Raw genomic sequence first — 72,089 nt, forward strand, 5'->3', positions numbered from 1 at the left:
ATTTTGGGAATTTTTTCAATCACTCCACAGTACCTCAAAGCCCATCACGACTGTTAGAAGTTCAAAAAAGCCACGCAACAAGGTAAAACTACCCAGCAACACACCCTCATGCAAAATCTAATCAGGAAAAAGTTGCTCAGTTCAACTTTTACAATAAGGCGATTAATGACATTTGCAAAATATATATTCTCCTGTCCAAGCCATTAATGCTCAAAGATATGAGGGATTAGGTAAACAAAATGAAATCACTCAAGGCATGGCTATAAACCACCGGTAGATTTTGTTTTATTGCAAACCATAATTACTTACACCATTACAGTACTTAGATTGCATATAAAACTTTAATATAACTTTGGAAACAAGTCCATAGGACGCACAGACGTATATTGACGATGTTCAATACAACAGTTTTCATCTCAGACGCACCCTCACGGACAGGACTGAACCCACAAACTCAAGAGAGTGGGGGAGCAAATCTGGTTGATGGGAATGATCCCTTACATCAAACATCATATATTCTGGCCACCAAGCACTCATCAGACACAAACAGGCTTGACACTGGTCCACAAACACATCCCAAGTGTGATTTGAGGAAGACTGAAGTTGTGTTAAGGTCAAAGGCGATTAAGGCTCTGCTTTTCATTTTCATTTTGCAACACCATGGGGAATAAACTGCAGACTGAAAATTAGGAACTTGTACCCGACTAACCTGAGACAGGGAGGTTGGCGTGGCCCTAATATACATCTGTCCTGGATCTGCAAAGCTTCAACAGGCAAACATGGGTCTAGTGGTCATGGGTCTTTCCAAAGCTAATGTTTGACGGGCTCATGCCTTTTGCATACTTCTTAGGACCCGAACAACCTTTGACCTACTCAGTCAGTGCCACCAAGTGGACCCCAATGTTCAAGCCCTGCTGCAGTGAGTTATCCTGGGCACAATTATCTCTCATTATTCCCCCTTCCCTTAAATCATTATAAATACTCTATAAATATACTCATCTATATAGAAATATTTATATATATTTTTTCTATCATATATACATCTGGTACAATACAGACAAGACATGTCGAAGCCATTCGCCAGAGTGCAGTCCCCAGGGTTGCAGAATATGTGAATGTTGTTGCCAAGAAGCAGTAGGAGCAGGGCTTAATTTGTGCTTGTTGTTTCCAGTGCTGAGCACCGGCACTTATTTTTCAGGTCCGGGGCTTATTCTTCTGCCTCAAGCATTTGCTACAACCATAAGACACACATGGGAAAGATGGAGGAAGGGAAAAACGAAAACGTGTCACAAAGGTAGCTAGCAGAAAGCTGCAGGAGTGAGCTGAAGGGGCAGGGAGTGTCTTTATATGGATTGAAGAGGCCCGAGATGGATTACACTGGCTCAGTATTCCGTGTTCGCACATTTAATTGCAGCAGTTGCGTGTTAAAGAGGAGGGCTTTGGGCACCGGCACCTTTTTATTTACAAATTAAGCACTGTGGGAGATCACCCTGAGGTTTCCCCCTTTCCCTCTTTGTGGTCACCATGCATGGATCTCTTTTGAGGCAGAGATTACATTAGGCGATTAAGAACTTGTGCCTTCTTGTAGGCTGCCTCATTGAGGAAGAGGTAAACCAAGTCTTGCCAGCTCAAAGACTATACTGTGTTCTTTTTGAATAACAAGAAGTCCTGCAAGCAGTTGGTTTTACTTCAGCACAACTGATCTGACTATTGACAAAACAGTTTGCTGACAAATGTTCACTTCGTCCCAAAAAAAAACATTTTTCTTACCACCAACAAAGTACATGAAATATTTAATCTGGCTCATTTTAGTTTCCAGGTCTGTAAAAAAGTATTTTCTGTGCATTGTTTTGGATGAAACTCCTTAAAAAGAATTTTCCTCTCTAGTTATTTCATCACCATACCTCACCTTCCACAGGGATTTTTTTTAAAAAATAATTGAATAAGAAAAAAAACACGTTTTTGCTGTTCTGATTTCCTAAAAACATGCAGATAACTGTTTGCCAAAATGTAAGCCTTATTACTGATCTGAAAAACACAGTTTCCAAATGAAGCCGCTTTTACAAGCATTGGGTGCACAAATATTGTATTGTGCAAATTACCACCACCAAATTGTAAGGCACAGCTAATACAGTGCAAAGGTGTAGTAAAACAGCACCATAAACTAAGGATGAAAACTGTAGAAGGCCCAGACCTGTTTATATAATCTGACTCTACCTCTATATTCTAAAAGTCTTGTGGAACAAACTTATAAACACCTTTCACTACAACAATTCTGCACAGCAAATACCAGACTTCCTGAATTCTAGCACATGCATGTCACCAGAAAAAGTACATTTAAAGGCTTGATAGGCTTCACTGCAGACATTTACTTACTCACATCTCTTGGACAATGATGTTAAGCATCAACCTCTCTTTGAAGATGACATAAAGAATAAAATACCCCTACTTTTGGAGAAAACCACTCTACATGTGTGCCAGAGGGCTCACAATTTACCCGTTTGGAATTTTGAGAATAATTTGCTCAACTGTGGTCCCCACTGGCCACTGTAGCGTCCAAGGCCACTGATGGCCTTTATACAGAAAGGAATCTATTCTGGACAATATTCATCTATACTCACTTGGATCCAACACTTTGGTATTGAAATTTAGTTGAAGCACTGGAAGGATTCTTTCTTTTTAAAAACCCAAGTTTGAGATTTCTTTTCCTTGTTGAGGAATTGATTTCGGTAGGATATATGAACAAAATGTAGAGGCAGGTGATGACATCTGTTTAATGTTCTGCTTTTCCTCAACTTGACCTTAAATTTCAGTCCACTCTGGCAGAATGAATGATAAGGACTGGAACTGAGGTTCAACAATTTACTGAACATGAAGATCCTTTGTTGCTATATTTTGTTTGATAGATTATAGCAATTAAAAAGGAAAGCTGTTCCTCAGTCTGGATTCAATGAGGAAATCAGGAACATTGTGATTCAGTCAACAGTAACGTTCTTGTAAAGTGTAGCTAAGTATGCCAGAAAAGGCTTTTTCTTAATAAGGAAAAAACATACTTCAAGTTGTCAAATGTTGTAAGAGACAAAAAGGCCCATATTTACTGAAGTTTATGCAGGGGTTCGTGTGACGTTAATCAATGCAATTTACAGCCAGTGCTTGCCTACAATGGTAAGTAACAGACACTATTGGCCTGATTTAGAGCTTTGCGGATGGGTTACTCCATCACAAACGTGGAGGACCTATTGTCCTCCGTATTACAAGTGCCATTGGATATAACGCATCTGTAATATGGTGGATGGAACAACCCGTCTGTCAAACTCTGAATCAGGCCCTGTAGCTTTCTGTCAAGTTGTAAAGCAGGCGTCCAGAAACAACATGTCTCTGGTTGGCCCCAAATGTTTATCTCCCTGAAAGTATGACTCAAGGACACTGTTTAGATCTGTGCTTCTCAACCTTTTGACTTCTGTGAACCCCCACTTTATCATTACTGGAACCCAGGGACCCCCAATGAATCATTGTTGGAATCCTGGGACCCCCCACTGAGTCATTACTGAAAGATGGGGACCTAATCTATTAATATTTTTGAATTTTCTAAGCAGTCGCAGACCCCTGAGAAGGCTTTGCGGACCCCTAGGGGTCCCCGGACCAAATGTTGGGAACCACTGGTTTAAAGGCTTCAAAATATTATTATTGTTTATATTTTCTGAAAATCCAGTGAAATCTAAGACTTGTGAGCCAAAGAAGAAATATTGCAAGATAGTCTCAGTGAAATCTCAGTTTTGTTCTCAGAAACAAAGTGAACATTTTTTCTTTTTTTGGCAGTGTAAGGCATAATATTTGACAAGTTGTTTTAAGGAGTGAACTGCACACTGGCAACTGACTGGAAGATTAACACATTTTCACATATTTCTAGAAATAAGAGACACACATATACCTTACTCAAAACACAACACATGACCTGCACGTTAGATACCCTGCATGAAGTTGAATCCTAAGGTATGTACGAGTTATGAGCCCCATATATCAGTGAGTCTTAAAGATAGGTTAAACTCAGTAGGTAGTTTTTTTTTATTACAATAGTGACTTATTAATGTGTCTAATAGAACAGAATACCCCTTGTGACCCACCTCCCAGACCTTCATCCTTGGTCTGGTTTCACTACAAATTTAAATAATTTACATTAAAGGTCGCAGTGTTTGTTTTTAGCGCAGGTCAACGTTTAATGTAATTGTGAGGTGGCATTTAATGCATTTATGTAAAAGCAGACGCAAAGCTAATTCATCTCACTTTGCAAATGCTATCAGCGTGCCTCTAATGGTTTTGCTATTTCTTTAAAATTGCACGACCATGTGTAAATACTATAGTAATGAGCAGCCATTTTGGATTTTTATTTTCTAAATTTCCAACTTGACAGCCAGGGAACAAGGGATAGATTGTGAGCATACACTGAAAGATCAATGTGTGAGACTGAGAGAAAGAGAGACAGAGAAAGAGAGAGAAAAAGACAAGGTGAATATGTACTCCCACAGAGCTGTGCTTAATTTGAGCCGGTGATTTTGGGTGCGGGGCACCACCACTTATTTTTTAGGGCCGGTAATTATTTTTCTGCCTCAAGCATTTACTGAGAGCAAAAGACACATATGGGAAAGACGGTGGAAGAGAAAAATGAAAACGTGCCAGAAAGGGAGAAAGCAGAAAGCTGCAAGAGTGAGCTGAAGGGGCAGGGAGTGGCTGTAAATGGATTAAAGAGGCCCGAGATGGCTTTAGGATTACGTTGCCTCAGTAGTATGCGCTCGCACATTGAATTGCAGCAACCAAGTGTTTCAGTGGAGGACTTTGGGCAACCGCATGCTTTCATTTACAAATTAAGCACTGCCACAGAGTGAAAAACTAACAAATGGTATGGGTCTGAAAAGACATAATAGTTCCCTGACATCAAGGAAGTAGAAATAAAAACTCAACCAAACAAAAAAGTGGGAAAATTAAATGATCCAGGGACAAGAACAGGGAGGAAAGCCATTGAATCAGGAGAAGGGATTAGAATGGACAAGCAAGCCATCCAATCAGAGCAAGGCTGCCGCCCACTCTGTGTAGTATTGTGTATACTAGTGTCTGTGACAGCCAGCTGGAGCTGTAGCAAGACGCAAACAGTAACCAAGTTAAGTGCGATTAGATTCCCTTCCCCCTTACCAATACACCCACTCGAGTATCATTTGCCTGGTTAAACAACAAAGTGCAAAATATGGTTAAATCCTTTGCAAAAATCCTCTTCATGTCTAGTTTTACGAGCAGCTACCTGCAATGTCTACTATTACCAATACTTAAATATAAACAGAGAGATCTTTGGCTCTGCCCATAGGAGTTTTACACCCACCTCAGTCTTTTCTTTATTTGGTGAAACATTCTGCTTTCCAGGAAGTGTGTACATTAGTATGCATGAAGGACAATTTAACACCTGAAAGGTACACGCAGGCATCACTTTGTCACTTTTAAATCTTTCTCTCATAACAGCATTTTATTAAAAAAGTGATTGTTTTTCATACTTTTTTCCTAGAAATAGCAAAGCCATTCAAACATGCTTCAATGTGCTAAATAGTAATGTGCATTAAATACATGTAAGCAAGATTGTGAAAGGCTGTGTTTACATGTGTTTACAATGTAAAAAGACCTATTGGCTTTGCCTATGCAAATTCTACCATGTCCAGTTTATTGTTTTGCTTTCTTTTTGATAACGGATGGGCGCAACTTGCGGAGTTCACTCAGTGGAGTTCCGCAAAGGTATATAAAAACTCTGCTAGATTCCGTGGAGTTCCGCCAACAAGCGGAAATAGGCATGTTCACCTGCTCGCACTGCAATTTAGCTTCAGTAGCACAAGCAGCAGTGAAAAATGAGCATGACTGGCACCATGCGGTGGGCAGAGTGCACAGACATTCGAGTTGATTTTTCTGCTGCTTGAGTAGGAAATCTACTCGAGCGGTAGTAAATCTACTCAAGAAGCAGCCCGCCTGCTCGCAACCACCTGCGTTCGAAAATGGCATCAGGGGATGGCAAATCTCACTCCCATTTTAGAACGCTCACTGGAAAAGATTCCACCACGCAGCGACTGGCAGAATTTTGGTGGAACTCCACGTTAAAAACGTCACCAAATGTAGCCAATTCCGCAGGCGTCATTACTTTTTACCACCACTCGTCTATTGTCTGATATTGCGACATTTACACAGAGCTGAAAATGCTGCTAAAGGTGATGCAAGTGTTTCACTCACTGAGGAATTCATTCATCAGAAGCCAAAAAGCATCACATGGCATCTCCTTGAACAGTAAACCCAAATTTATAAACTAAAAGCAGAGACCAATAGATAAACATGTTCTATCTGGATCTCTGCACCTTTTATGCGTCTGCGGAATTGATGGACTTTATTGCATCCATGGCATTGCCTCTATAGTGTGTCAATACGTATGCAGGAATATCTGCATTAAGTTCACATTAAAGAAAATAATGCATGGTTTGCTGTCTGCTATACACCTAAATGGCTAAAGGGTATTGTCAAAGACCAGGAAATCTAAGAGAAACTTGTAAACATGCACACAGACACCCCATACAGACACAATAACATAAACACACACATACATACACACTTCCACACCTGATCATCAGACTGCACAAAAAAGTACGATAGGCATTTGAGACTCAAACTATTAATCAGGGAGTGAGAGAAGCGAAAGGAGTTTTTGCATTGTTATGGTGACAAGCAACATAAATTGGTTCTTTTTGTTATCCAAGTTTCAGTGGGATGTGTAATGGCTTGCCCAGTCACAGTAATAAAAGTGAGGTCTTGTTCCTGCACCAAAAGCACTTACAAAACTTAAATACAAATTATCATTTGATCATAAAAATAAATGAAAATATAAAACAAAACAATGTGAGACTCTTTTGTAGCTGCTCCATTTCACTGTAGTTATTTTAACAATATATTAGATTCGTTTTCATAGCCATTCTTTGTGAGGTTCTAAAAAATCGTGCCTTCTGACATTTTCATTTATGGAAGGCTAGCATGTGAATGGCTGACAAGTGTAATCAATGATGCCATACTTAGTTGGCATCTATTCTCTCATTTTGACAGATCAATCTCATTTCACATGGGCCACGGGATTTTGCCTAGAATGAAGGATCTGGGAACACAGTTATCTTTATAAAAATGCTTCCAAAGCAAAGTGGGCCTCCTTGGGTGGTCTCTGCATTTAGGTGTCCTTTGAATGTCTTTCAGTAAACAATTTATCTTCTTACGGTAGGCTACAGGGATCAGAGTAAACAAGATCTGGGCATCCCTCCATTTCATCTGAAATTTCCAACCACATTGTGTGGCCTTTCTTCCAGGATGCATCAGTGTTCTGTCTAAAAGACTGAAAATTCTGACAATTGTTCCCTTATGGGAGAACTTTCAAATATTTACATTGAGCACTGAGAATTGTTCTAACGGAAGAGGTCTGCTCTAGCAATCTGTAACGCTTTGTGTGTCTGCATGCACCTTTCCCATTTGTATCCAGGAAGAGGGTGAGGTTCTAGCAAGTATTAAAACAAGGTCTCTGGAGCTTCTTTTTTGAGAGTCCTAAGGGTTGGTGGTGAGTTGTCTGCCACCTCACACTGGTGGAGGCGAGGTTGGCTCGCCATCCACATTTGGAGAAATCTCCTTGATTTTGGTCAACTCCACCATGGGACCTTTCTCCGTGATCAGCTCAGCTGGTTGTCTTTCAAAGCCTCGAGAGATGTCTTCAAATGTCCTCCCCTTGGTCTCTGGGACTTTGAAGAAGGTGTAGATGAAGAAGATGAGGAGCAAGACAGCAAAGATGATAAAGACATAATCGCCACAGTATTTCTGAATGTTAAGAAAGAGAAGACATTGAGAATATGTTAGGATATAGGTTTGTACCCGATGTGTGTATTTAACAATTGTTGCCAGCCTTACTGTCAACACTAAGTGAAATTTTATAGCAGAAGACAAGACCATGGGGGAATCCTCACAAGAAGAAACAAAGCTAACTCTAGTTGGCAATAATATCACAAAACCATCATTAACCACATGGCAGCTGAAAATCAAGCAGAGTGTTCCTGAGGTTGGTCCTCTCTGATCCCACATTGGAAAAACAAATCATGAAGCACACACACAGTATTTGAAATGCCACCAAGCTCATCACACCCCGGTAAACTTACGGAATATTCATGGTCATTCTGGAGAACTTTCCGAAGCGTCCTCAATATTGACCTTGAGTTGACCCTTATACAATTTTAATGAAAGGCCCACATACCATTTATGTCAGCTCTTCCATCCATTAATGCATGGTTTGATCCATTTTTCCAGCAAATATCTTGACTCAATATCACCCCTCTGGGATGTCCAAGTATTCAGAGGCCGCAAACACTGACATATGCCTTAACTCTGCCGATAAATATGGCTCTAAGCACGTTGTCACCAAGGTGAACTCTGCCAGAAGACAATAGGCTGCATTCACACTGACCACAAGCTGGTACACGTGAGCGCTACAGTCACTGAATACATGGTGAGCTATCTAAGTGCTACCAACACTAACAGTAACACATAGGTTAGACACCACAGTTCTATGAGCTAAGAGAAGCCACACATTCACAGTATGTGGGAACTCACTCCTATTTTTGGAGCACACTGGCTTACCTCTGCATATGGGAAGAGAATGCCCACAAGGAAGTTCGCTGTCCAGTTGGAACATCCGGAAACCGCCATGGCAGCTGGCCTCGGACCTTGGCTGAAGAGTTCTGCAACAATAAACCAGGGTATTGGGCCAGGTCCAATCTCGAAGAAGGCCACAAAGCCAAAGATGGCCACAATGCTGACATAACTCATCTGGAAGATGGTTTCCTGTGTCAAGAGAGAAATAAAGATGAAACGGCATAAGAAGGAATTAGCACGGAGGAAGCAGAATGTGTGATCTGAACAGCAGATGAGGTTACAGACACACACATGCCTATCACCTTCTAACCAATAAAGATATGAGCATCATCTCAGTCCTAAATGCATGATGACCACCACTAACTAACTGGTAAAAGACGTCTAACCCCACATGTTTTGACTTTTAATTTATGTGTCATCACTAACCTGCAGGTAGGTTGATCAGTTCTAAAGTCGTCTGCCTACAGATCTGCCCATTTATGATCCACATACAACACAACTCTTTCAAGCAATAACACCACGTCATGCTATCTGCTGCCATAGGCCTATTACGTGTTTCACCTTCCATGGCGCTGCCTTGAGTTATAAGAAGGTAAGCATGTTGATGAAGTTCTCACCTTGAGTTTGAGTGCAATGGTCATCAGTATGGCACCGAAGAACATCCCACCAAGACCGGTCAAGTGAAGAGTACGGCGCCCTGCTCGATCAATCACAAACAGCTGCAAAATGAAAAAAAGATATGTAGAAACTGATAATGTGCCCCAGTCAATTTATGCACGGCACAGTCAAGCTTGCATTTTGAAATGAACAAAAACATAGCATCAGTCTATCAGCTCTAAGCAAGCTCTCACCAATCGCTGGTTTCTGCAGGCTTACCCAATATTCTTAGGATGACCATTTCCTTCACTCTCTCTTTATTTGAGCTCAAGTCCTTATTTTTTTTCACCTACCCACCAGCTCATTCCTTTTCCAGTCCTATGGTTTACTAATGAGCCTTACCGAGACAACGGTGAAGACAACATTGACAATTCCAGCACCAATAGTAGCGTAGACAGGTTGGGCAACACGGGCACTTTTGAAGATCCCAGTGGAGTAGTAGAAGACCTTGAGGAGGAAAAAGAATACATGATGGCTCTCCAACATCAGAACTCAAATCCACATTTATCTCACTAGATGGAGATGCACAACTTGAAATGCAGCCATCTTGCAACCATTGTGAAGCTGGTTGCCACCCGCTAATTAGTTGTCATTGAAGAAACTGTGACCATGTGTCAGACGAACACAGGAATCCTAGTGCACGGCAACATGTCCTATACTGACATCCTTTGTCTACAAAATATTGTCACGACCAGGGCTCTGACCATGACCACTGCTGCTAATGATAAATGTATAAGCACCAGACAAAGCCCAGAGATCTTAGAACCATCAATTACTAATACTTTCCTAGAGCATGGTTATTTATTTTAAATACTCTCTCTGCTTCGATAACATTCTTTGCTCCAATGTCATGTTATTGAGAGTCGCAATCATACTGGTTTCAATTGTGCCTGTAACCGATTGACGACAAGGGTAACCTTTATCCAAAAATGCTAGTGGGGCTGTGGTGGGTATGTGTTTCCCTGACTTGACATGATAAACTCTCATTGATCACATGGTGAACTGCATGTTTATCCTAACCTTATGGCAGGTGTTAACGTTGTCCATAACGTGAATCTGCTTAGTACCTGGATACATTTTTTTATCCCCATCCCTTCATACGGGGTCCCTGAAAGCATTCATTGTTAAAATCAAACAATCTCCGGTTATGAAGTGCTGCCAAATATGGTGATGGCAGACTGGTGGCATAGTAGGACTCATCCATCATCTACAATATGAATATATGGACTCCAGGTCAAATACTGAACTTCACGAGGAGAAAATGGTCATTAGTGAATGTTATATTGAGATCTAGGAGGACTTAAGGATGCTATACAACCTGTTCTTTCCCTACATTTGGAGGGTTTCAAACATCTTTCTTATAAAGATTTGAAGGTACATATTCACTTAAGATCTGGACTTGCACAAGAGCACTGACCAGGTGACGCTTATGTAGGAGGACCAGTGTGATCATGAGTGACATCAGCTTTCTCCCCTTACAGATGGACCTAATATGTTCCATGGTAAACCTTTGCTTACACTTCTAGAGATTTTAAGCACCTCATTGTTGTTTCCACACATGATATTGGGTCTACAGTATCAATGATAGCCAGACTCTAATTTTAAATTCGAAAGTATCGCTTTCAATAAATTGTGTATACATGAGTTATACTTTTGGCTAATCTTGGGTAGTCTTCAGTAGACATGTAATTCTAAATCTCGCTCCCTGCTAGTGTTTCCCAATTCGAGATATGAGAAGGGAACCTGAGCCTCCCCAGTGCTATGGATAAGTAAAAATAAAACTTACAGCATTGATGCCTGAAAACTGCTGAGAGAGCTGCAGTACAATGGCGATAAAGATGGGTTGGCGGTACTTGCTCGAGCGGAAGAGCTCGATGATGGACACCGGTTTCTCCTGTGACATCTTAGCACTTTCCTCCTTCATCTCCTGTATGTCCTGTGATACATCATCTGTGCCACGCAGCTTCTTCAGAACTGGGGAAAGAATCATAGAATCCTAATTAATAAACCCATAAGCTGGCATGACATCTTCTCCCCTCCAGCTATCTCAGCCCACTCTTCAAATGCTTTAAGGCATTACAATACGTCCCACCACTCATAACAATGTACAGCTCATTTTTATTATTAGGAAATTCACTTCCATGATAGCCCTCCAACAGACAGTAGATGTCCTACTCCTACCATAAGGTTCCACTAGGTATAAGAAGCCCATCCTGCAATAGTTTCTTACTTCATATCAAAATATACACCACCTGCAATAGTCTCCACACAATTTTCAGAAACCCTCCAATCTCCCAGCATGCCTCAGAAGCCCTACTACCATCAGTAATATACCAAAACACATCAGGAAGCCCATCAACCTCCCATACACCCAAACAACTGCATCAGGCGTAAAAAAACCCGAATCTCCAAACAACTTTCAAAAGTCCCACCACCCTCACTTATTTCCGGACTGCAGGTATTCTAATTAATCTTTAGTCAAGTCTCAAAAGACTCACCACAGACAATAACATTCCAATAAGTTTCAAAAGTCTCCTCTCCTCAATATTCTCCCAATGGATGCCCCTTTGTGATGAACCTTTATCCCCAAAAGCCCTCAATGGTTCCAACATACTCAATAGTCTCCAAACAGGTAACAAAGCCCCTCTACCTTCAAACCTCTACCATCAAACTTCAGAAATCTGAACTGTAGGAAGCTGGGTCTGTATATACTATTTCAAAAGGAGATATACTGTAGTGTGCACAGAGTCCAGGGATTCCTCGGAGGCTTAACAGAGGCTAAAGTAGATAATATTAATGCTCTCTTTTGTGGTAGTGTGGTCGAGCAGTTAGGCTTATCAGAGGGTAGTGCAAAGCATTTGTTGTACACAAACAGATAATAGAGGAAGCACACACTCAATGACTTAACTCCAGACCAATGGTTTTTATATAGAAAAAATAAATTTTCTTAATTTATTTTTAGAGCCACAAGATTCAAGTTGCAGGTAAGTTCTTCAATAGATTCGTATTTCACACATGTATCAATCAATAAGTTATGCAGTTTTTGAAATATTAGCAATTATCTGATTTAAAAATGGGCACTGCAATTTTCAGAAACAGTTTGTGGGGGAAGAAATGTTATAGCGTTTTACAGGTAAGTACTTGACTTACAGTTCCAGCCTCCAGTGGTTAGGAAGTCCACCGGTGGGGGTTCAAGTTTACTCCAAACACCCACCACCAGCAACATGGGACCGGCTGGGTGCAGAGGTGAAAAGTGAAACAAATTTAACGTGGGCTCCTATGGAGACAGGGGGCACTCGGAATCAGATCTATAGGCAGGTAAGTACCCGTGTCTTCGGAGGGCAGACCTGGGGGGTTTAGAGGAGCACAGGGGGGGTCACAAGTAGGCACCAAACACACAGCCTCAGCGTTACTGGGGCAGCCAGGTGCAGAGTGCAAACAAGGTGTCGGATTTCCAATGGTTCTCTATGAGAGGACCCTGGGGGTCACTCAGATGCTGCAGGCGATATCCAGGGGGTTGTTTCAGGTAGACCACAGGCGGGCCACCTGCGGAATGTAGCTGCACCAGAGGTCGGGTTCTCCAAGACCTGTGGGCTGCTGGTGCAGTGGGTCTTTGGCCGTGGGATATCTTCATCCGGAGCTTTCGTGGTCAGGGGGTCCTCGGGATTCCCTCTGCAAGAGTCGGCATGGAGGAGTGGAGAGGTCAACCCAGGGTGGGCACTTGCTCAGAATTGCCTGGGGATCCTCTCTAGCTGGTTGGGCCACCTGAACACCGGCCGTGGCCTTCGGGTGCAGAGTGGTTAGGACTCATGCATTCGGAAAGGGGTTAGAGCCCTTAGTTGTTGTTTCTTCTTTGGACAGTGCCGCTGTCCACTGGAGTGTTTGGTCTTTTTGGGTGCAGGGCAGTCCTCTGGAGCTTGGCAGAGGTAGCTGGTCCTGCTGGATGCGTCCCTATGCTTGTGCAGGTTCTTTGAAGTAGGAGACAGGCTGGTAGGGCTGGGGCCAAATCAGTTGTTGTCTTCTTTCTTCTCTGCTGGGGGTTTCAGCTATGCAGTCCTTCTTCTTCTTGACAGATCACCATGAATCTGTTGAGCTTGGTTCAGGGAAGCCATTAAATACTAGATTTAGGGTCGTTGGCTACTGTCCCTGAAGGTGGCTACACCCTTCCTGTGTCCACTCCCTCTGTGAAGGGGGGCACAAACCTAACCTTATTGGTCCCTGTCCTCCAAACCAAGATGGAGGATTCTGAAGGGAGGGGGTTACTTCAGCTCTGGACACCTGAGGGGTGGTCCCAGCTGAAGTGGTCACTCCTCCTTGTTTTTCCTAAGTTTCCCACCAGACTTGCAGCCAAAAGTGGGGCTTTGTCCGGTGGGCGGGCAACTTCACTAACTGGAGTGCCCTGGGGCACTGTAACATGAGGCATGAGCCTTTGATGCTCAGCGCCAGGTATTACAGTTCCTGCAGGGGGGGAGGTGTGAAGCATCTCCACCAAGAACCTGCTTTGTTTCTGGCCTCAGAGAGAACAATTGCCCTAACCCCATGGGGTCATAAATGTGTCTGGTAGTGGCAGACTGGCACAGACCAGTCAGTCCTACACTAGAGGATTGGGTAAAGTACAGGGGGCATCTCTAAGATGCCCTCTGTGTGCTTTTTAGAATAAATCAAACACTGGCATCAGTGTTGGTTTATTGTACTGAGAAGTATGATACCAAACTTCCTAGTATTCAGTGAAGCCAAGATGGAGCTGTGGAGTTCGCAATGACAAACACCAAGACCATATACTCAATATGGCCACACTGTACTTACAATGTCTAAGAATGGACTTAGAACCTGTAGTGGCATATTGCTCATGCAGCTATGCCCTCACCTGTGGTCTAGGGCACCCTGCTTTAGGGCTGTAAGGCCTGCTAGAGGGTGACTTACCTATGCCACAGGCAGTGTTTTGTGGGCATGGCACCCTGAGAGGGATGCCATGTCAACTTTGCCTTTTTCTCCCCACCAACACACACACTCTTCAATGGCAGTGTGCATGTGTTGGGTGAAGGGTCCCTTAGGGTGGCACAACACATGCTGCGGCCCTTAGAGACCCTCCCTGGCCACAGGGCCCTTGGTCCCACTGGTACCTTTTACAAGGGACTTAACTGTGTGCCCCAGGTGTGCCAATTGTGGAGACAATGGTACAGTTTTAGGGAAAGAACACTGGTGCTGGGGCCTGGTTAGCAGGATCCCAGCACACACTCAGGGGGTCATTCCGACCCTGGCGGTCATGGACCGCCAGGGCCGGGGACGGAGGAAGCACCGCCAACAGGCTGGTGGTGCTTTTGGGGCAATTCTGACCGCGGCGGTAAAGCCGCGGTCAGAAAAGGGAAACCGGCGGTTTCCTGCCGGTTTTCCCCTGCCCCAGGGAATCCTCCACGGCGGCGCTGCAAGCAGCGCCGCCATGGGGATTCCGACCCCCTTCCCGCCAGCCTGTTCCTGGCGGTTTACACCGCCAGGAAGAGGCTGGCGTGAACGGGTGTCGTGGGGCCCCCTAACAGGGCCCCATTAAGATTTTCAGTGTCTGCAAAGCAGACACTGAAAATCGCGACGGGTGCCACTGCACCCGTCGCACACCAGCAACTCCGCCGGCTCCATTCGGAGCCGGCTTCATCGTTGCTGGGGCTTTCCCGCTGGGCAGGCGGGTGGCCTATTGGCGGTCGCCCGCCCGCCCAGCGGGAAAGTCAGAATGACCGCCGCAGTCATTTGACCGCGGTACGGTCTTTTGGCGGTCTCCGCCCGGCGGGCGGTGCCCGCCGCCCACCGGGGTCGGAATGACCCCCTCTGTCAAGTCAGCATCAATATCAGGCAAAAAGTGTGGGGTTAACTGCAACAAGGGTCAGTTTCCTACATGAACACATAGCATAAACCTCAGAAAGCCTTCAGAGACCGCCTTCGATAACCTCCTGACAGCTAGTTCTAGGTATAATCTCCCAACCTGTATTGGAAACCATATCACCCACAATAAACTTCAATCCATCAGCCACGTCACTTTCAATAGACTCCTAGAAGGTTTCAGTAGCCCTGCAATTCAGAATAATCATCAGAGAGCCATCTAAAGTTCCACCATCCTCGAAAAAACTCCCACCAGTAATAAGTGATAATCATCGACCAACCCAGCGCTCTCAATAACCTCCTGGTGCCTATCATAAGAAGGAACACCTTCAAGAATCTGTCTATTGCTCTTGGAAACCAAAGAACTGTCAATATCCTCAGAAGCCATATTGTTAGAAGTCATCTCTCAGTGGCTGGTGCTGCTGGTTAGAATAAAGACTCAGCAGCCAACCAATGCAGCTAAGAATGTCAGTTCATGCGTTGTGCCCAGGAGAGTGTTCCAATTTCACTTGGGTACCTGAGCAAAGTTCCCCCACTATGGCGAGGTAGCCCTGCGCTTGCCAGAGCGATTTGGCACCTCAATTCTGGGCCCCTAGTCCATATGCCAGAAAATACATATCACTGTTTGAGAGGGACATCACCCATAGAAAGAGAGGGAAAACCTCACATACTGGACTGCGCTCGCGTTTCCTCCATCTTGATGATGAGCAGGAACCGAGGGCTCTCTGGACAGAAGGGCAGTAGCACAATCTGTATGAGGGCCGGGAAGACAGTGAAGGCCAGGAGGAGGGGCCAGAGGCGCTCAGTGCCCATGATGACATTCAGTCCGAAGACCTGCAGAGAGAGGAGGGTCAAGAGACAGGGAGGAGATAGGGCAAGGGGTTAAAATATAGAGGAAAGGACCGGGGGCGGGTGAAGATGCAAGAGAGGGATAAAGTAATGAATTAATAGAAGGGAGGAAGCAAAATGGATGGAAAGAGGAATAGAGGGAGGGAGAAATGGTTAGTAGGTGGAACCAAGAAAAAGACAAAAGAAGGTAAAAAGTTATGGAGAAAGGGCATTATACAGATATTACTGGCAGAGTTTTCATATAAATAAAGACTCAAATAATACAAGAGCTTTTTCAACAACACCAATATTAGTACGTATCGGGCATGATTCAAAAAGTTACACTTACACATTTGGGTAAATTTACTATATTTTTATTATTCACAAACTATGATTTGATAGTAAGCTTACAAATGCAGAGAATCCACAGTCAGGGTGAAGAACTCTGTATATAAAGAGACAGGCCAGCACCTGGCCAGTGTTATGTAATGAGGCCAGAGTTTATTACCAACTTTAGGCCCTAATTTTCATGGGTTCAGTCTCTCCTGGCTCTAAACTCCTCATCATATCAAAGCCAAGCCAGGGCACTGAAACAGGTGTGAGGTCCATGTATTTGTTTTTTTTAGGTTTGTGTTTCAATTCTTTATTGAGTTTTTTTCTGTTACAGTGACAAGAGTGGTACAATAAAGATACCCAAACCAACTGCCACGCAGGGCGAGAATATCAACAAAGTAAAATGCAATCCCATAATCCATCTGTAAACTGGATTCTCCATTTAAGCAGTTAATGAGTAATAAATATACAAACACTGACACGCTGGCTTCTAGTATTTGTTTTGCACATAATGCTGGTGTAGTTTGTAAACGCGGTTGTCCACATGTTAGTGGGTACCCTAGGTTCCCCGCCCACTCTCTTTCCTCAGCCTTAGACCCTTCTTTGTGCTAGGTTGCCAGTGCAATAAGTTAAATATGTCTAGGCACATACTTGCGCATAGTTTCTCATTCATGCTGGTCAATAATTTGTTACCCAAATTTCCCATATAAAGCAGATTTTGCAACTGTTTTCTTTCCTCCTTCTCTTTTTCCTTCACTTCTAGCCCTTTGTGGTCCAGTTACCCTACTGACTTTTGGCCCTACACTCGAGCCCCTGTCACCTCCCTCTTTCCCAGCACCAACTCTTACACCAGACTGCATGCCAAGTGTCTCTACTTCCACCCCCGGACTCCCTGTGACACTCCCACCTGCAACCCCGCCTCCTGCCTACCTCCGTCCTTCCACTTTTCCCCAGTTTTCTGGAAAACAAAAACAGCTCACCCACCATTTCATATTTGACTTCATCATTACAGTCTTGTATCCCATGCTCCTGCATTGTCCGCTCATACTCCAGTCATCTCTGCATCCTCTCCCACTCCTTTCCTTCTCATCTGCCCATACTGACCACCAGCCATCCCTATATTGACTTATGGAGTTCTGCACCTCTGCCTTTTGGGGGCACGACCACCTCCACCTTCTATTACCACCCTTCCTTCAGTCATTTCTCAGACCCGCAGTTAGTCGCCACTTCAATCCTCCAGGTTGCCCAGGGATATCACACTGCCTTCACATCTCACCCAACTCTTCCCTTCCTGCTGTGGTCTTCAGCCTGACCTAGCTCTCCGCACCTGGTCTGCTCACCAACAATGCCCAGAAGTGTCCCAAAGACTTCCAGCATCTGGACTGAAACAGGGGGCACTCCCTCCCCTCCTGAACACTTGCTTCCTGCAGGGTTTACAGTCACCCCGTCTCTCAATAATCCATTTAGGAATTCTGGACACATTCATGGTGCACTCCCAATCTCAGATGTCGCCCTCATCATCCTTCGTTGGCCTCCTCTTCCACTTTCTTCAATGTTCTGCCGGTCCTGTGTTCCTGCACTTCTGCAGCTGACATCCCTGAGGACAAACCCCCATACCCTCTGATCATAGGCTGCCTGCCTCTTCTGTCTAATCCTTCCCTCCTACTCCTTGATGGTTGCGGGCCCTTCACCACAGGGTCCAATCTTCTCCCACACTTGTCTGCCTAGGCACTCCCTATTTGCTCCATGGGTCCCTACTTCTGCCTCATTTCAGGGGTGTCAGGGAGCCCGGAATGGCAGCAGGTACTAGCACTGAAGCTGCTCGCTTGGGTCAGCCATCATGACTAGGGGCCCGATTAGGAGTTTGACGGATGGGAAAGCCCGTTTGTCAAACTCCCGACAGGGTGGCCACCGCCTTTGTGGCGACCACTTCGCCAGACTTATTAGGTGTTTCCTGCTAGGCCGGCGGACGGAAACCTCGGTTTCCGCCGGCCGGCCTAGTGGGTAACAGGCACCAGCATTTTCTCTGGCTCATAATCAAGCTTGCGGCAATGCTGTCGCCTGCAGGGTGCACAAGCACCCTTGCAATGTTCACTGTCTGCAAGCAGACAGTAAACATTGAGACGGTACTGGGCAGGGGGTCCCTGTGGCCCTCTGCACCTGTTCTCTGCATGCCTTTTCATGGCAAAAGGCTGGCAGCGCTGCCCTGGTGGATTACAATCTCCGCTCACCTTCAACCGGTCAGGATCATTGATCTGCAAGATGGAGAATCCTGAACTATACACATATGTGCACATTTATGATCCCTTTGGCACTGTACAGAGCTCTGCTGCCTTTGCCCCAGTTACACTATATAAATGTCACATACACACATAGAAGTTATATCAATTTCAAATATGCATCTTTCATGTGCATAAGAGAGAAAGTCTAGAGATAGTCCATTGCAATATTTTATTTGTGCTCAGAACATATTGTGTTGCAAATCATACCTATGTTTGCCCTTTTTCTTTAGCAAGATCCTGGAAAAGAAGGTGACAAGATAGCTCCAGGGATATGAGGAACCATCCATCTCATCCATGACCACCAGTTGGGTTTAGACCCACATGGGTCACCGGAGCAACTACAGCCTATATAAGGGAGGAGTTCTATCTCTCCCTTGGAAAAAATGAGAAAATTGCCCTCATACTTCCCAACATATCTGCCGCATTTGAAGCTGTTTGCCACCCGTTACTGATGTGCAATCTGGAAAAATTAGCAGGAGTAGCAGGCCCTGCATTATCTTGGTTCCAAGTGTTTTTTATCTCACAGGCGAATAACACATTTTTTTGTCAAATCATCCAGTATACTGGTATACTGGGGCGCTCTGCAAGGATCATCCATGCACTGCCTCTTGTTCAACAGCCTCCCAGGCACAGCACAAGCAGTACTAAGTACATTTCCAAATGTATCCAAAATGACATGTAAATTCATCTTTGGCTGGAAAAAAGCCCAAATGACAGCAACAGAATGATCCAGTGCTTGGGCCAAATTCCCCAATGGATCGAGTGAAGGTTCCTCTGCATGAACCAAAACTCAGATCATCGTTATGGGAGAAAGTGAATCTCTCACTACCCTTGACAGGCTTCCTGGCCTGACCGCCCTTCCTTGGACTACCCCAAAACCTAGAAATTCTTTTACTCAGAACTTCAGGAGCCCATCCTACCTGGCTGGGCTCCTCCCTTGCCCTATCTGTTGCTTTAATCTTAGTGCTCCAAAGCAACCAAAGGTACTTAATGCATCATAAAACTCCCACATAAATAAATACATTGTCTTCTCACTTTCCAGAAGCCCATGTGTCGCTAGAACGCATCTAACAAACAGAGAATCAGTGATATGATGGGGAATCTATATAGCATTCACAGGGGCTAAAACTTGAGACAAAACAGACAGACCCTAAGCTACTAAAGTCACTACACTAGCCAGGAAAATTAGGAACCTACTTTCACACAGAAACCTTTGCTAAGCTCCACGGTCAGGTACAGCTCCATGCCGCAAAGGATGTGGTAACCCTTCTCTTTGGTACTTGGGTTACACCATTTCTAGAGGTACTGCAATGCCAGGTTGATGCATAGAGTGGACATGGCAAGCACCAACTATCAATTTAATATATTGTCCTCAGATAAAGGACTGATTTTAGAGAGAAGGCGGCAGATATTGCAAGTGCCTTATAAAGGAAAAGCCCAGGACTGCATGATCGAAGATGTGAAACCATCAGTCAAATCTATCTATGAAAGAAAGGAGTGAAGCACCTCAAGGAATTTTGATTGTGGCTTGAATCATCCCTGGAGAAACCGAGGTAAGAAACACTGCCACTCCCATGACATGTTTCCTCACTCCCATTGCTGGCCTAACCTGCCCTGGGATATTTATCCTGGGTGAAACAAGAAAGAAAAGCAGTCCAGGGTAAAGGGTTTAATGTCAGTCCACACTGCTCAGAGCAGCCAGGCAAAGGGAGTCAGTCCGATCCCCTGCAGATGGCTTTTTGGAGGTCTATCACCAAGAGTGTTTCCCTAACAAATGAGGCCACACTGTTCTTTTCATTATCTTCCTCCTAATGACTTACAATCATTTTATTTCCGGTCGTACATTATCTTGAAGAGTTTTACTTGATTAGGATAAGCCATCTATTCATGTTAATACCTTACTTATATTTTGGTACGTTTTCCTTTATTCACACACTTGCGAATGCTTAATTTAGCACACTCACTCACCAATTTCCTAGGTGTTATGATGCCTTTCTGTTTCTTTTTTTTCCTAATGCCACCCTGTCATCAAGAGTATATTTCTCAACCTTAGTTTCCGTTTCTCATCGCCACATATCTAGTGGGAGTCTTTATCCCTATTTCTAATTCTCAATTTCTACTTCGTTTCACGTGCACATCAATCTTTTGGTGATATTTATAATAATAACAAGTTTATCACTTGTGGTAAACTGTAATCACTGTTTTTTCTCTGTAGCTCCATTTGGTAATGTCACTTGATGATTTTAGACACTCACGTGGTACTGGTGAAGGACTTGGCCACGATTTTAGTGCCAGGTATTAATTTTCCATAACCATGTATAACTACAGATTATGACCAAGCTCATTATTATGTTTCTTACAGCCCTGAGGAAGTCAATGGGATTAATTTCTCAGAGACAAAACACGTGTTGGCTGTTGGATGTTGTTGTGATGACCACAAATGGAATCTTTCTGGTGTGATGAACATGTATGAAAACCTCACACAAGAATAAAGACACTGAACTTTAACTCAGTTTGGATTATATATTGATTTTCCGAAGACCAAGAACCTAACTGTTCAGACTCTTATCTTATTTCATACGAGTGCCCTGGCCTTTTGAATCAGTTTGGTTTTTTCTATTGGAGAAACACTGGAGGTGCTGGGAGGACCCTCCGTTCGGGAGCACCGTATTTACTATCTATTGTTAAAGAAATGTTTTGGTGATGTTCTGTTAGCGCCTACCCCTATAATTATCCCCCCTTTTCTTTACAGGCAAAGGGAGTCAGTCCGATCCCCTGCAGATGGCTTTGTGGAGGTCTATCACCAAGAGTGTTTCCCTAACAAATGAGGCCACACTGTTCTTTTCCAGTACAGTGTGCCAGTGCTTAATATGTGGTTGACGTTTCCGGTGGGGAGCACCGGCACTTATTTTTGAGGGTCGGCGCTTAAACTTCTGCCTCAAGCATTTTTTGCGAGCAAAAGAAACATTTGGGAAAGACTGCAGAAGAGAAAAACGAAAAGGCGTCACAAAGGGAGAGAGCAGAAAGCTGCAGGAGTGAGTTGAAGGGGCAGGGAGGGGCTGCAAATGGTTTGAAGAGGTCCGAGATGGCTTCAGGATTACGCTGCCACAGTATTTTGTGCTCACACATTTAATTGCAGCAGCCGCATATTTAAGAGGAGGGCTTTGGGCACCGGCACACTTTTATTTACAAATTTAGCACTGCAGTTTGCAGACTGCCTGCTAAAAGGTCATAAAATGCATATCATGGGTGTGTTTGTCAGTAGGCAGTGTGCAGCATTGGACTGGAAAATGACCATCCATGCTTCAAAGCATTGACTGTATTCTGTCCACATAGGGCTTAAACTAAGTTACGCACACTGTTAATGCACTCTATCAGATGAGCAGAGGTGTGTGCCAACATGCCTTTTTCTATCTATCTATCTATCTATCTATCTATCTATCTATCTATCTATCTATCTATTGATCTATCTATATGTGTGTGAATATGTCAAGGAGAGGCAAATCTGTTCAGTACTTTTTAAACTGAGGTTCAAAATGTATATATATAACTTGATGTGGTGCCACCATGGACCTACGGTGGAGTATCGTGGTAGAACGAGCTGAAAACATGGAAACGTGCCATCTGATTGGCTGGCCACAACTTAAAGAGAAGAGAAGGTTGCAGCTGCCAATTTATGGCTCGGGGACTCAGTTCCTGTGTCGTAGAAAAAAATAAAAAGAAGAAAGAAGGGGGACGGGGTATGGGCCCTGAACACCGGCCTCTTGTGGGGGAGTCCAAGAGGGACATCGCTAGAGGGAAAAAGGATCTACTGCGGTGCTCAGCACAGCCCTTGTGTAATTTTGCGCTTGTGCCAACGACGATGGCTGGCTGCCTGCAGGGGAGTTGTGCGCAGGGTCTGGCCAACCTCACCCCGAGCACGGCATAACGCTGTGTGCAGCGGGGCATTGGCTACCCGAAGGGCCCACCAAGGGGCAGACTTAGTTGAGTGTCATAGTAAAATAAAACTTTATTTTAAAATTCCCCAGAAGTTCACAAAAAGAAAAACAAAGGTTATTAGATATGGATTTATTTCCTTACTTTATATTTTTTTTTTAAACTGAGCGAGATTTCAGGATCTTGGCAGTATGTGACAGACTGAGAAATAAGGAGGCTAGTTACTACCATACAATTATCAACACATTTATTGTCAGTAAACAATATAGGGCCAGATGTAGCAAAGGTTTTTCCCCATTCTGTGTCTATGGGAAAAAGTGTTCGTACATATGGCCCATAGAGCCCAGGACAGCCTAAACTGGTGTGCAGCTGGGATCTATTGTCGTTAATGACACATTGCTAGGCAGAAGTGCTCCTCATCTTCCATGTTCCAAAAGTCACTATTTCCTGCTCAATGCCAGACCCAGGGTCACCGGTACTATGTGATTGTGCGACCGCAGTGATTTTTGCATAAATAATCTCTCATCTGCTGCATAATCTGCAGGTTTTAGCAAAAATGTTGTTTCTAGCTCAAATGGTTCAAAGGTTACTAAAAACGCAATGACTGGTGTTGGTGTGCAGTAGAGGGTCTTCTGCAAAGCTGGGCGGATCACCTTTCTGTTGCTTATTGCTGTATTTGGGTATTTAACTGGTACTGATGAGGTGCAACCAATGTCCAGAGAGTTTTACCAAGTTTAAAAATGATGAAACAAGGAAGTAATGCTAGTACAAAATCTGCTTCATTGTGCCACATAATTTGCCTTTTCCTGCTGCATAATTTACTCAACCCTACCGCGTAATTTGTCCCTCTCTTGCTGCATAATTCCAGTGGCCCTGCCCATACCGCAGTCACCCACATTACCACATTAGGCCAGGATCTTGACATTCAGCACCCTAGTAGTAAACATTGGGCTGGAACAAAATGTAGGTAATTTCCTTTGTAAAACATTATGTGAACCCCTCAAACCTAAGCATGATTATCCAAAATGTCAGTCTGGCACTGTTTCTTAGTGTGAAATGCAATGCTACGATGTATTACGCCTTAAAAAAGTAGAGCAGAATTGCACATGATGCAAACACCAGCCACTCACGTCCTGTCCTTGGTGATGCTGCCTACCTCACACCTGGATGGATGGATAAATGGTGGACCCCAGATGAACAATGCTCTAGGTGAAATCCAGGACTGGTTTTATCTCCAGACAATGTGGTGGGGAACAGATGACTAACTGAACTAGAGTGGGCTTGGTGTATGGTAAGGATGTGATGGGTACCTGCTCATAGGACTAGCAGACTCGTGGGCTTGCATTTTATGAAGATGTAAGTCTGACTAAGCAGTTTCAATTCTTCTATCAGGTGCTTACAGAATATCTTGCAGTACTGCTGATGCAGGACACTTTGGGCCTCATTTAGAACTTGGAGGAGGGGAATACTCCATCACAAACTTGACGGATATCTTGTCGGCCTTATTAAGATCCCATTATTTCCTATGAAGATCTAAATCAGGCCCTTGATTCAAAATATGCATTGAGAATGTATATGCTGCGGTGATGATGGCAGCCACAACAGGTGCTGCTTACAGTAACTTACAACTCCAGATAGGTTTATGGTAGAAAAAGACACCACTACCATCCTCATCTCCCAGTCTGAAAAAGACTGCAGTGTCCTCACCTGCAACCCCACCTGGACAGCCCATTCCCAGTCTCGTCTAACACTGTCAAGACTTTCCCCACCTGTCAAAAACCCACATTCTTCTACTCAATACAAATTCTACCTCTTTCCCTGTCTTCCGAAACAAAACCTCCTTTCTAGAATAAACACTAGGCCTGCTCCTCACCTGTGCAATCAGGATGCCCACCACGATGCCCAGCTGGTGGAGAGTCCCGAAGGCGCCCCGCAGCTTGGTCGGTGAGAGCTCCCCAACGTACATGGGCACAAAGCCAGTGGTGAGTCCGCAGTAGATGCCGATGATGAAGCGTCCGATGATGAGCATCTCGTAGGAATAGGCCAGTTTGGAGAAGCCCATCAATGCCCCGCTAACAATGGGTAGGATGTTGGCCAACAGCATAGAGTTCCTCCTGCATGGGAGCATGTAAGGACAAGGTGTGGACAGGGAGACAACTTTGAATCCACTCATGGTGATACAGAGGTCAAAAGATAGGAATGTCTTCAAAACCCAACCATCCATCACTCACCTGCCAAAGCGGTTGACAAACAGCCCCACTGAGAAGGATCCTATCATGCCACCCACAGGAAAGATAGCAACCGAGACCGACCAGAGAGAGGTAAGGGAGTCAACGGATATCCCTTTCTGTGTCCGACGCATGTACGTCTCATTGTAGAATGACTCAATGATCTGAAGACAGGAAATAATACAGAAGACTTAGAAGTGATGTGTGAGGGGAAGGCAGGGAAGGATAGAAAAACTAACCAGAGCTATTCCTACTACTCAAAAACAGGTGTGTGATGCCGGTCAGGTCTACGGTGCACGATGGAGAGCTGAGCGAGTGTCTTTGCCAGTGCTTAATTTGAGCTAGTTGTTTCCAGATGCTCGGCACTGGAACATAATTGTCAACACCGTCACTTTTCACAGTGCCACATGGTGGCGCTGTCCGTCTAAGTTGGGGATGAGCACAACAACTGGTGTTCATTCAATATACATTAAAATTGAGTAATACCTGCTGCACAAGCCATTCTTATAGGTTTGGGGCGTGGAATGGTCTGAATTGTCACATTTGTAAGAGTATGATTGCTAGTAGTTGTGTAAGTGCTGTGATTGGCGGCGCTGGCAGGGGAAAAGCGTGGTGCAAGTTGTAGTGGCCTCTTGATGAGGGCCCCGGCACTTATTTATTTACAAATTAAGCCCTAGTCCTTGTACATCAGTGTGTTCTGACAATAAACCAGGATTGGAGTGCAGGGTGCACAGTTGTGTTAAGGGTCTAGCACTGGAACAGTAGGAGGAATGGCAGAGTAGGAATGGAGAACTCACTCAGGAAAAATAAAAAAATGTATGATTCTTTTAATGTTTCAGTCTTATTGGGCCTTATCAGTGAGGTGCAGTGTGCAAGCTGTGGGGCCTAACTCTGGTCACACCTGTTACCAATAAGTGCAACTAACCAAGAAAAACAAAATGTGAGGAGCTGTAGTAATCTTAACCACTGGCAACTGCTCTGGGCACATTCCATTCCATCTTTTTTTCTCACTGTGGTATTATAGACTTTGGTAAGCCATATGCAGACGGTCTTGGCTGCGCCTCAAGAGGAGCAGTCTAGCCTGAAGTGCTGGTCTCTGTCCCCCACCGAGTGACCCCCGGAAGCACTTCCGGCCTTATCGACCTCAATAGCAAAATATTATTACAGCAAGCTTTGGGACTCACGTCTACTCTAGACATACTCCGGCCATTTAAAGTAATTCCCATTAAACAGCAAAAATGTAGCCTTTTTTCTGGGCTCGAGTACTCAAACAGGAGGTTGCAGGTTGCAGGTCGCAGTGACATGTAGTGCATTGTTTTTATTTACTAAGTGCATGTACACAAAAAAGCTTTAGGGCGCTAAAGCCAGAAAAATATAAAATAGATAGAATACAGGGTTAATATGTATTCCAGAGATTAACAGTTTAGCAACACTACGAAGAGGTAGGGCAACTTGTTCCATTTTTCACTATTTAAATAGAGAAGGTACTGTCACCAAAAGAAGCAATTTTCATTCTGAAGATTGGAGCCCCCAGACCTTAGATGCGATGGTAAGTCTGCCAAGTGGTTCCTTGTCACTTAGGGACATGATAGCCAGCCCCAAGTTTTAAGTCAGTATTGCTTTGCAGGCTGGTTCTTGTAGGCCAATATTTAAAACTGCAATCAGAAACCAATCATGGAGTGAAATGCGCTGTTCTGTTGTAAAACGGAAAAGGCTCAGGATAATTTGGCAGCCAAGCAATGGTGAGCTGTGTGTGCCTCTCATTTCTGAAATAGATGGGGTACTGTAGCTCAGAATAGAGGTTCATTGGTAGAGCTGTGTGGGGTCATGGCAACATAATCTAAAGGCTACTGCAGGGTAGGCTTGAGCTGCATGGACCCAACTTTTCTTGGCCATCAGTTCTAAAGAACAGGGGTCCTGAAAGTCAGGATTCCGGTGCCCGAGGGAGTGCTGTGCGAGTGTCTTATTACAAGAAGAGCGGGGTATGCTGTAAGTCAGGATTCCGGTGCTCGAGGGAGTCCTGTGCGATTGTCGTATTACAAGAAGAGCGGGGTATGCTGAAAGTCAGGATTCCGGTGCTCGAGGGAGTGCTGTGCGAGAGTCTTATTACAAGAAGAGCGGGGTATGCTGTAAGTCAGGATTCCGGTGCTCGAGGGAGTCCTGTGCGAGTGTCGTATTACAAGAAGAGCGGGGTACGCTGAAAGTCAGGATTCCGGTGCTCGAAGGAGTGCTGTGCGAGAGTCTTATTACAAGAAGAGCAGGGTATGCTGTAAGTCAGGATTCCGGTGCTCGAGGGAGTGCTGTGTGAGTGTCTTATTACAAGAAGAGCAGGGTATGCTGTAAGTCAGGATTCCGGTGCTCGAGGGAGTCCTGTGCGAGTGTCGTATTACAAGAAGAGCGGGGTATGCTGAAAGTCAGGATTCCGGTGCTCGAGGGAGTGCTGTGCGAGTGTCTTATTACAAGAAGAGCAGGGTATGCTGTAAGTCAGGATTCCGGTGCTCGAGGGAGTCCTGTGCGAGTGTCGTATTACAAGAAGAGCGGGGTATGCTGAAAGTCAGGATTCCGGTGCTCGAGGGAGTGCTGTGCGAGAGTCTTATTACAAGAAGAGCAGGGTATGCTGTAAGTCAGGATTCCGGTGCTCGAGGGAGTGCTGTGCGAGAGTCTTATTACAAGAAGAGCGGGGTATGCTGAAAGTCAGGATTCCGGTGCTCGAGGGAGTGCTGTGCGAGTGTCTTATTACAAGAAGAGCAGGGTATGCTGTAAGTCAGGATTCCGGTGCTCGAGGGAGTCCTGTGCGAGTGTCGTATTACAAGAAGAGCGGGGTACGCTGAAAGTCAGGATTCCGGTGCTCGAGGGAGTGCTGTGCGAGAGTCTTATTACAAGAAGAGCGGGGTATGCTGTAAGTTAGGATTCCGGTGCTCGAGGGAGGGCTGTGCGAGTGTCTTATTACAAGAAGAGCAGGGTATGCTGTAAGTCAGGATTCCGGTGCTCGAGGGAGTCCTGTGCGAGTGTCGCATTACAAGAAGAGCGGGGTATGCTGAAAGTCAGGATTCCGGTGCTCGAGGGAGTGCTGTGCGAGAGTCTTATTACAAGAAGAGCAGGGTATGCTGTAAGTCAGGATTCCGGTGCTCGAGGGAGTGCTGTGCGAGAGTCTTATTACAAGAAGAGAGGGGTATGCTTAAAGTCAGGATTCCGGTGCTCGAGGGAGTGCTGTGCGAGTGTCTTATTACAAGAAGAGCGGGGTATGCTGTAAGTCAGGATTCCGGTGCTCGAGGGAGTCCTGTGCGAGTGTCGTATTACAAGAAGAGCGGGGTATGCTGAAAGTCAGGATTCCGGTGCTCGAGGGAGTGCTGTGCGAGAGTCTTATTACAAGAAGAGCGGGGTATGCTGTAAGTCAGGATTCCGGTGCTCGAGGGAGTCCTGTGCGAGTGTCGTATTACAAGAAGAGCGGGGTACGCTGAAAGTCAGGATTCCGGTGCTCGAAGGAGTGCTGTGCGAGAGTCTTATTACAAGAAGAGCAGGGTATGCTGTAAGTCAGGATTCCGGTGCTCGAGGGAGTGCTGTGTGAGTGTCTTATTACAAGAAGAGCAGGGTATGCTGTAAGTCAGGATTCCGGTGCTCGAGGGAGTCCTGTGCGAGTGTCGTATTACAAGAAGAGCGGGGTATGCTGAAAGTCAGGATTCCGGTGCTCGAGGGAGTGCTGTGCGAGTGTCTTATTACAAGAAGAGCAGGGTATGCTGTAAGTCAGGATTCCGGTGCTCGAGGGAGTCCTGTGCGAGTGTCGTATTACATGAAGAGCGGGGTATGCTGAAAGTCAGGATTCCGGTGCTCGAGGGAGTGCTGTGCGAGAGTCTTATTACAAGAAGAGCAGGGTATGCTGTAAGTCAGGATTCCGGTGCTCGAGGGAGTGCTGTGCGAGAGTCTTATTACAAGAAGAGAGGGGTATGCTTAAAGTCAGGATTCCGGTGCTCGAGGGAGTGCAGTGCGAGTGTCTTATTACAACAAGAGCGGGGTATGCTGTAAGTCAGGATTCCGGTGCTCGAGGGAGTCCTGTGCGAGTGTCGTATTACAAGAAGAGCGGGGTATGCTGAAAGTCAGGATTCCGGTGCTCGAGGGAGTGCTGTGCGAGAGTCTTATTACAAGAAGAGCGGGGTATGCTGTAAGTCAGGATTCCGGTGCTCGAGGGAGTGCTATGCGAGAGTCTTATTACAAGAAGAGCGGGTATGCTGAAAGTCAGGATTCCGGTGCTCGAGGGAGTGCTGTGCGAGTGTCTTATTACAAGAAGAGCAGGGTATGCTGTAAGTCAGGATTCCGGTGCTCGAGGGAGTCCTGTGCGAGTGTCGTATTACAAGAAGAGCGGGGTACGCTGAAAGTCAGGATTCCGGTGCTCGAAGGAGTGCTGTGCGAGAGTCTTATTACAAGAAGAGCAGGGTATGCTGTAAGTCAGGATTCCGGTGCTCGAGGGAGTGCTGTGTGAGAGTCTTATTACAAGAAGAGCGGGGTATGCTGAAAGTCAGGATTCCGGTGCTCGAGGGAGTGCTGTGCGAGTGATTTATTACAGGAAGAGCAGGGTATGCAGTAAGTCAGGATTCTGGTGCTAGAGGGAGTGCTGTGCAAGTGTTGCATTACAGGAAGAGCAGGGTATGCTATAAGTCAGGATTCAGGTGCTTGAGGGAGTGCTGTGCGAGTGTTGCATTACAGGAAGAGCGGGTATGCTATAACTCAGGATTCTGGTGCTTGAGGTAGTGCTGTGCGAGTGTCGTATTACAGACAGAGCAGGGTATGCTGAAAGTCAGGATTCTGGTGCTGGAGGGAGGGCTGTGCGAATGTCTTATTACAGGAAGAGTGGGGTATGCTGTAAGTCAGGATTCTGGTGTTCCAGGTAGTGCTGTACTCGTCTTACTACAGGAAGAGAGGTGTATGGTGTAAGTCAGGATTCCGGTGCTCGAGGGAGTGCTGTGCGAGTGTCTTATTACACGAAGAGCAGGGTATGCTATACGTCAGGATTCTGGTGCTAGAGGGAGTGCTGTACAAGTGTTACATTACAGGAAGAGCAGGGTATGCTATAAATCAGGATTCTGGTGCTTGAGGGAGTGCTGTGCGAGTGTCGTATTACAGACAGAGCAGGGTATGCTGAAAATCAGGATTCTGGTGCTGGAGGGAGGGCTGTGCGAGTGTCTTATTACAGGAAGAGTGGGGTATGCTGAAAGTTAGGATTCTGGTGTTCCAGGTACTGCTGTACTCGTCTTTCTACAGGAAGAGCGGTGTACGCTGTAAGTCAGGATTCCGGTGCTCGAGGGAGTGCTGTGCGAGTGTCTTATTACACGAAGAGCAGGGTCTGCTGTAAGTCAGGATTCTGGTGCTGGAGGGAGTGCTGTGCGAGTGTCTTATTACACGAAGAGCAGGGTCTGCTGTAAGTCAGGATTCTGGTGCTGGAGGGAGTCCTGTGTGAGTGTCGTATTACAGGAAGAGCAGGGTATGCTATAAATCAGGATTCTGGTGCTTGACGGAGTGCTGTGCGAGTGTCGTATTACAGAAAGAGCAGGGTATGCTGAAAGTCAGGATTCTGGTGCTGGAGGGAGTGTCTGTGCGAGTGTCGTATTACAGGAAGAGCGGGGTATGCTGAAAGTCAGGATTCTGGTGTTCGAGGTAGTGCTGTACACGTCTTACTACAGGAAGAGTGGTGTACGCTATAAGTAAGGATTCCGGTGCTTGAGGGAGTGCTGTGCAAATGTCTTACTACAGGAAGAGCAGAGTATGCTGAAAGTCAGAATTCCTATGCTCGAGGGAGTGCTGTGCGAGTGTCTTATTACACGAAGAGCAGGGTATGCTGTAAGTCAGGATTCTGGTGCTAGAGGGAGTGCTGTGCAAGTGTTGCATTACAGGAAGAGCGGAGTATGCTATAAGTCAGGATTCTGGTGCTTGACGGAGTGCTGTGCGAGTGTCGTATTACAGAAAGAGCAGGGTATCCTGAAAGTCAGGATTCTGGTGTTCGAGGTAGTGCTGTACACGTCTTACTACAGGAAGAGTGGTGTACGCTATAAGTAAGGATTCCGGTGCTCGAGGGAGTGCTGTGCAAATGTCTTACTACAGGAAGAGCGGAGTATGCTGAAAGTCAGAATTCCTGTGCTCGAGGTAGTGCTGTGCGAGTGTCTTATTACATAAAGAGCAGGGTATGCTGTAAGTCAAGAGTCAGGTGCTAGAGGGAGTGCTGTGCAAGTGTTGCATTACAGGACGAGCGGAGTATGCTATAAGTCAGGATTCCAGTGCTCGAGGGAGTGCTGTGCGAGTGTCTTACTACACAAAGATCAGGGTATGCTGTAAGTCAGGATTCTGTTGCTCGAGGGAGTTCAATGCGAGTGTCATATTACAGGAAGAGTGGGGTATGCTGAAAGTCAGGATTCTGGTGTTCGAGGTAGTGCTGTACAAGTCTTTCTACAGGAAGAGAGGTGTATGCTATAAGTCAGGATTCCGCTACTCGAGGGAGTGCTGCGCGAGTGTCTTATTACACAAAGAGCGGGGTCTGCTGTAAGTCAGGATTCAAGTGCTGTGTGAGTGTCTTATTACATAAGGAGCGGGGTATGCTATAAGTCCGGATTCTGGTGCTTGAGGGAGTGCTGTGCGAGTGTCGTATTACAGGAAGAGTTGGTATGCTGTAAGTGAGGATTCCGGGACTCGAGGGAGTGCTGTTCGAGTGTCTTATTACAAGAAAAGCCGGGTATGCTATATGTCAGGATTCCGGTGCTCAAGGGAGTGCCGTGCGAGTGTCTTATTACAGGAAGAGCCGGGAATGCTATAAGTCAGGATTCCAGTGCTCGAGGGAGTGCTGTGCGAGTGTCTTATTACAGGAAGAGTGGGGTATGTGGTAAGTCGGGATTCTGGCGTTTGAGGGAGTGCTGTGCGAGTGTCGTGTTACATGAGGACAGGGTATGCTGTAAGTCAGGATTCCAGTGCTTGAGGGAGTGCTGTGCGAGTGTCTTATTACATAAGGAGCGGGGTACGCTGCAAGTGAGGATTCTGGTGCTCGAGTGAGTGCTGTGCAAGTGTCTTATTACAGGAAGAGAGGCATGATGTAAGTCAGGATTCTTTTGCTCAAAGTAGTGCTGTGCACATGTCTTACTACAGGAAGAGTGTTGTATGCTATAAGTCAGGATTCCGGTGCTTGAGGGAGTGCTGTGCAAGTGTCTTATTACAGAAAGAGTGGGGTATGCGGTAAGTCAGCATTCTGGTGTTTGAAAGAGTGTTGTGCGACTATTGTATTACAGGAAGAACGGGTATGCTGCAAGTCAGGATTCTTGTGTTAGAGGGAGTGCTGTGCAAGTGTTTTATTAAAGGAAAAGCCAGGTATGTTATAATTCAGAATTCCAGTGCTCGAGGGAGTGCTGTGCGAGTGTCTTATTACAGGAAGAACGGGTATGCTGTAACTCAGGAGTCTGGTGCTAGAGGGAGTGCTGTGTGAGTATCGTATTACATGCGGAGAAGGGTATGCTGTAAGTCAGGATTCCGGTGCTTTAGCGAGTGCTATGCGAGTGTCTTATTACATAAGGAGCGGAGTATGCTGCAAGTCAGGATTCCAGTGCTCGAGGGAGTGCTGTGCAAGTGTCTTATTACAGGAAGAGCGGGGTATGCTGTAAGTCAGGATTCCTTTGCTAGAGGGAGTGCTGTGCGAGTGTCTTATTACAGGAAGAGTGGTTATGCTGTAACTCAGGAGTCTGGTGCTCGAGGGAGTGCTGTGTGAGTGTCGTATTACATGAGAAGGGTATGCTGTAAGTAAGGATTCAGGTGCTAGAGGGAGTGCTGTGCGAGTGTCTTATTACATGAGGAGCGGCAAGTCAGGATTCCAGTGCTCGAGGGAGTGCTGTGCAAGTGTTTTATTACAGGAAGAGTGTGGTATGCTGTAAGTCAGGATTCTGGTGCTCAAGTGAGTTCTGTGCGAGTGTCTTGTCTTATTACAATAAGTACGGGGTGTGCTGCTAATCAGGATTTGGGTGGACAAGCGAGTGCTATGCGAGTGTCTTATTACGGGAAGAGCAGGGTGTGCTGCAAATCAGGGTTCAGGTGCTCCAGGGAGTGCTGTGCGAGTGTCTTATTACAGGAAGAGCGGGGTATGCTGAAAGGTTGGATTCCGGGGCTCAAGGGAGTGGTGCGCGGGTGTCTTATTACAGGAAGAGCGGGGTATGCAGTAAATCAGGATTCCTTTGCTAGAGGGAGTGCTGTGCGAGTGTCTTATTACAGGAAGAGTGTGGTATGCTGTAAGTCAGGATTCTGGTGCTCAAGTGAGTGCTGTGCAAGTGTCTTATTACGATAAGTACGGGGTGTGCTGCTAATCAGGATTTGGGTGGACAAGCGAGTGCTGTGCGAGTGTTTTATTACGGGAAGAGCGGGGTATGCTGTAAGTCAGGATTCTGGTGCTCGAGGGAGTGCTGTGCGAGTGTCTTATTACGGGAAGAGTAGGGTATGCTGTAAGTCAGGATTCAGGTGCTCGAGGGAGTGCTGTGCGAGTGTCTTATTACACGAAGAGTGTGGTATGCTGTAAGCCAGGATTCCTTTGCTAGAGGGAGTGCTGTGCGAGTGTCTTATTACAGGAAGAGTGTGGTATGCTGTAAGTCAGGATTCCGGTGCTCAAGCGAGTGCTGTGCAAGTGTCTTATTACGATAAGTATGGGGTGTGCTGCTAATCAGGATTTGGGTGGACAAGCGAGTGCTGTGCGAGTGTCTTATTACGATAAGTACGGGGTGTGCTGCTAATCAGGATTTGGGTGGACAAGCGAGTGCTGTGCGGGTGTCTTATTATGGGAAGAGTAGGGTGTGCTGCAAGTCAGGATCCACGTGTGTAGTGTTGTGCTGGTGTCTTATTGCAGGAAGAACTGGGTGTGATGCAGATTCGGGCGCTTGAGGGAGTGCTCCCCAAGTGTCTTATGAAAGGAAGAGCAGAATGTGTTGCAAGTTAGGATTCAGGTGCATGCAGCAGTGCTGTGCAGGTGTCTTATTACGAGAAGAGCAGGGTGTGCAGCAGGTCAGGATTCAAGTGCTCGACAGTGTGTTGTGCGAGTGTCACATTACAGATAGAGCAGGGTTGGGTGTGTGAGGGAGTGCTGTGTGAGAGTCTTATTACAGGAAGAGCAGGGTGTGCTGCAACTCAGGATTCTGGTGCTCAAAGGAGTGCAGGTCAAGTGTCTTCTTATTACAGCAAGAGCAGGCTATGCTGCAAGCCAGGATCCAAGTGCACGAGTCTAGTGTTGTGCTGGTGTCTTATTACAGGAAGAGCAGGTTGTGCTGCAACTCAGGATTCAGGTGCTCAAAGGAGTGCAGATCAAGTGCCTTCTTATTACAGCAAGAGCAGGCTATGCTGCAGGCCAGGATCCAAGTGCACGAGTCTAGTGTTGTGCTGGTGTCTTATTACAGGAAGAGCAGGGTGTGCTGCAACTCAGGATTTAGGTGCTCAAGGGAGTGCAGGTCAAGTGTCTTCTTATTACAGCAAGAGCAGGCTATGCTGCAGGCCAGGATCCAAGTGCACGAGTCTAGTGTTGTGCTGGTGTCTTATTACAGGAAGAGCAGGGTGTGCTGCAACTCAGGATTCAGGTGCTCAAGGGAGTGCAGGTCAAATGTCTTCTTATTACAGCAAGAGCAGGCTATGCTGCAAGCCAGGATCCAAGTGCACGAGTCTAGTGTTGTACTGGTGTCTTATTACAGGAAGAGCAGGGTGTGCTGCAACCCAGGATTCAGGTGCTCAAGGGAGTGCAGATCAAGTGTCTTCTTATTACAGCAAGAGCAGGCTATGCTGCAAGCCAGGATCCAAGTGCACGAGTCTAGTGTTGTACTGGTGTCTTATTTCAGGAAGAATGGGTGTGCTGTAAGTCAAGGCTCTTGAGGGAGTGCTGAGTGGGTGTCTGACAACAAGGAAGAGCAGGGTGGCTGAAAGTCAGGAGTAAGGTCCTCGAGGGAGTGCTGTATGGGTTCCTTATTACCAAGGGTGTAGCTTCGGGGGGAGGTGATTGAGGTGCGAAACCCTCAAATGAAGATATCCTTGGCTTGGTAGATGTGCCTAGGGGCCCTGAGTCAGGTCTTCTATGTGAGTGTTGGTTTTCCCACCGTGAGCCAAGAATAAAAGACAAAATAGTGACATTTGCTTTAAATGGAGAGGGAGAGAGACAGAGATACCCATCTGGTGTCTGAATTTCAAAATGTGAAACCGGATAACCTGTAATCTATACTGGTCTTCACTCTTGTCCAAACTGTATGATCCTAAGCAAAAACTGAATTTACAGAGCCTCCTTTTTCTTCGTTATCACATAGGAGCTTACTTTTAAACACTTCACTGTACAACACCTCTGATGCTTGTTTAAACACTTAATAGTCTATGATGTTAGTCAATTTATAATAAGAATCTAGGCCATGTTTAGGGTTGAAATTACTTCTGCCTCTTTGTCCACTAGTGGCATTGCTGTTGGGTAGGCGCACAATGTATATTTCTACAAACTATAATTTCTAATAAATGTCTATGCACTTATGAAACGAATTGCAGGGATGAAACACTTCCAATATTAAAAATCCACTCTTTTGAATTTTGAAAACATTATATAATATTTTACATTGTGTTTGCTGTACGATATAAAAGCAAAATGTCCTCAAGCCTCAGCTCACGTACAGACTCTTAGAGCCAAGCCAGACCTATGGATCATCTCTGGCTCAGCTCGCCCTATTAATTAGCCTGCACGCCATCCTCTACTCGTGACTTGGGCTTAGTACATGAGGCCATCATCCACTTGATAAAATGACTTGTAAAAGGCGAGGCCTCTAAATATGGCCCCCTGCCCACCTGCAGCTATTTGACAAACCCACCATCAAGTCTTCTTGTAGCAGAGACGAAGCAGAGTGTGTGCAGTGAAATACATTTAAAATAAATGGTTCCAGAGTAGGGACTCCAGGCTGTTCTGATGTACATGACTGCAGTCATGAGTTCCCAAGGAGAACTACGAGGCACTGATGGGAGGGATGGGGGACATTACTTTGGTGTTTGAAATGTGACACCACTCAAATGCATTCCTGGTTTAGTTGTTCCATCCAGGGGCCCCTGAGTCGGGTCTGCTATGTCGGTGTCTGTGTTAATAATTTTTCTCATTTCACTAAGACATTTTAAATAGTTCATTTTTTGAATCAAGACCATGAATATATATGTAATGACCAGTTTACCAAAAAGAGTAGAGGAGTAGAGAATTCGCACCCATAGAAGGACTCCTTGAATGGATGCTAATTTACTACTTTTTGGAATTCAGAAACATTGACAGGAGTAGGCGTGTTAAGCTGTACCACTCTCAGGTTTACAGGCATACTACTGGCAACTAAATACCCAAAAGGTAATGGGATGAATGCTTGTAAATAGTCTAAACTGTAGCCAACACTCTGGGTAACATTCTAACCCATCATTTTTCGCCCATGTTCCGCCCTAGGTAGAGGCCTGCGTAATGCAAATCGTTACTGAACCTGTTCCTCAAGGAAATCCATGGCCTTGGCTATCTCAACCCTCTACCCTACTGCCACTGTTTGTTTAGTTGGGAAATCAGAAATTCACCCCCTCTGCCCCGAATCTTGCTGTGCCGCAGTTCTGGAGGCAGGCGCATTAGCAAAGCTGTGAGTGTGTCACAGGGAGGGATTAGAGGGGATGCTGCAGGTCAGGACTGAGTTGAATCACCAGCACCAGGTGAGGGCTTCTGTGGTTGAACAGAGGTGGCAGGTGCACCAGGGGAGGACATTGGTGCATGATGCATCGTTAATGGTGTGAGGAGGTGTCTCATGGAACAGCAAGTGCTACAGCGGGTCAGAAGTTAGGGGTTTCAACAGGGCCGGATTGGCCGCACCAGGCATCTGGTGTTTCCCCAAGAGGTTGGAAGGGGGGGGGGGTCAGTTTTTGTCACAGGGGCCAGTTTTGCAATGGTGCTGCAACATCAGCCCCCAGAAACAAACGAAGCCAGCCAGCATAATCTATTAACTCTCAATTCCAGCCTCCCAGGGCCAGTCAGTGCCTCACACTTGCACTCAACTCCTGTTTTTATGGGGCCAGAGCTGCTCTGGGGTCCCTCTCCTGCCCTGGGTTTCAGCAGAGTCGGGGGACTGCCTCGATCGGTCCCACTGCCACACAATCGTGTCCCCACTCTCACCGTCTGCGGAGCATTGATCACCCCGGTGTTATATCCAAACTGAAGGGAGCCGATCACAGCGACCGTCACAGAGAAGATCAGGGGGCACGTGACCTGCTTCTGAAAAACAGAGAAAAAAGATGAGCTAAGATTTTTTTTATCTCTAACAGGGACATTTTATGTCACATTTCACCCTCACCTCCCATCGTCCCCACCCTCCCAACACACACACATCTCCTTCCAGCCGTAAAACAACCCCTCACGAAACCATGCGTTTCGACCACGGTGCAGTTCCCAACCTGAGCCAAATAGGCGTGTCGCAGGATTAGCAAGGTTCCACAATGTCGCCCCCTCAATCAACTGCCCTGGAAGAATAGTGTTTATGTGGATAGACCTGGCCTGGAAGAATAGTGTTTATGTGGGTAGAACTGACTTGGGTTAATAGTGTTTATGTGGAAAGAACTGGCCTGGAAGAATAGTGTTTATGTGGATGGACCTGGCCTGGAAGAATAGTGTTTATGTGGATGGACCTGTCCTGGAAGAATAGTGTTTATGTGGGTAGAACTGACCTGGATTAATAGTGTTTATGTGGATAGACCTGGCCTGGAAGAATAGTGTTTATGTGGGTAGAACTGACTTGGGTTAATAGTGTTTATGTGGAAAGAACTGGCCTGGAAGAATAGTGTTTATGTGGGTAGAACTGACCTGGAAGAATAGCGTTTATGTGGGTAGAACTGACCTGGGTTAATAGTGTTTATGTGGGTAGAACTGACCTGAAAGAATAGTGTTTATCTGGGTAGAACTGACCTGGGTTAATAGTGTTTATGTGGGTAGAACTGACCTGGATTAATAGTGTTTATGTGGGTAGAACTGGCCTGGAAGAATAGTGTTTATGTGGGTAGAACTGACCTGGAAGAATAGCGTTTATGTGGGTAGAACTGACCTGGGTTAATAGTGTTTATGTGGGTAGAACTGACCTGGATTAATAGTGTTTATGTGGGTAGAACTGGCCTGGAAGAATAGTGTTTATGTGGGTAGAAGTGACCTGGATTAATAGTGTTTATGTGGTTAGAACTGGCCTGGAAGAATAGTGTTTATATGAGTAGAACTGACCTGGATGAATAGTGTTTATGTGGATGGAATTGGCCTGAAAGAATAGTGTATATGTGGGCAGAAGTGACCTGGATCAATAGTGGTTATGTGGGTAGAACTAACATGTATTAATAGTGTTTATGTGGGTAGAACTGGCCTGGAAGTATAGTGTTTATGTGGGTAGAACTGGCCAGGATGAATAGCATTTATGTGGGTAGAAATGATCTGGAATAATAGAGTTTATGTAGGTAGAACTGACCGGGAATAATAGTATTTATGTGGGCAGAACCGGCCTGGATTGATAGTGTTAGGTGGGCAGTACTAATCTGGATCAAAAGTGTTTATGTAGCTAGAACTGGCCTTGTTGAATAGTGTTTATGTGGGTAGAACTGGTCTCGATTAAAATGTTTATGTAGGGTGGAAGGGTTGGTTTAATAGTATCTATGTGGGTAGAACTGGGCTAGATTACAAGTATTTATGTGTGTGGAATTGGCCTAGATTAATAGTGTTTATGTGGGTAGAATAGGCCTGGATGAATAGTGTTTTGTGGGTAAAAATGGTCTGGATTAATAGTGTTTATGTGGGTAGAACTGGCCTGGAAGAATAGTGTTTATATGGGTAGAACTGACCTGGAAGAATAGCGTTTATGTGGGTAGAACTGACCTGGATTAATAGTGTTTATGTGGTTAGAACTGGCCTGGAAGAATAGTGTTTATATGAGTAGAACTGACCTGGATGAATAGTGTTTATGTGGATGGAATTGGCCTGGAAGAATAGTGTATATGTGGGCAGAAGTGACCTGGATCAATAGTGGTTATGTGGGTAGAACTAACATGGATTAATAGTGTTTATGTGGGTAGAACTGGCCTGGAAGTATAGTGTTTATGTGGGTAGAACTGGCCAGGATGAATAGCATTTATGTGGGTAGAAATGATCTGGAATAATAGAGTTTATGTAGGTAGAAATGACCGGGAATAATAGTATTTATGTGGGCAGAACCGGCCTGGATTGATAGTGTTAGGTGGGCAGTACTAATCTGGATAAAAAGTGTTTATGTAGCTAGAACTGGCCTTGTTGAATAGTGTTTATGTGGGTAGAACTGGTCTCGATTAAAATGTTTATGTAGGGTGGAAGGGTTGGTTTAATAGTATCTATGTGGGTAGAACTGGGCTAGATTACAAGTATTTATGTGTGTGGAATTGGCCTAGATTAATAGTGTTTATGTGGGTAGAATAGGCCTGGATGAATAGTGTTTTGTGGGTAAAAATGGTCTGGATTAATAGTGTTTATGTGGGTAGAACTGGCCTGGAAGAATAGTGTTTATATGGATAGAACTGACCTGGAAGAATAGCGTTTATGTGGGTAGAACTGACCTGGGTTAATAGTGTTTATGTGGGTAGAACTGACCTGGATTAATAGTGTTTATGTGGGTAGAACTGGCCTGGAATAATAGTGTTTATGTGGGTAGAAGTGACCTGGATTAATAGTGTTTATGTGGGTAGAACTGACCTGAAAGAATAGTGTTTATGTGGGTAGAACTGACCTGGGTTAATAGTGTTTATGTGAGTAGAACTGACCTGGGTTAATAGTGTTTATGTGGGTAGAACTGGCCTGGAAGAATAGTGTTTATGTGGGTAGAAGTGACCTGGATTAATAGTGTTTATGTGGGTAGAACTGGTCTGGAAGAATAGTGTTTATATGGGTAGCACTGACCTGGATGAATAGTGTTTATGTGGATGGAACTGGCCTGGAAGAATAGTGTTTATGTGAGCAGAAGTGACCTGGATCAATAGTGGTTATGTGGGTAGAACTAACATGGATTAATAGTGTTTATGTGGGTAGAACTGGCCTGGAAGTATAGTGTTTATGTGGGTAGAACTGGCCAGGATGAATAGCATTTATGTGGGTAGAAATGATCTGGAATAATAGAGTTTATGTAGGTAGAACTGGGCTAGATTACAAGTATTTATGTGTGTGGAATTGGCCTAGATTAATAGTGTTTATGTGGGTAGAATTGGTCTGGATGAATAGTGTTTTGTGGGTAAAAATGGTCTGGATGAAAAGTATTTATTTTGGTAGAACTGGCCGGGATTAAAAATGCTTGTGTGGGTAGATCTGGTCTGGAATAATAGTGTTTATGTGGGTAGAAGTGGCCTGGATTAAAAGTGTTTATGTGTGTAGATAGGCCTGGATCGTTAGTATTTATGTGGGTAGAACTGGCTTGGATTAAAAGTGTTTATGTGTGTGGATTTGCCTGGATTAATAGTGTTTATGTGGGCAAAACTGCCCTAAATTAAAAATGCTTTGTGAATAGAATTAACTTGGATTATTAGTGTTTATGTGGTTAGACCTGGCCTGGTTTAAAAGTGTTGATGTGGGTGGAACTGACCTGGATTGAAAGTGTTTATGCGGGTAAAACTGGCCTCTTAACTATGTCTCAGGCCTACCCCTGTAAAGCCTGTGTGTGCAGTTTTACACTGCCATGTGGACATTTCCCATGCCCAAATCTGCCCTTTTTAGGTAAAGCGCGAAAGTGCTTTGACCTGTTGTAAGTATTCTGGGCTTTTAACCACGCCCACCGCAGGCCCGTCACTTTCACTCATTCGTGGGCTTGCCTTTCAAAAATCCTCTGTTATCCTTGGTAAATGCTATACGTTTGGCACTCTTTGGAACAGTTTTGTTACCGCCTTGCACACGGACCCTGTTACATGGATAATTGCACGTTTGCCGATATGTTTCACTGCGAGCGAACTTCTTTTTCCTTTTGTGTCTCTCCTTTGTGCTGATGCTCATGGCAGCCATTGCACTTTGAGTCGGCTCACTTATGTCAAATGTTTTACTTTTCATATTCAATTTATGTGGCAAGAAAAGCCCAGTTAGGAATTTACAATGCCAGTAGCTCTACCTCGAGCAAACGCGAGATCCATTGCACTGCAAATACTTGTTATACATGTAAGCCAACCCTTAAGGAGGCCTTGGACAACCCAGAGGACAGGGTGCAATATTTTTAAAAGACAGGACATGTAATTTTAAGTTCTGCAGAACATGGTAGTGGAAAACTCTGATAAGTCATTTTTCACTACTGCGATGCCTGTATCTCCCATAGGATAGCATTGGCATTACCTGATTACATTTTACAAGTGTAATTGTTTAAACATAGCCTTTTCAAGTTTGGTGTCTCTGGAATCACAATTTGAAAACCAAATTTACGGTGGTCAGATTTTAAATTGCATTTTTTAAAACGCCTCTTTTAGGAAGTTGGCATTTTCTGACTTTAGTCTTTTGGTGCCTGATGCTTGTCTCTGGTCACATGTCTGGAGTTGGTGACAGCAGGGCTTTGTGTATTCCCCCTAGAACGCCATAGCTTAGGTATGACTTATGGGCAGTCCTGGCAGAATGGGAGGGAGGTTCTGGATATCCAGCCCCATTTACACCTGAATAGGCTTTGTCCTCTCCACATGCAAAGGGCTGAATACCCCCTGTATTGAGTCTGAAGCCAGGGCAGATAGGACAGGGCCTCTGTACACTTCACAAGGCTCTCTTTGTAGCCTCCCCCACTTCAAAGGCACCACTGGGTATAAGAACTGGACCTCAGACATCATCACCTCAGTACACCTCTGGATCTGTGGATACTTTGCCAGGAAGAAAGTGCAGCTGAAAGGACTGCCACTCTGCTGGACTGCCACTCTGAAGGAGCTGCTGCCCTGCTGTGCTGACCTGCTGCCCTCTTGCCTCCAGAGGAGGATGTGGGCCTAGAACCTATCATGAACCCAAGACCACAAAGAGACTCAAAGGCCTATTCTTCTGGCCTCCTCATCTGAGCCTTAACAGGCTCCCCACAGCTGGTGGACCCGTCTTCAATGAGCTCCTGACTCTCAAGAGGCACCTAACAGGTTCTGGGTCCTTGGAAGTGGTTCTTAAGCTCTTAAGGTTAAGCTTTTGAGCTCTTTGCGAGCAGGTCTGTTTGCTCCAGAACCTTGTTGTTCACCTGTAAATCCAGTGCAAGCTGCCATAAATTTGTCTCTTTGCACAGCAAGCATTGTCCGCCCATGTGGATCGCCAATGCAAGGCTCCAGCTCATCAGTCTGCAATGCCTGGCTTGCTCCTCACACCCAGCCTACCATCTCCAGCGACATTCTCCCTGCTCCTATAAACTTCTTCCCCGGGAATGGGACTCTTGGCACATTTCTTGAGAAGGTCAAACTTCAGCTGGGCTTATATGGGACTATATCCAATCCGAGCTCCAGTTCGGGTCAGAGTTTTGACTTGGGCCCAGTCCAGTGCAACCCGATAGTGGTGGTTGGTATGTAATGCTTTTAGGTGCTATATTTCAATTTCCCTGTAAAAATTCTTCATTCCAGTTCTACTGATTAGATTTTTGTCATTTTGGTCTTGTTAAAGTTATTAAATTCAGATCTTTTTTTCTAAACTAGTGTTGAATCCTTTTGTGTGGTGTCTTTATTGTTTTACTGCTTAAAGTGTTGCACAAATACTTTGCACCCTGCCTCTAAATTAAGCCTGACTGTTCTGTGCCAAACTACCAGAGGGTAAGCAAAGGTTAATTTAGGATTTGCCTAACACTTGCCCTGACTACAGTTGTAGTTGCTGCTTGACCAGAGCTCATACCCAAGTCAACAAGTGACCCAGAGGTGGCTGTCAGAATTGTGGTCTCCCGAATCCTAGTCTCAGTTGCCAAGATCTGGAAGTGGTTCTCAAGAGGATTCTGGTTCCAATTAGGGGTGTGCGGGGAGCTCCCCTCAGTTTGGGGAGCTAACTGAGTTTTGGAACTCCGCGCTTTGCTTGGAGCGCCGAGTAAGTAAAAAAAAACACACTAGCCCCACAGCGGAGCAGAGGTCATCCGTTGCATGCTGCAGCCCAGTATGGGCTCCACAGCGCAAGAGCAGACAGTCTGTGCTTGCGCTGTGCAGCCCATGACTGGGCTGCAGGACACACCGGAGCACAGAGTGAGGCAGCCGCTGCCAGAAAAAGACTCGTCACCGTCGGACGACAAGGAGAGGAGGACTCCTGGGAAGACCCAGGTTATTCCTCATCTCTTTTTATCATTTGTTTGTGCACACTGGTGCACAAACAAGGACTGAAAAGGCAGCTTTCACTGCAGGCCAGGGCCATAGGCAACAAAAGAAAGCTGTTGTTGTTTCAGGCCTCTTGCACACGGGACAGTCCGATGCATAGGAGGCCTGAAACGGCATCTTTCACTGCCATGGACCTCTACTGAATGTGCCCAATCTCAGAAGCTTTAAGCAGTATTCGGTCTGGCTGAACAGGCTCGACCCTGCTTAGCGCTTTCGAGATTGGGTGCATTCAAGACTTCATGGGTCACGGAACTCCTCCTCCACTGAATTCCACAGAGTTTTTTTTTCAACTCCGTGTCCTCGGAGTCAGACTCCGTAAACTACGCCCAGGCCTAGTTCCAATGGCCCACATTAACACAGTATTCAGAACCCATAGGTCTTTCTTATGACTAAGAGACACATCTTCCAACTATAGGCTTCTCAAAGCTTCTTCTGTCCTGTCACTACTTACAGCTTGGTTGGAATTTCCCATTGACTGCATCTGACTCTCGGAAGAAACCAGGAGAGATTCACCCCTGAGCCCACAAAAGATACAAAATCACTCAGATTCATCGCCAGCAGTGACTTCTCCTTCAAAACACATGTCACAGAAAACCCAGACATCCTGGTACCAACAATCAACTTTCCAGAGGAAAAGAGTCCTAGTGGCCTTTGGAAGACTCATTTAAAGAATGTAAATAACACATTGGACACATGCCCACCCTGGGCTACTTCTCCTGGTCGACAGTACCTTCAAAACCTGCTGCCTGCTACATCACTTCAATATTCTAAAAGCCAACAAACATTACAATCTGGCAGGAAATAGAACCATCTCCCACAGTCTAAGTAGAACACAATGAGCCATCACAAGACCAGACTCAGAACCACAAATTGTAGGATAGAAAATGCTAGGCAGAGAAGCATTTTCAAAATATGTGCTTTGATCTAGAACATCCCTCTGCACAACAGGTTTAAATGCATCAATTATTAATAAGTACTCAGGGTTCATGAGGCCTTAAAACACTGCATCTCTCCTAGCACATTGTCCTGAATATCTGCTTACCTAGTGGTGTGCAATTTCTATTCTGCTGGCAAAGTTTTGTGAAGTTCCTGGTTTGTATTTTTCTGAAAATAGCTCAGTTTCCAGATTTACGTTTCCCTTCAGTTGTGAAAATAGCTTCCTTGCACAGTGAGATAATTTTCACTCTAATCAAGCCCATGTTAGAAAGAAATGTGTCTGCCGGATTTCTGTGAGATATGTCTTATGTAGTACCATTTTGTTAACATTGAATAATGATGCACATAACATAAATTGTTGCAAAAGTCATTATTCGCCACAGATGCAGCAAAATAAAACATTTGGAAAAATGAGCAAATTAAGCTAACTTTTCCATTGATTTTCATGAAGGCTGTAAAAACCCTTCACAAATAAGGACAACAGCATAAGGGACTCTCTTGCATGAACTAGTCAATTCATCAAACCTTTACTACCCCGGTAGCTAGTTGCTAAAGGGCTAGATTTGATCTTCGTGTATACCAAAACACACATCTGTATACACAGCCTGGTACCGTTCCTTAGGATACACACATCAGGGGCCTACATTCAATTTAATCAGCTTCAATCCAACCTGACATCTGCAGCCCTGGATCCCTCCACTGACTGCTGATCGTCCCTGGGGTTTAGTTGACTATTCTGTTTATGTCCTACTAGGCATTCTACCACCAGGGTCTAATGTTTTTCATCCAAAATGCCACAGGTACACCCATGGCTACAGGCTTTCTTTCACTAAAATATGATCACATCACCTCCATCCTGATAGTACTCCATTGGCTCCCCTGCAGGCCCGAACCGTCTTCAAAATCAGCTGCATCATTTACAATGCCTTAAGACCAGCAGTCTCCTTAACTTGAAGACAAGCTCACCAGGTCTGGAGGTCCTCAGGACATTCACAGCCAGGACACCATCAGACTGTAGACTAAGAATTGTAAAAAAGAAAAAAAGGCAGAAGCCCTTTTCAACCTATGAACCAAGGGTCTGAAATAAAATCCCCATATCACTCAGGACCACCTCAATGGTGCCCCAATTTAGAAAATAATTGAAGATGCACCTCTTTAAAGAACACTACATCACAATACATTAACAGCCCACCACTGAGCTTCCTCTCCTATTACAAGTATTTGACCCTGATAAGCACTCCACCTCCTTTTGGATAGGTTCAATGTGTAGAAATATGCATACATACATACTGAACGTCCTGCATGGAATGAGAGCATGGACTGCTACATAGATGCACACCTATGGCTTGCCCTTGCTTAAGGCCATTGATGCCCTAAGCCAGTGGTTCCCAACCTGTGGTCCGGGGACCCCTGGGGGTCCGCGAAGCCTCCTCAGGGGGTCCGCGACCACTTAGAAAATTAAATAATATTAGCAGATTAGGTCCCCAGCTTTCAGTAATGACTCAGTGAGGGGTCCCTGGATTCCAATAAAGATTCAGTGGGGGTCCCCAGGCTCCAGTAATGATAAAGTGGGGGTCCACAGAAGTCAAAAGGTTGGGAACCACTGACCTAAGCAATTCTTCTCTGTTCCTATACTTTTGAAAAGGTGCCTGTTCCCATCCTGAATACTCGTTATTCCTCACTGAGGTCTGGTTGCGCCAGTGGTTTTAGGTGTAGCGCCTCAGTGCTGTAACTGGGTGATCTTTTGAGCTCCAACTTAACATTGAATTATTATATATACTGATATAATGTCACTGTTTATAAATACATAACTCCTCCAAGATCACAAAGATGCCCTTTTGGATTTTTGGATACAACCACTCTGGTCCCGCATACAAACATCTACCTTTGCGCTAAGTTAAACTTGGCCTACCGGGTAGTGTCCAGCAATGATAACATGCTGGACAGTGCAGTAAGAGACACGTCAGCAGCCATCACTTGTTTACAAAATGTTGAAGTTCACCAATTTCATCGTACAATACAATCCCCCATATATCAGCTAGTTTAGCCAACAAATACTCTCAGACAGTTTGATGAGCATGAGTCTCTATCGAGGAAGCAGCACACACTTCTCTCTTTGAGAAACTTGTCCCAATATATGTCCCTATTGGGAAATCATTCCTGGTATTTGGTATCTATGGATGTGTGATAATATGAAACTTGATGATCAAGAATAGGGGTCTGAAGAAATAACAATAGTCTTTGGAGAACTCAACAACCCACAATATTACCTTGAACGAGGAGGAACAAAGAATATTAAATTGCGGCTCTTAAATGTGTGGGACTCCCCTAGAAACATGTCTAATAAAAAACATAACAATTTTTACCAGGTACCAGATACCGGCTGCCACTTTTAGTGACCAAACTTTTTATTTCACCAGTTCAATCCCACTGTAATGTCTACTGCACTGTGATGTCTACTAAAATATAAAAATGAGACTGTTTCTTCACATCACAACACCAAACAGTAAATTATTCACTAGTATTTTGCAATGGGAGCCATTACTAACTAACTCAGTAATGCATTTTGCAGCAACCTGAGTTTATGTGTACTCCACTGAGATTCTAAGTTATGAACTGTAGGGTGCACCCCGGTCTCTGCAGAAGTTGTTTTAACCCACTGGACTACCTTACAAGTTACATTTATATTAGTGGACTAGGCCTTTTCCCTGGGTCAGTGAATGAATAAAGTCCATTTTCTACCATGCTAATGAAAGGGACTGGTGATAGCCAACCATCACACATGGAAGATGGATGTAAATGAATGACTTTGCAGAGGGTTGGACTTCAAGGTCACAATGTCAACAAAGCTCTCATGATGGCAGTCTTAAATTGGAGAGGTACAAATCTGAGCCCGACTGAGTTGTCAGCTCTGGAATTAACAGTCCCAGATTCTAGCCATAAATTCGGACATCGACCACCATTGATGGACAAGCTCCTTCAGTCTCCTGTACTTCAGTTCACTTATCTAGAAGCTCCCTAAAGTAGGACAAACACAAGTATTAACGGTGATGCAAAATAAAAGCAGAAAGAAGGGTGGAACAAAACAAGAGAAAGACAGTCTGTTTCATCTTCTTTGAGTTGGAAGTGATGGGTCATCATGTTTCAAGCCCAGAGTCATCTGGTCTGTAGATGTAGGAGTGAAGGGTTGGGACTTCAGTTTCTGTCACATCAATCAGTTTGTAGGCAGGGCTGGCCCTTTCATATATCCCTGATTCCTACTTCAGGAAGACTTATGACTTCCAAAGTCTGATACTACCTTATTTTATGTATATAGAGGTCAGCTCTAAGGTGTAACCTAGGTGCCCTCAGGGTTGGGTGTAGTGCAACAATAAGCAGGGACCTTATAAAATATATTATATAAGCCCTGATGAGTAGAAATCGACAACTTTGTTTTTCCTCATTGTAGTGAATGGGCTCAATAGGCTAAAATGGAAAGACTTTATTTTAAATTAATAAAGTCCCAAAAAGAGCTAAATATTTCAATTTTGGTATCAAACTGATTGCTATAATAAATTCAACAGCTTGCCATTTTTGAATTTAATATAACTCATTCATGAAAAGAGTTTTAGAACTCTACCTGAAAGTTGCCAACTTCAGCTCTGTAGTGCCCTTTTTTGATTTGCCAGCCTCTGGCACCCTAGCCAGGCTGCCTTGATGAGGTGCAAAGTGGACTGGACTGAAGACAAAGGAAGTACCTGAGGGAGGAGATCTGCCTCATCAGATGGTGAAACAGGATGGGGGACAGCAGGCAAACTAGCCTTCAAAGGAGGGAAGGACATACGGACCAGCTCAGGACCTCCCCCATTTCCTGCAATCCCAGACAACCAGGTCCCTCCTTGATTAGATTAGGAGAGGGCAGGAAAGGGGTGTGTTAAGGATTTTTCCCTACACCAGTGGGTGGACTCACCCAGACCTAACCTCCAAAATTCCGATTCTGCCATTTTGGATTTTTAAAGAATGTTGCCCCCTGGGATTCGTTTTTGCCACACTTCCCAGTAAGTGGTCATCCAAGAAGGTGGTGGCCTGCCTGTGAATGGACAGTTGCCCCCCTACTTTCCACCCCAAGAGCAAGGATAAATATGGCAGAGCTGCACCCACACTTCAGATCCCTACAAGGAACAACAACAGAAGAAGATAGACTGCCCTGCTGGACACCTGACCTGGACACTGCACTATGAAGGACTTCACCAGCTGCAGACTTGGGCTTCACCACAAAAAGGACTTTACCTGTCTTCATCTGGTACAAGAAGCAACTCCCTGCTTGCTACAGGTGATAAAATAGTTAACCAGAGTCCCCTGCATCGAATCCTGAAGAAACTGACGAGCTGACCACTGTCCAGTGGTCATTTTTTAGAGTGACCTGGTGTATTCTGAAAGTTGAAGTCCTACCCCTCAGGGAGCATCTCAGAGCTTCTGGAACCTTGAGGTGAGTTATGGACTCCTAAAGGACCTTCAAAGACCTTCTGTAAAAAGATTGAGAAGTTTGGAGAAGATTGGAGAACTTTTGGAAAAAAGCTCCTTAAAGGGACGGGCCCAACATAATGAGTCAAGCCGGCTTACCGCAACTGCAACCTGGCCTAACTTGCAGGTTCATCCCGCTGAAAAGCTCTGGAGCCCCAGCCTTCCAGGATTTCACCAGGGGTTCCTAGAAAGGCAATCCGATGACGTTGACTCGAATTCGGTTTGCTGTGGAGGGTTGTTGGACGTCGGAGAGAAAAAGCTCCAAAAAAGTGATAAAGTCCAAAAGTAGAAAGTTGACCGGGACTTCTTGGGCAGTGTATCCAAGGAGGGCTCCAGGGACGTTGGATCCAAATTCGACTTTGGCTCAGACGCGGATTTCCGTCCTGAAAAATTGTCTAAGTCCAAAGGTGGAATTCTTCACCGAGGTCTCTTGCGACACATATCCAAACAGAGCTCGAGGGAGGTTGGATCAAATTGGTGACTTCGTCCCGTGAGAAACATCTTCAAGAAAAAGACTGAGTCCGAGGGTAAACTTTTGACCGAGGCCTCCTGCTTGCTGACCTTAAACTTTGACTTTGTCCCAGTCAAGGTGTGACCAGATATCCCAAGTGGCGCTTTTAGTTCCTATGCGCTATAAAACATTCATTCTTTTAAAAAAATCATATTTTCGGTTCTCCTTATCTGATTTTATTTGTTTTGGTGTAACAAAAAAATATATATATATATATATTTCCTATTGTTATAAATTCGTTTTGGATTTTTAAACTGTTTCCAGTGTTTTATTTTATTACTGTATTGTGATATTTGAATGCTTTACACACTTTGTCTCCTCGTGTCCAATCTACCAAGAGTTGAGGTGGGGTTAATTTATTGAGACTTACCTGGACCAGTGGGGGTTAGTGGCCCATTGCTAAGTGTAGTGTGTTATCTGCCCTTACCAATAATCCACTTTCCATCAAAGCCTACCTGTCTTCAAACAGAGTGAAGGAACATGCATGGCCTTGCTGGAGGACAGACTGTCCAGGATGAGAAGCCTAGAATGTTCCCAGCATGAGGAAATCCAAAAGAAAACAAACTGCATTAGATAGCGAAGCCATGAGTGACCTATAACTTGAGTGATTCGCCTTGCAGTGTTTCTTCTGAGAACTACCACAAAAATGTCATTAATACAAATGTGACCTTGTACACTGAAAACTGTTGTGGGCTGCAAGCTGGTTCTGCCATTGCCAATGCCAGACGGAAAAAGCATGCATCACCGCTGACGGGAGCACGATTGGGCTGGGAGTCTGTAAATACACACTGCCACTGAGTGGAGGCTGGACAGACTGGGATAAAGCAACTGCTGAAGAAGCCATGGCGTGACATCCTGACCTGTTGTGCTGTAAGTGTCCATCAATGCTGGTGCCAAGGAGAGGTTGCCACTAGGATAGGAGGTACAGGGCATGCCCCTCACATCGTCTGATCGTCAACATCATCAATCAGGCAACACAAACCTTTACCCCAAATGGAGCATAGGACTGAGACACCAGAGGAGTAACAGTAACACAATCTGCATCTAGGCCTAACTCATGCCTCTGCCACAGAGCTCTGGAGACTGCAGCTACTTTGGGCCAGATGTATCAAAGGTTTTTTACCCATTCTATGTCTATGGGAAAATATGTTCATACACATGGCCCTTTGTTCTTCCAGGTGGATAAAGAATACTGCAGTTGTGGTGCACAACTTACTGACATCTGCACCAGGGATAAAACTGCGTGTTTGCCAACCTACTTTAACTTTAGAACATTTAGTTCTGCGATATGATGAAAGTACTTCTTTTTATGAAAAGACAAACACTGGGTTGGATATTAAGAAGTTATGCCTGCCAGTTGGCTGTTGAACTCTTAGCTTTTGTCAACAACACTGCTGCTCTGAGAAGCCTGGGACTGTTCTCTCTCACTGCCTTGAGAATCAAGTGTAGAAACGGTTGTACTTGGTCCAGTTTGCAGAGCTATAGTTAGACAACCCCAAGCCTCCATGACAACTACTTCAGAAAACACATTTGGGGCTCATCAGCCACAGTTTGCCCCTTGCCTCACCCAATCCCCGAACAGGGTCTGACAACAATGATTGCTGGAAGTCACGCCTTTGAGACAACTATGAATTCCAGAGGTCATGCTCTATGAGAGAGAAACATATCTTGGATTTTATGCTGAAGGAAAGGGCTGTGATCCTGATAATACATAATTTTGAAAGGTCCCGTAACCTGGTGGTCCCCTAGTCCTGAAGGCAACGTTTTCTGATTGGGTTGTAATCCTTGCAGACACGCCTTCTTAGACATCAATCATGACATCAATTACACCGCTACTTCCAAAGGTCATTCCCTCTGAAGGCGTGTGTGGAGCGCATACAAATATCAAGACACCCTATAGGATTCTCATCCTGGAATTTATGACCTTCTACCTGTGGTGTAACTCAGGCCCCCCGAGATCCAGGGGGCCCCTTCAGCACAGTCCCCTGGCCTGAGAGCCCCTGACTGAGTCCGAGAGGGGGGGTAGACCCTCCATGTAGTTAGTAGGGGGCCCACAAGTTTTGCTTCAATACTGCCTTCTACAAGAAATCATAGTCCCTGAAACCATGTTTTATGTAAGGATGCCAAGTCCCAGACCTCATGTCACCTAGTGGGGCTCTAAATTCAGAGGCCATTCACTCTTTTGTTAAGGTAAATATGAAGGTCATGACCCTAAGAGAAATCTTATCTATCAAGTCATGCCACTGAAATGACCACTGATGCTGAAGGCCAGGTCTTCTGACAGTGCCCCTACCCTGAAGTTCATGACCTGTGATAGGACGCCTAGCACTGGAGGTCATGCCATTTGAGCACACTCCAATAGCCCTGGCAAGTATGACCCTGAGGGGGTCACTAGCACAGTGATCCAACGCCTAGTGGTCATGACCTTTGAGAATTCTCTGAGGGCTTATTGCAGTGCTCTCTGTAGCCCTGCATTTCAGATCTATCTTACCGATCAGGGCGCGACTCAGCAAACATCATTCAATTGTTGGTGTGAATCCTACAGCACGTATATACTTCCTGATGAGAGCTAAAGTAAGACCGTTTCTGATCAGATTTTATTGGATTTTTTCTCAAATCACTTGAATGTTCACAAGCTTGCTTTGTTTCAGTGATCTTGACATCAGAGAAAGCATTTGGCTGTTTTTGGTCTTAAGGTTCACACTAAAGACATTTGCATAGCATTAAATTCCATAATGATGACTCATAAACAGATATGTAAACACAGCCACAAGGCCATGGCTTAGCCATCAGAGCCATCACATGCAATGGGCTTTCCAATGTATTTCCATGTACAGAGGTTTTATTTAAATTCACTGTATGGAAATTAGTCTCACAGGGATATCCCTAAAGTCTGACAGAGATCCGGCCTGCATTGACCTACACTGGTCACACTTGACCTAGGGGTTTTGTTTGCCCCCCTGTGTCCATCCTGTGCTCCGTATGCACATAAGTTCATAGGCAGGTGCTGCTGGCACCTCTGTGGCTTGATGCACCTCTCTCAGTCTCTTAACTAGGTAAGAAAACAGAGCGCTTTAAGCTCCTCCATGTTTTCTTTAAAGGGAATGGATGGCTCTTCGCACAGAGGCAAAGTTGCAGTAAAAGTGGCTTATCATCATTTGACCCTAAGTAGGCCATATGGCTATATGTACTAGGTAACAACAGACTATTTTGCACACTTGAAATGACAACCACTTGCATGTGTAAAACTGGCTAAAAAACAAAAGAATAAAATATCACAATTGCAATAGTAAAAATGCAGGCTGGATAATCCAAAATATTCAGGGCAACAGCCATTCTGAAATTATAAAACCTCTGTGCAATATTATTTGCTTACTTGGTTTCAAAGAGCCATATTCACAATCTTTACCCTTGACAGCTTCAGAGGCACTGTGAGTGCCTACAATATACATATGCACGTATATACATACTTGCTTAAAATGTTAAATTTGACTTTGTGTGTGGACAGGTGGGTGGATGGATGGATGGACGGACAGATAGACAGATAGATAGATAGATAGATAGATAGATAGATAGATAGATAGATAGATAGATAGATAGATAGATAGATCTACTTTCCAACGAAGGAAAAGTAGTTGGATAAATTGTTTGTAGCAAGATGCAGTGTCTGTTCTGTGTCGCCATCTGATACATTCTAACAGCTTCAGCTAGTTCTGGTTTTGTTGTTCAACAGAATGATGCGTTGTGGGACTTGTAGTCATGCTTTGACATTGAGTATACATGGGATAAAAAGAATCCCAGTTTGTAAATGCCGCTGGCTAGGTAGCCAGGTATGGCTGAAGGTTTCACACGAGGCATGGGTCCTTTTGGCAGCTCTACATATCTTCTGAACACGACATTCCCAGGCCCTAAAACACTAAGCACTGCAGCACCGAAGCCCCGAGAAAGGTTTGTGTACTTTGTACTGTTGACTCAGAATATCATTTACACCAAACACACTGGGCTGGGTTTTGGCTCTTCGCTACTTCAGACGTGCCAGTTTTATGCAGTTTTGCACTTGCAAAAATAACTGAAAAAGCTAGATTTTTTTCATATATGCTGAAACTGTTATAAACGTCACTGGACTGGAACAAACTCGGAAACCATGACCCTCGCGAGGTTAAGATTGAGCCCTCAGTGTGGAAAAACGTGTTTTAAGTAGGACAACAGTGCTCGAAATGTCACCACTCAAATTGTTTAAATATGAATTCACCTGTTGCATATCCATTGCACCCTGTGATCTTGTGCAAATCCCCTCCCCCCCCACAGCAGAACGCAGAAAAGCTGATGGCGTGCGTGTGGTCAGCCACAGTGGGGAACGCCCACTTCAGGGGGGCGGGGCAGCGACCGGTGGGGAGGGGAGACGGGGGGAGAAAGTGCAGGCACTGCTGAGGAGAGGGAAAGAAATACAGGCACTGACGAGGAGAGGGAGGCCAAAGCAGGCACTGCTGAGGAGAGGGAAGCCAGAGGGAAGGGTTGAGAGCAGGGGCTTCAGAGGAGAGAGCGCCGGAGGAAGAGAAGTCATGGTTGAGGAGAGAGCTGATGGGGAGAGGGTGGAGACACAGCTGGGGTGAAAGGGGCGAGAGGAAGGAAAAGGTATGAGAGACGCGGCTTGGGAGGAGAGAGGGGTCAGAGTAAGGAAGAAGTGGGGGTGCAATGACAGCACAGGAGAAGTGGGGTGCAGGAAAGAGGTCAGGCACCTCTGAGGGGCTAGGGGGAAGAAAAGGGGTACATGGACTGCTGAAGAGAGAGGGGAGGGCCGAGCAGGCACAGCTGAGGGGCAAGAGAGACGTACTGAGACGGGACGGAAAAAGCAGGCACTGCTGAGGAGAGAGAGAGGCTGGATGGAAGAAGAAAAGGTGCTTTGACTGCTGAAGAGAGAGGCCACTTGGAGTATAAGAGGAGAGGGCAGGCACAGCCGAGTAGCGAGAGAGGTAGTGAGGAAGGACGAGAAAGCAGACACTGCTGAGGAGAGAAAGCAAACGCTGCTGAGGAGAGAAAGAGGGGCTTATTGAGGAAGGGGAAAGCAGGCACTGCTGAGGAGAGAGAGGCTGGAGAAAAGAAGCGGGTGGGGCAGAGACTGCTGAAGAGAGAGAGACCACTCGGAGCACGAGAGGGGAGAGCAGTGCAGGTACCGCTGAGGAGACAGGCGCTAAGTAAGGTAGGGAGAGACAGCAGCTCCACGCTGACGGATGGGGCGGTGGACAGAAGAGAGAGAGAGATTTGAGTGAGAAGTAACTGCTGAGAGGTAGGTGGATCTTGGGGGAGGCAGGAGCCCTGAGGAGAGAGGGCTGGGGTCCGAGGACCGCGAGAAGGGACTGATGAAGAAGAGAGAGCGGGAGACGGTGAAGGGAGGCCTGAAACCAGCAGCAAGCCCGTGGACTGCTGAGGGAGAGGCGGGCTCACAGGCCCCCAGCAGACAGCTGCACATGGACCGTCCTACCTTACTGGGCTCCATGGCACGCATACCCTCCATCACTCGTCAGGTGAAATCCCTCTGTCAGGGGTTCAGGTGGGCTCACTGATGTCTTGGAATGCTAGGGAAGCTTCGGATCCTCTGATTGGTCCTTCTGCTTTTGGTATTAGTTGCTAATCTAGTACCAAATGTGCACAGCCTCCAAGCTAGTTCAGTATGTCTCCTTAGCTTTCCTTCTCAGCTACCCCCTGGTTGGAGTTCGCTGTCGCCCTTCCGGCCTTAAAGATCCGGTTTACCTGTCAATCTTGGGTACCAGTCAATCTCCGAGTTGTCAGTGAGTTCCACTTCTCCTTTGGCCCTGGTTGTGTTTTGTATGATAGTAGTTGTATTTTTGTTGTCCCCAACTAGGTGTTGTCTGATCGCAGTTGTGTGTTGGTTGATCTCAGTTGACTTTTGATTGAATCAGAATTGCACTTTGGGTGCTGATTTGTGCCACTGGCGTCTTGTCATGTCCAAGATGAGTGATGGTTGTTGCAGCTGAATGTTGGCCAGACTAGGATGTGTCTTGGTTGATCCCAGCTGACTGTTGGTTGTTTCCGCTTGATTCTTATTTGAGCTCAAATGAGTTTTAATTAGTCCAGAAATGTTTGTTGGGTGCTAATTTGTGCCACTCGTGCCTTGGTAGGTTCCAGATGAATGTTCGCTAGTTCCAGGATGTATCTTGGTTTGCCCAGTTGTGTATTGTGCACTGATTGGTGCCAATTATGTCTGGACTGGTGCCTGGTGAGTGTTGCTTGATGCTAGGTGAGTGCTGGCCAGATCACCTTGTGTCTTGGTTCATGCAGGTCAAGTGCTGGTTGATCCCAATGCAGGCTGGGCTCAGTTGTGTCTTGGTTGATGCAAGCTGAGTGTTAGCTAGTCATGGAGCTTGTGTTGCTTTGCCATGGTTGTGTGCTGATTGGTTCCAGATGGGTGTTGGCTGTTGGCACTCTTGGTTGTCCACCAGTGAGTGTGGTTTGGCCGGGGTTGAAAGTTGTGCGGATCGCCTGCTTCCTGAGGTCGCCCTCTCCTGCTGATCTCGTGTTCTGCTCCGGGTTCGCACCAGCACCCTGCACCCTATGTACCAGCAGGATGGGGGCGGATTGTGTGCGATGGGGGAACTGACATCAGAGAGCCAAGCCCCCAAGCACGCCCTATCCCCGAGCAGCTGCTGTGGAGTGCAGACCTCTTCCCCTCTCTCTTCCTCTCTAGATGTTTGCCTCTCCCCAGCCTCTGCCATCCATGTCTGTCTCCCTCTACCCCACTCTCGGGTGACCCTGTCTGGCATCTCTCTCTCTCACACACACACACAACTGTAAGTCTGTTACACACAGTATTACTTCATGTTAAGGGGAGGGTGGACCACCTCGCTAGGAGTATTATTGTGCACGGCCACCCTGGACCTCTCCGCTCTCTCGCGTACTTGTGCACACGCACGCATCCAGTCTCTCACCCTCTCCTCCCCTACACCTCTCACACAACATGCTCTCTCCATCTTTCTTCCTCCCTCTCTTACAATGTTTTCACCCCCTCCAGCCCGGGTCCTCATACCTTGTCACTTTCGAATGATTCTTACCCCCTCCTGCACTCACCGTTTTTTTTTTATTATTGTTTCTTTTCCTCTCTCTCTCGTTCCCTTATAACAACCCCCTGTTTCTTCTTTTTTGCAATCTGACTTCTTTCTTGCACACGCAGTCTCATCCCTCTTATTTCCCAGTACAGACTTGCTCTCTCACCTCTTACACACACGCTGTCTTCTACCTTACCTATCTTCACTCTATTTCCGCCCATCTCTCTCTATCTCCCTCTCTCTTCGACGCTGTCATTTCTTCCCTCGATATGTTTCTTTATTTGTTCTTATTTCGTACTGCGTGAGAGCCGGGGTTGCACTGAGACACGCTGTTCTGTTTAAAGTTTCTAATAGCGCCTTCAGATTGCTGCTGCGGCTTCATGGCGCTGTCGGGACTACAACTACACAAGAAAGCTCAGAATCACATCACAGAAGGGAGTGGATTGCTCGGCTGCTCTATGAACAGTGGTACGTGGGGAACGTGACACGCGCGTTCCGGGTGGAAGTGAAAGAGGACTACGGAAGCCACATCTTCAGCTACTCACCATGACCCGTCACCTCCCACCCCCGCGTGGACAGGCCCTCTTCTCTCCATCACTTCACATCGAAGTTGCCATAGTAACCGATCTGGCTGCTGGACCACCGCTGCCGCCTTAGCAACCTACCCAGCTGCTGGCCCGCCACAGTGACAGAACCCTTCAAGGAGCATTAGACGTGGGGGTTTCCGAATGCAAAGCGATGCCTCAGCCCTGGGGGCCCTGGGACAGAGGACAGAGAAGGTCAGTGGAGGGAGGTGGCTCCCATCTCTGCACTCCTGTAGAGTTCATAGAGCGATTGATTCCTGGATAGGCTTCAGATATAATTTATGTACAGTAACTGGCGCAAGGGTTATTTCATTTTAATTATTTGGCAGAATAAACCACATTAAATGATGCCCTTTCTCTACAATCCCGTCTGCATTCTGCCCTACAAGAGAAGTTTACCAAGATAGGCGTTCTGCCCATCTCCACAACCCTGGTTATTCCAGGGAAGACAGTAACCTGGTCACTCATCTCCTCTCCACAGCCATGGCTATTCCACTGAGGAGAGATAACATGGAGACACAGCTCTTCTCCACAGCTCCAGTTATTCCAGGGAAAATAGTAACATAGACACACAGCTCTTCGCCGCAGCTATTCCAAGGAAGAGAGTAACATAGACTCAGCTCTTCTCCACAGCCCCTGATATTCCAGGGAAGACAGTAACCTGGTCACACAGCTCTTCTCCACAGCCCCAGATATTCCAGGGAGAAGAGTAACATAGACACACAGCTCTTTCTCACAGTAAGCTATTCCAAGGAGAAGAGTAACGTAGACACAGAGCTTTTCTCCACAGGTGCGGCTATTCCAGGGAGGAGAGTAACATAGACACACAGCTCTTCTACACTGGTGACGGTATTCCAGGGAGGAGAGGGAACTTCGGAGCACAGCTCTTTTTCATAGCCCCAGATGTTCCGGGACGGAGAGGGAGCATAGACACACAGCTCTTCCCAACAGCCCCTGATATTCCAGGGAGGAGAGTATCATAGGCACACTGCTCTTTTCCATCGCCCCACCTGTTCCAAAGAGGTCAGTAACATACGAACACATCTCTTCTTCACAGCCCGTCCATTCCAGGGAGGAGAGGGAACACAGACACACAGATCTTCCCCACAGTCCCATTTATTCCGGGGAAAAGAGTAACAGAGGCACGCAGCTCTTCTCCACAACCCAGCTATTCCAAGGAGGACAGTAACATAGACACACATCTCTTTTCCACAGTCACAGCTATTCCAGGCAGAGAGGGAACATAGACACACAGCTCTTCTACACAGTCCCCGCTATTCCAGGGATGAGAGGGAACATAGACACACAGCTCTTCTACACAGTCACAGCTATTCCAGGGATGAGAGGGAACATAGACACACAGCTCTTCTACACGGTCCCCGCTATTCGACGGAGGAGAGGGAACGTAGAGGCTCAGCTCTCCTCCACAGCCCCGGCTATTCCAGGGAGGAAAGGGGACTTAGACACACAGCTCTTGTTCACAGCCCTGGTTATTCAATTGAGGACAGTAACATGGTCACCCAGCTGTTCTCCACAGCCATGGCCATTTCAGGAAAGAAAGTAACATGGATGCAGTAGCTCTTCTCCACAGCCACAGCTATTCCAGGGAGGAGAGGGAACATAGACACACACCTCTTCGAAACAGCCATTGCTATTCCATGAAAGAGAGTAACATGGACACACAGCTCTTCTCAAGAGCCTGAATGTTACAGGGAAGAGAGTAGCATAGACCCACAGCTTTTCCCCACACCCACTGTTATTTCAGATAAGACACTATCAATGATTGGACAAACAACTCATATCCACAGCCCCAGCTACTCCAGGGAGGAAAGAGATGCATGGACCCACAGCTCCTCCACAGCCCCGGTTAATCCATGGAGGACAGAGATGCATGGACCTACAGCTCCTCCACAGCCCCGGATAATCCGGGGAGGACAGAGAAGCATGGACCTACAGCTCTTCTTCAGAGGCTTTGTTATCCTGAACAGAATGTGCGCAAGGGTGCAACACAGCTCCTCTCCACAGCCCATGCTATTGAATGTAGAATAGCTGTATGGACACAGCCCCTGTTCGCTCAGGGAAGATGTGAGCGGGGGGGGGGGGGGGGACATAGCTCCTCTCTACAGTCTCAGTATTCCACGGAGGAGAGCACTATGGGCACACAGCTCTGCTTTGCAGCCTCTGTTATTCCTGAGAAGATGTGAGGCAGGGTGGAACACACAGCTCTAGTCCAAGCCCCTAGCTGATCTAGGTAAGAGCGAGGGTACATGGACACAGCTCTTCTCCAGAGCCCTAGCAAAATCTATGCAGAGAGGGAACATGAACACACAGATCCTTTCCCCAGCCCAAGCCATTTCTGTGAGGAGAGGTAACATGGACCGCATAGTTCTTCTCCACAGGTCCAGTTATTCCAGGGAAGAGAGGAAATATGGGGACACAGCTCTTCTCCACAGCCCCGGCTATTATAGGGAGGAGAGGGAACATAAACACCCAACTCTTCTCCACAGCACCAGCTATTCCAGAAAGTGCAGGGAACATGGACACACAGTTCATCTCCACAACCTCTGCTATTCCAGAGAGGATAGAGTACATGCACCCCTTCTCCACAGCCCTTGCTGTTACTGAGCAGATGTGTGAAAGGAACACTCACCCCTTATTCACACTCCCTGCTGTCTAGAACAAATCAGTGAAAGGAACAAGCCACTCTCCTTCTCAGTCCCTGCTGGTAGGACACGTGTGTGAAAGAAGACCCAGCCCTGCTCCAAGGTGCAGGCGTCCAAGGAACACAGCCCAGATTGATAAGCAATGCTACCTTAGACAAGTGTTTGAAAGGAAGAACCAGCCCCCCTCTGCAGTGCCTGCTGCTAAGACAGAAGTGTGATAGGACCACAGACCATGCTACCTATGACAAATGTGGAAAAGGGACAGTCCGCTTTGGTCTGCAGTCCATTGCACCCACTCAGAACACCCAACTCCCCACCAGTCCCTGCCGTCGAAGGCAAACGTGTGAAAGGACCATCTACAGGACGTAGCTTTGGGGGTGGGGTGTGCAGGGTGTTACACCCCTAATAAATGCATTTTCTGATAAATAGTTGGATATTTGTACTTTCAGACAGGTATGGTGAGCTGTATGCCGGATTTCACCAGGAATTGTTATATACACACAGACAAAAATGCAGACACTCACTTTCCCTGTCTCTGTTTTGAAAGTCCTCAAAATGTTGGTTATTTTACAAAATATTGTGTTTTTTTGTAGCTTAGTGCTCTGATCAATTCACATACCTCTCCCTTTTGTACTATCCCTCAAGCCCCTATCATGCACCCTGCTTGTCGTATAATGTGTTTTAACATTATATGTCAGTGTGATTGAAAAATACGAAGCTCACCCCCCAATCTTATTGACCAAGCTACACCCCTGACCACCCAGCTCTCCAAGATGGTTCCTGCTAGCTAAGACCGGTGCATGATAGGAACTCTTAGATGTAGTCCACAGTCTGGTACCTAGGACAGGCGTTTGAAAGAATGTCCCCCATACACAGACCACATTGTCTACAATAGACGATTAAAAGGAACATACATTCATCAGTCCTGATCTCCAGTCCATTCTATCATGTGTGTGAAAGGAACTCTGAGCCCTGGCCACAGTCAGTGCTATTTAGGACATATGTCAAAGCTGCACCCAGTGGAGGTTCACAATCCGTGCTGTCTAGAATTGTTGTCTAAAAGGGACATTCCGCATTGGTCCACACTCAGAGCTACCCAGTGTAGGGGAGCGAACATAGGACCCACCTCTTTTCCACAGTCTTTCCTTTCTAGGTCTGATGCATAAAATGAACAGCCAGTCATGGGCCACAGTCCCTGCTGCCTAGCAAATATTTGTGAAAAATACATCCTGGTTTGGTGCACAGTGCTGCCCGAGGTAGAAGTGTGAATCCAACACCAAGGCCTTTTCAAAGTCTCTTCTATTCAGGTCTTAATTTGAGTAGGTGGGACCCACCAGCACTTATTTTTGGGGACCAGCATTTATTTTTCTTCAACATACTTGGACCCAGAGCAAGAGAGGGAAAATGCATAAGGATGAAAAAGGAGTAAGAGAAATATAGAAAAACCATGACACAGGAGAAAGCAGAATCCTGCACGAGTGAGATGAAGGAGCAGGCAGTGCCTGGTGGTGGATGAAAGAGGAATGAGATGGACGCAAGACTACAAAGCCTTGGTATTCAGCACACTGATATTCAACAGCACTGAGTCTTTCACAGATTATGTTTCACAAGCCGTTGGCTGTGCCAGAACAATAAATCGTAAGCAAATGTCTGGTATTTTTATTCTAAAAAATGGTGGCAATGTATGCAGCAAGCCTTTCCCAGACTAACACAAAGCCCTTTGGCTGCCGCCAATGCTTGTTTCCTTTCTCTAACCGCCCTGACAGCCCTAAGAGGAATCTAGCCCTATTCCAGTATTTCACCCATGGGTGCAGCTGCCAAGGGCTGCATCAGGTGCCACCCATGGCATTGCAGCATTGCCTCCGACTCTGCTGTTTGAGATTCTCATAACCACACAAACATTTTTACTTGCGAGTCTCATCCCCGGACACATCACCCCAGGGTGCTTCTTGGGGGTGCTCCTTGAATATTTTCACAGCCAAGTAAACTGCAAAGAATCCAGCTGGTTGCTTCATTATTTGTGTGATCTGCAGGGCTTTAGCAGGGATAAAAAAAGTGGCGTGTCTCTAAAAAGGATATGCCCTGTGTAATTAAGGTGTGGCTTAAAACATAAACTACATTCCTTTGATTACCATAGGATGCCACCTGAGTGGTATTTTGGGTCCTCTCTGAGCTTTCTGTTACAGTTCCCAGATATATCACAACAACTGACACACACCTAAAGCCAACCAGGACTATTGACATTGACAATGGCTCTTATCTGTTTAAGGTAAATGAGTAACAGTAATGATTTGTTGTAGATAATTAATATTGAAAATATTTCAATTCTGAAATTGTGAGACTTTTACTCTTAATTAGCATAGACATCAATAGAATATTATGGAATTAAGTATTTGGATTTTTTAACTATAAAAATAATAAATATATTCAATCAAAAGTAATTATATGGACAAAGGGTTTTTATTCTTGAAATGAAAAAGTATGTAAATAAATATCTTATTTTCAGAAGAATTCCTTGGTGCTCCTGAAACCCACAATTCGTTAGGAGCGTGAAGAGAAACTTCACTAGGTAGTAGTAGTGCAAAACACTTGGGACCCCTCCTGGTACCCCACCCCACTAGGCCCCGCACCCACCCCCGCAAGCCACGCACGCAACCTCGGCATCATCATGGACCCCTCCCTCTCTGTGACCCATCAAATCAACGCACTCACCTCCTCATGCTTCAACACACTCCGCACACTGAATAAAACATTCAAATGGATCCCCACAGAGACCAGAAAGACAGTCACCCACGCTCTCATCAGCAGCAGGCTTGACTACGGCAACGCCCTTTACGCCGGCACCACACAAAAACTCAAACGCAAACTACAACGAATCCAGAACTCAGCAGCACGACTCATCCTCGACCTGCCCCAACATGAACACATCTCACCACACCTCAAATCCCTCCACTGGCTCCCCATAGACAAAAGGATCACCTTTAAGATCCTCATCCACGCGCACAAATCCCTCCACAACACCGGCCCAACCTACCTCAATGAGAGAGTGACCTTCCACACTCCCACACGCCACCTCCGCTCCGCCGACCTCTCCCTCGCCTCAGTCCCCCACATCAAACACACCACCACGGGGGGCAGAGCCTTCTCCTATCTGGCCCCCAAAGCCTGGAACTCCCTCCCCACCCACCTCTGCAAAACCCAGGACCTCCTACTCTTCAGAAAAAACCTTAAAACCTGGCTTTTCGAACAGTGATCTACACTCCCCTCCCCCCCCCCCCCCCCCCCTCCAGCGCCTTGAGACCCTAACGGGTGAGTAGCACGCTCTATAAATCTCTTTGATTGATTGATTGATAGTGTTCTACTTCAGAACACTACTGGACCAGAGGAAGTTCAAAAGAATGGACCTGTTGTCTGTGACATGGGAGGAGCCCTGAAGGACTGGACCTGCTCCCTCTTGTAGCCAGGACAGAGAAGTAGACTCCATTGTTCATAAGACTTGCGTTCCTGTTAAAGCGACAGGGACACAACAAGCTACAAGCGGCCTTTTTCTGCAACCAACCAGATGACAAGTGGTATCTATACCTGAACTTGGGCACTACTGTTGACCTTTGTCTGACACCCTATGAGTCTTCCAATGAGTACCTGGTGGGCTTTAGAAGTGTTTTCATATAGTGGTTTGGGACCTAAACGACTAAAGTCAGAAGGTAAAATCTTTGACGAGGAGGAACCTTGTTGGTGTATACGAACCTCTATCCATTTAGGTAAGTGTGAAATTGCTCCTAGGTCCCGGTCTACCGCAACTATAGATTATCATTGGCACATTGAGCTACTTGGCACTGTTCTTACTTAAAATGTTAATTATTCATATCTCCATTTCCACTTATTGGATTTTTTTCATTTTGGTATCATTTTGCTTGATTCAATTTTTATAACTTTGTTAGGGGTTTTTATTGTGTTGCATTCCAACTTTATTACTGTTTTGGGACTGCATAACTACTTTCTGTAGGAAAGTACCATCTTTCTTGGCATGTTACCCCCATTTTTACCTGTATGTCAGTATGTTTTTGCCTGTCTCACTGGGATCCTACTGGTCAGGACCCCAGTGCTCATAGTTTATGACCTAATGTGTGTGTTGTGTATGGTGCTTAACTGTGTCACTGAGTCTCTGCTAATCAGAACCTCAGTGCTTATGCTCTCTCTGCTTTTAAATTTGTCACTATAGGCTAGTGACTACATTTACCAATTTCAATTGTTACACTGGACCTCCCTTATAAGTCCCTAGTATATGGTACCTAGGTACCCAGGGCATTGGGGTTCCAGGAGATCCTTATGGACTGCAGCATGTTTTTTGCCACCCATAAGGAGCTCAGACAAACCCTTACACAGGCCTGCCATTGCAGCCTGCGTGAAATAGTGCACACATTATTTCACAGCCATTTTCACTGCACTTAAGTAACTTATGAGTCACCTATATGTCTAACCTTCATTTACTGAAGGCTAGGTGCAAAGTTACTAAGTGTGAGGGCACTCTTGCACTAGCAAAGGTGTCCCCACATAGTTCAGTGCCAATTCCCGGGACTTTGTGAGTGCGGGGACGCCATTACACATGCACACTACATATAGGTCAATACCTATATGTAGCTTCACAATGGTAACTCCGAATATGGCCATGTAAGGTGTCTAAGATCATGGAATTGTCCCCCCATTCCAAATCTGGTATTAGGGAGCCAATTCCATGCATCCTGGCGGCTCCACCATGGACACCTAGTACTGCTAAACCAGCTCTCTGAGGCTTGCAATGCAGCTACAGCTGCTGCCACCTCACAGACAGGGTTCTGCCCTCCTGGGGTCTGAGCAGCTCAGTCCCGGGAAGGTGTAACAAAGCATTTCCTTTGGCAGGAGGGTGTTACACCCTCTCCCTTTGGAAATAGGTGTAACAGGCTGGGGAGGGGTAGCCTCCCACAGCCTCTGGAAATGCTTTGAAGGGCACAGATGGTGCCCACCTTGCATAACCCAGTCTACACCAGTCCAGGGACCCCCAGTCCCTGCTCTAGCATGAAACTGGACAAAGGAAAGGGGACAGACCACTCCCCTGAACATCACCACCCCAGAGCCCAGAGCCCAGAGCTCCTCCAGTGTGTCCCAGACTTCAGCCACCTTGTTTTCCAAGGTGATGGGACACTCTGGAGGCTTCTAAATGGCCAGTGCCAGCAGGTGACATCCGAGACCCCTCCTGATAGGTCCATACCTGATAAGGTAGCCAATCCCCTTCTCATGGCTATTTAGGGGCTCTCCTGTGGGTTTCTCTTCAGATTCTACTTGCAAGTTTCCAGCAGGAATCCTCTGCTACTACTACTTCATCCTCTGACCTCGGATCGACCGCAGACTGTTCCAGGAACCGCTGTAACAGTAACAAAGTATCCAGAAGGGCTACTTTTCCTCTGCAACTTCAGCTCCAGCCAGCAACTGCAACAGTTTCCATGGTGTGCATGCTCTGGGGACTCCCTGTCTTCACCTTGCACCAGAAGGACCGAAAAAATCTCCAGTGGGGTGACGGAGTCACTTCCCTGCTCAAGCAGGCACCTTCTAAGTCGACGACCGGTTCTCTTGGACTCCTCTCCTGGCAACGACCATGCTCCTTGGAACACAGGTGGTGGGCCCCTCTGACACAGATTGTCCTGAGGTCCTGCTGTCCCAATTTGGAGGAGGTAAGACCTTGCCTTCCCCGAGTACGACAGTACACCTGTGCACCACGTCTTCTTCGCCTCCTGAGGCCACTGTGCACTATTTACAAAATTCCTTTGTACACAGCCTGACCCAGGTCCCCAACACTCCATCCTGTGACGCTCAACTCGCTGAGTTGACCTCCGGTGGCATGGGACCTTCCTTTGTAGTGCTGCACCAACCGCATTTTGCATCTCCTCTGTCCCCGTGTCCTGAGACTCCCGTGGGTGCTGTCTGATCTGGGCTCTCTGAAGTGCTGAGAGCCCACTCTTTCTCCTCACACAGAGTTGAGGCCCCCAGGTCCCTCCTGGGTCCAGACAGCGCCACTTTGATGCAAATCGCGACTTTGCCGGAACCAAGACTTGTTGGATGAATCCAGTGCCAAAACTCGCCTGAATCCAACTTTTCTTCATGGGACATCCAGTGCATCATGCAGGAACCCATTGACATCTTCCATGGGTGCATTTCTGCAGTCTTCGTCCAACCCTTCTTTTGCACCCTCTTGTGGGTTGGCTGGGGCTCCTCTCCTTCCTGGAACTTCTTCCGACTTCTGGACTTCGTCTCCTTCCTTTGCAGGTCTTCAGGTCCAGGAATCCACCATTTTTTGTTTGCAGCCTTGCTTGGTTCTTGCAATAACTCTACAATAATCATGACTTGTAGTGTGTCTAAGGAAACTTGCAGTACTTTACTCCTACTTTCCTGGGCTCTGGGGTGGGGTAATTTACTCACCTTTACTGTATTCTTACTCTCCCAGCGATTCTCTACACACTACACTTGTCTAGGGGGGAATTTGTGATTCGCATTCCACTTTCTTAGTATATGGTTTGTGTTGCCCCTAGACCTATTTTCTCCCATTGCATTCCATAGCATTTTCTATTGCTTACACTAGCCTACGTCTAATTACTTACCTTATTTTGGTGTCTAGTGTATATATTGTGTATAATACTTACCTCCAGAATGAGTATTGCCTCTAAGATATTTTTGGCCTTGTGTCACCCAAATAAATTACCTTTATTTTTGGTAACACTGAGTATTGTCTTTACTTGTGTATAAGTACTATGTAACTATAAGTAGTATTGCAGGAGCTTTTCATGTCTCCTAGTTCAGCCTAAGCTGCTCTGTTATAGCTACCTGTATCAGCCTAAACTGTGAGAACAGTTTTACATTTTACTAATAAGGGATAACTGGACCTGGTGTAAGGTGTAAGTACCCAACGTACCCACTACAAACCAGGCCAGCCTCCTACACTTTCCTATTGCTTAAGTTAAGATTATCTGCTCCGCACCATAGTTACCAGGGGGTTGAGCTCATGTTAAATTAGTGACTTTGACATTCACCCTGACAAGGATTGTGATCATTCCTTGAGGGTGTAGTCGCCGCCCCCAAATAATAATCCTAGTTTTTCCACACTGTTTCCAAAAAATGGTCACAATTTGTGACCAATCTTTTTGTGACCAGTAGCGAATTTTACAAACTGACCTATGTACTAATTAACCGTTATGACAAAGAAGGAATTCGAGTGAGTTTCAACCTAATATGCATAATGAATATTTATTAGGTAGGCTGCAAATTGCAACTCACTCCTATTGGTCACAGCCACAGAGATAGTGACCTGTCAGGGTCAGCACACCACCATTTCTGAGATTTCCTTCAAATAAAGAAACTTTACTATTTTTAAAGCTGACAGTTTTTTTTAAAGGAAAACTGTCTTGCTTTAAAAGTTAAGGGACTGATTTATATTTTGGCAGACGAGTTTCTCTGTCACAATGATGATGGATATCCTGTGAGACGAAATATAAATTCCATTATTTCGTATGGGATTTATATTTTGGCTGACGGGCTATCCGTCACCGTTGTGATGATGTAATCTGTCCGCAGAAACATCAATCAGGCCCTAACTTTCTTTTTTTTTTTTTTAAGTTTCAGTAAGCGTTCCCTGCTGGACCACTGACTACTTATCATGAAACTGTTACCCCAATTCATAATGGGGAATGGGCCCAAAGGGAACCCTTTATTGGTTGCATATCAGTTACCACCCCAACTCGGGAGTGGATAACTTTTCAACCAATCAATCAGCACTTGTAAAAGGCGGCTAATCAACCATAGGGTCTCAAGGCGCTGAAAGAAGGCATGATGCTCAGTCGAAGAGCCAGGTATTGAGGTCCTTCCTGAACTGCTTCAGCCTGAGCTTGAGGAGAGGCATGTCCGGGCTGCTAGGTAGGAGAAGTATCTTCCTCCTCCTCCTTCAACAGTTTGTGACCACTATTACAGTCACAAGATATGGATACTCTGGATAGGAATCTCACTTTGGAAGGACACTCACAACATGCTTATTCCAAATTGACTTTTGTAATCCATTTTGAAATCCATTTTAGGAGTTTGTAAAGCTTTATACGTCGGGTGACCCTTATTGATAAAAACAATATTAACATATATTAATATTTCCAAAGGATATCAGAGACATAAATATTGTGAACATTTATTTAAACAGTAAACACTCAACTATTGATGGGAAAATTATTTCTGAAAACATTTCTAAAATCTAACGTTATTGTACACAATAATACAGAAATTACCTATATCGCCTAAAAATAAAACTGAGAAAACATAACGATAATCAACAAATCTAGAACATTGTACACCAGAAAATCAATATAATTCTAAAAAAACACAAACTTTTACATTAAACTTTAAACACAGAAAAATATGCCTAGATGAAACTGCTATACCTTATTTAAATAACAAAAACATGAATTCATTCTTAGTATAAATGGTGAAAAAATAATTTCACAAATGGTAATATAAATGGTCCTATATCTAAAAGAAAATATAAAGAATAATAAATGTATAAATATATCTTTGAAAATACAAAAATATATAAGAAATGTTTCATTACTTTTTTAATATACTGTGTAAGAAAAATAAAGTACAGTATAACATGTTAGTTAAAAAATAACTGTTCAACATGTTTAAGCAATAATATATCTACTAATAAAAATGTATGTACACCACAATTATATCATATGTGTATTTACTATTATTCTGAATTAAAAGCATTTTGTTTCTTGGAAATAAAAAAATCTAACAAAGTTGTAATTATTGATAAGTAGTGTACAGTAAAAATGGTATCTATTTAAAGAGATGCTTAGATGTTGGGTAAAGAGTTGGACCTCGAAAGGTTCTGACTTTCGCTTCCCACACCAAAATTAACAACACAGAGAAAAGTGTTAGATTTTGAGTGATTCTGATTTATTATTGCCACACCAAACTTTAGCAGATTAGGTAAAATGTTGGACTTTGAGGGGTACTGATTCACTATTCTGTCTCCAAATATAACCACATTGGAAAAGTCTTTATACTTTAGCTGTTCAGATATAATATCCCCCCTTCAAATTTAGCCACATTTGGGAACATACTGGACTTTGAGGGGTTGTGGTTTCCTTCACCCACTCTGGACTTAACGACATTGGGGAACGTGTTGGACTTTGAGGTGTTATGATTTACTATTCACAAATTTAACCACATTGGTTTAAGGTTTAGACTTTTGTGGGTTCAATTTACTATTCCAATTCCAAACATAATCACATTGGGAAAAATTTTAAACTTGGGGTGGGGTACAATTGACAATACCACTCCAAACCTTACCTCACTGGGGAAAGTGCCAGACTTTGGGGGGGGGGGGGTGTGTCAAATTTAGTATTGCCACCCAAACTTAAAGACATTAAGGAAAATGCTTTACTTACAAATTTTAAAAACTAACTAACTCAAGTTCATAAAGTTCATTACAATAAAAAGAATACATTACAGAAATATATTTTAAGTATCCCCTAAAAACATAGAATAAAAAAGTTGAGATACCTACAAGGAAATAATAATGTTAAATAATATGAATGTAAACTTTTCAATGCAAAAAAATACATAGCATGTTCATATAAACCAACATATTTATTACAAATATTTCAATTCAAATACTTAAATTATTACAAAAAGTTTAAAGTATCAAGGAACAGAAAAAATTGTAAGTCAAAAATAAAATTATTAGAAATGTTACAAATGTAAAAATATTAAACCAAAATCAAAAAATGAAGAATATTACATATACATTTCTAATTTTACATAATTAAAAAAAAACAAAAATGCACTTGCATTTATTATAAAAATATTTAGAAATTAAATATAAAAATTAACACAAGAATGTAAAACATTGCACATTAAAACATTCTAAATTACTACCAACCTTATTTCCCTAAAAAACAAACTTACTGCTTTTATAATTAAGATACTGAAAAAAAAAAAAATCTAGCATATTTAAACAACACAAAAATACACTTAAAACTATACAAATTACAATGATGTAACATACAATGACGTTTTTAACACTGGTATTAAAAATATAAAAAAGATAAGTTTACCTGATAACTGTGACATCAAATTTAAGGCAAGAAATTTGTGTCCCTTTATATTTTTCCAATAATAGTTTGTCAAATCATCCATTTTACAGGTCGCACACCCACAAATGTAGTGAATCGCGGGGTTTAAAACCACTCAAAAGTACACCTGGCCCACATTTATGAGACGCCTAAGAAGTCTAATGAATAACAGGGACCGAAGTTATAAGACACACACAAGGTATTATGCGCTACTGAGGCCTCCTAAGAGTCAGCCTGTGCCTCAAGATGTAAGATTACCTTATAGTACAGGATGCATAGGAAGTGCAAGTGAGTCTGTAATCCAAGTTATGAGACTTGTGTGTGGTATTTTGGACAACTGGGTCTGACTGGCAGTGAGACTGTAGCCTCAGAGTGCAATACTTCATTAAAGTATATATATTTATTGAGTCAGGCCAGGAGTGAGACTACTTCATACAGTAGGTCCTGCATGATTCTTCTGTATAGAATTGTATTTAGAGAAATTAGACCAATTAATGTTTAGGTTCACTGAAGCTGACCTCAAGTGAGAGCGAGCGTGCTCCTGTGTGTGGCTCTTATGAGGCCTTACAATAGGATTAAGGCTTGTTATGACTTTTAAATGGGGAAGTGTTCCAAGTTTGAGACTCCCTTTTCAAAGAGCCTGGCTGGGAAAGTGACTACACATCAAGATGCGAGACTTTCATCTAGTGGGGCAGAGATGAAACTTTATCGAAACTACAGTAAAAAGAAGTTCAGCCATGTATTCAGTGCTGGAAATGGGAAAATGTAATACTCTGGAATTCCATAAATTAGGGCTGAAGGGGGTGGCATCAGAGAGGGGGTGGAGTCATGAGGTTCAATCATGAAAAGGAGCAGTCTACTTATACATTTATTTTTTAAACTATGCAACAAAGAAATTAGCAACAAGAGCACATGTGACGATAAACATGCTTTGGCTTAATTGGTCACAAACAGGCTGTATTTTCAAATATCTTACAGAGTTAAGCGACTTGCTGCAGAGATCTTTGTGTGCCCAATAATTTATTTAATACTAATAAGGGTAGGGTAACTGGTGATTAATGCGCTTGTTGGAGAGATCTCCGTTTTCTCTAGTCATAGAATCATTATAAAGTAGCATAGAGGTAATGCAGCGACTGCCAAGCACAAAAAATGTAACATTCTGATCACAGATTTCTTTTTTGTGTCAAAGCTCTATGGTTAGTTCTTCTCTCACAGGGATCACTTTACCTACACTTCATAAGTTGGATGCAAACTGGAAGGCACAGGTTAAGAACCTCAATCTTTTATTACTCTAAGGTTTCTAAAAAGGTTCTGCCTGGATAGTAATAAAGTTTTATTATTACAGAGAACCCCAACCACGGCATTACCTGTTAAGTACTGACGTGGCATTTCTCCAGGCCAAGCACTCCTTACATATAATGTCTACCAGGACAGTGATGTTGGAAGCCCGCTCCCTGTACTCCTGATGTCTTATGTAACATTTTATTGATTTACATGGTTATATAAGTCATTGCTTCTGTATAATATGACTGTGGTGTAAAGCGTGGTGACACCGTATATTGAGATGTGTAGCTCCATAAAAGAAATAAAATAAAAAAAGAAATACTAAGTGCTATTTAAATTGTTATTGGTGTAATTAATCTGCATACAGATACATCTGAGATTCCTAGAACTTATGGTTTCTGTTATATACAGGGGTTGGACAATGTCAAAACCTGCCTTCAGATCATAGTTTCTGCAAAGCACTTGTGAAGTGATAACACAATGAGTGATTTTGTTTCCCTCCATTGCATTGGCATCTAGGTGTTAGACTCCATGTATCTCCTAGCAAGAACTAGACTCCAACAAAAGGAGGGGTGATGGTCTTTTAAGTTAGACTTTTTGTGTTCCTCAGCAGAAAGTGAAATAATAATCCCTTTCATCCCCAGCATGTTGATGCATCCAGTGGAAAGAACATAGCCAGCTGGTGATCCTTATGGGTCCAGTTGCTGGTAAATGATACTGGAACAATTTTAGCATATTTCAGTAGGACCATTGACCCAATGACAGTTCATGCACTAGGTATACAGTGTGTTGGTGTAGTAGTTGAATTCTGGTGTATTCTCCTTTTAGTGTATTTGTTGGAATATTTGAATGCTAGCATATTTGGTTGCGGTACTTGTATAGTGGTATGTTTGAACTGTACCTTTTGGTGTATTGATCTGTTAGTGTATTGGTGATTTGCAATCTTGTGATGTATTTGTTAGTGTATTTGATGTTGGGTTTGCACTTTGATGTATTTATGACTTTATGACGTATTGGTGTTTTTGAAGATTGGGGTTTGAATATTTCAATGTGTGTCCATTTCTCTGATAGTGTATTTGTTTGATGCATTTATGTGTTGGTGTAATTGTAGGCAGGTATATTTGATCTGTATTTTAGTGTATTGATCTATTGGTGTGTTTGTATTTTAGTTTGTTGGCGGTTTTGTACTTTGGTGTACTTTTCTCTTGGTATTTGGGAGTTTGTCTATTTATCT

General features: G+C 44.9%; 1 protein-coding gene across 1 annotated transcript; it reads right to left on the reverse strand.

The window, feature by feature from the left end:
- Nucleotides 1–6,924: 6,924 nt before the first annotated feature.
- Nucleotides 6,925–56,637, reverse strand: LOC138303685 (solute carrier family 2, facilitated glucose transporter member 3-like). Its single transcript, XM_069243011.1, has 10 exons — nucleotides 54,589–56,637; nucleotides 36,993–37,091; nucleotides 24,839–24,999; nucleotides 24,481–24,721; nucleotides 15,900–16,062; nucleotides 11,144–11,331; nucleotides 9,700–9,804; nucleotides 9,318–9,419; nucleotides 8,686–8,889; nucleotides 6,925–7,872 (listed from the first exon to the last, which is right to left on the reverse strand). Exons 1-10 carry the CDS (start codon nucleotides 54,619–54,621, stop codon nucleotides 7,636–7,638), a joined length of 1,533 nt encoding a protein of 510 aa, XP_069099112.1. The 5' UTR covers nucleotides 54,622–56,637; the 3' UTR covers nucleotides 6,925–7,635.
- Between the last annotated feature and the right edge of the window lie 15,452 nt (nucleotides 56,638–72,089).

The sequence above is a fragment of the Pleurodeles waltl genome, chromosome 7 (assembly GCF_031143425.1).
Source record: "Pleurodeles waltl isolate 20211129_DDA chromosome 7, aPleWal1.hap1.20221129, whole genome shotgun sequence".
NCBI lineage: Eukaryota > Metazoa > Chordata > Amphibia > Caudata > Salamandridae > Pleurodeles > Pleurodeles waltl.

Coding starts and splice junctions, on each gene's coding strand:
- LOC138303685 (XM_069243011.1), bottom strand. CDS start 54,621: ATGGAGGGTATGCGTGCCATGGAGCCCAGTAAG. Junction 9,805..11,143: donor AGTTTTCAGGCATCAATGCT/GTAAGTTTTATT, acceptor TTCCTCCTCAAG/GTCTTCTACTACTCCACTGG. Junction 9,420..9,699: donor TTGTCTTCACCGTTGTCTCG/GTAAGGCTCATT, acceptor TTCATTTTGCAG/CTGTTTGTGATTGATCGAGC.